At 42.0% G+C, this 72089-nt stretch overlaps 2 protein-coding genes across 16 annotated transcripts; one reads left to right on the top strand and one right to left on the bottom strand.

Moving 5' to 3' along the window:
• Window positions 1–23168: 23168 nt before the first annotated feature.
• Window positions 23169–36559, top strand: PRSS54 (serine protease 54). Its single transcript, XM_055332600.1, is given in 6 exon segments — window positions 23169–23207; window positions 23209–23257; window positions 25298–25469; window positions 32076–32334; window positions 32924–33055; window positions 36020–36559. Coding segments are annotated over 6 exon segments (1188 nt in total). The 5' UTR covers window positions 23169–23171.
• On the bottom strand, window positions 36558–70972 carry CCDC113 (coiled-coil domain containing 113). Of its 15 annotated transcripts, none has more exons than XM_055332594.1 (10): window positions 70805–70972; window positions 70471–70585; window positions 64064–64190; window positions 62938–63099; window positions 59378–59533; window positions 58337–58417; window positions 55580–55735; window positions 50529–50636; window positions 38084–38239; window positions 36559–37099 (listed from the first exon to the last, which is right to left on the bottom strand). In XM_055332594.1, exons 3-10 carry the CDS (start codon window positions 64154–64156, stop codon window positions 36971–36973), a joined length of 1041 nt encoding a protein of 346 aa, XP_055188569.1. In that variant the 5' UTR covers window positions 64157–64190; window positions 70471–70585; window positions 70805–70972; the 3' UTR covers window positions 36559–36970. The 15 variants fall into 15 exon arrangements, 14 of the variants coding, with proteins under 14 accessions (XP_055188560.1, XP_055188561.1, XP_055188563.1 ...); XM_055332592.1 differs by lacking the exons at window positions 70471–70585; window positions 70805–70972 and adding exons at window positions 64773–64894; window positions 65283–65366; XM_055332595.1 differs by lacking the exons at window positions 70471–70585; window positions 70805–70972 and adding exons at window positions 64280–64894; window positions 65156–65228.
• Window positions 70973–72089: the final 1117 nt, after the last annotated feature.

Raw genomic sequence — 72089 nt, 5'->3', positions numbered from 1 at the left:
TGGGACTCCTCATTCCAGCTTCCACTGAGGACCCAAAATAGGGTGAGACCAATGCAACACATGCCATGAGCCCCACCTCCTAAGTGAGGGGCAGGATTGCCTTCACAGGACATGCTAAGAGGCTGTAAAAATGCAAACTATAAGAATTACACTTCAATTAATCTTACAATGATGAAGAAACAAGGCAAAGCTTAAAAATAATTTATAGTTGGTTTATGTGATAGAATTTTATGCCACTGTTAGTATTAACATATTTGAAATATTTTGATAAATAATGACATGGAAAAAATCATATTATTAATTCTAATTTTATTAAATAAATGCATATGCAGAAAAAAAGGAAATAAATACCCCGATCGAGATTTCAGGTCGTTTTTCTTCTTGACATTGATCTGGACTTTAGAAATTTCCTACAATAAATATGGATTGGTTTCTTTTTTATATATTTTATTTATTTATTCATGAGAGACACACAGAGAGAGGCAGAGACATAGGCAGAGACAGAAGCAGGCTCCATATAGGGAGCCTGACGTGGGACTCGATCCCAGGGCCCCGGGATCATGCCCTGAGCTGAAGGCAGACGCTCACCTGCTGAGCCACCCAGGCGTCCCAAGAAACCAGTTTTTAAAAAAATGATTAAAATGCCTAAGTAATCACCTTCCTGTGCTACTTTTACTCCTCAACTTAAGACCAATATATGAATGAAGAGCCATGGATTTCGGGGTGATCTTCCTCTTCTGCAAGAACTCAGAAGAGGGCAGGGGCTGATGACCTGGCTTCATTAGCAGGCAGTCTTAACAGCAGATTCTACTGCTTGTTTTCCCAACAAATGACCAGAACATCTCAAGAGAAGTGTCAAGTTTGCCACTTGCTCATACACTTATTTGGGGCTAGTGCTGGGACTCATGCAGTAGTTCTAGTTTTATGTCTCATCACGGCTGAGAAATTCGGTTGCCATAGATACAGAGGACCAGGATGACGTCTGATGTCACTGTTGCCATTTGCTTCATGAGTTGGTTAAAACTGACCTTTAAAATTTAAGCTTAATTATGTTTGCTGCCAAAATAGACCCCTAGGGAATATGCCTTAATGGATTCATATTTTGACAATTATTTCCTTCTTTTCTTATCATTATAACTTATTTTCTGGGCCTGCCACTGAATCCACACTAGGTCTTTCTGAATTAGACGTTTTCCAAATCTATATAAGACAAAAATCTTTATTTGCACTCTGCTTTCTCCCTGGAGGGGAGGGCCTGAATGGAGACCCACAAAGAAGGTGGTCTACTTCTTTCTTTGGTCCTTCTACCCTCCCCTTCAAAGGGGTCACTTGTCAGGAGCAAAAGAAGGGAAGGGGTGGAGGCTGTGATGATCCAAGGCACACCCCACCTCTTCTGTCTCTCACTCAATGCAGCAATATCTTGCTCTATAGATGCTCTGGAAAATAAATTCTAAAATGAAGCTAGCTGTGGTTTGATTTTTTTTAAAGTATCCAGTCATGGTTCTGCACTGCATGCCCATACACACAATTGCCAAGCCTACAACCCAGAGCTTCAGCTGGTCCACACGTGGATGAACGTACATTTTCATTTTTTGAACAAATGTCCTAGAAATTCAGCATCCAGCAATGAACAAAAAGATTATTAACTCCACAACCACCCACCCAACCAGTGTTAAAGGCTGTGGGGGAAGGACACAGGGTACCATGAGAGTCTATTTCTCCTCTGTAGGGTGGAGTAGGGGAGAGGAAGTTTCATGCAAAGTCTTCCTGAGGAAGTGTCATTTAAACTAAGACCTGAGCAATACCCATCCAGGTCTTCTGTATAGGAGATGATTCAGGACAGCATTCAGGTTAGAGAAAATGCCAGAGAAGGGGAGGTGGTGGGTAAGCCTTCTCCAAACATCCCTTTTTCACCAAACCTGGACATGATAATTGACATAGTCAAAGGGAACAAGTGCAGAGGTCCTGAGGTCAGTCTTCTAGTAGAGCATTCTGATAAAAGATCTACACACAGGGCAGCCCCAGTGGCACAGCGATTTAGCGCTGCCTGAAGCCTGGGGTGTGATCCTGGGGACCCTGGATCAAGTCCCATGTAGGGCTCCCTGAATGGAGCCTGCTTTTCCCTCTGCCTGTGTCTCTGCCTCTCTCTCAATCTGTGTCTCTCATGAATAAATAAATAAAATCTTTTAAAAAATCTACACACAAATTATTGTTGTAAACAAGTGATTCTCAAACTTTCTGGTCTCAGAACATTTTTACCCTATGAAAATTATTGGTACTCCAAAGAGCTTTTGTTTATATAGTGCATATCTACCAAAAATTAACTACTTATTAGAAATTAAAACAAAAGTCAAAAACTATTATTTAAATGTTAATTCTTTAAAAAATAATAAACTAGTTACATTATTGACATAGTACATTTTTTGAAAAAAAATTTTTTTCCCAGAAAAAAAGCATTTTGGAAAAAAGTGGCATTGTTGTACATTTTTGGTAAATATCTTTAATATCTAGCTCAGAAGGCAACTGAATTCTCATATCTGCATTTGCATTCAATCTATTTCACTATGTTATTTTAGTTGAAATATATGAAGAATATTTGGCTCCCACATAAAGGTAGTTAGAAAAAGTATTTTAGTGGCCTTTTTAGATAGTTGTAGGTATCCTTCTTTGATACCATACCCAAGACTGACAACTGATAGTTATTCCTTACAGGTTAATTGCAATGTGAAACCTGAAACCATATCAATGATTTTTTTTTACCCAGTTATATTAAAACCCATTGGTCCAGTTGCTCTATGTTTTTTTTTGTTGTTGTTGTTGTTGTTTTTGTTTTTCTTTAAAGATTTTATTTATTTATTCATGAGAGAGGCAGAGAAACAGGCAGAGGGAAAAGTAGGCTCCCCTGCAAGGAGCTTTATGCAGGACTCAGTCCCAGGATCCCAGGATCACAACCTGAGCCAAAGGCAGATGCTCAACCACTGAGCCACCCAGGTACCCTGTTCTACTTGCTCTTTGAGTGAATCTTTTACTCATGCATGATTTTGTGACATCATGTTTGGGTCATTTAGAAAATATTGGTTCATTGAGTTGTAAAGATTTTTCCAAATGTTTTCATTATATAAATTTTTAAAATCATGTTTGTTAATAATCTCATTTAAGTACTGGAAAGCTGTCTGCCTCACAATAATTGACACAAGTTTTCCAAATGTTAATTTCACCTGAAAGCTCAAAATCTCTCATTGTCCACAAATATTTCTGTTGTTTTCACTGACTTGACAGCCTCCTTCCATTCATTTTCAAGAAAACATCTGCCAAATACACAAGTCTGAATAATTACAGTTTGTAAATCATTCTTTCAAGTAAAAGTGATGCTATGTAGTAAATAAAGGGGCTAGTTGGCTGGCAGTTCAATCACAAAGTACTTTTCCTCTACATAACTACTGTCTTTAGTTTGCAGAAAAAAATGCTTTATGCTTACTTCCTGGCTCATCATGCAGAATCTTTAAAAAAACCACATACTCAAAGGTCAAGATTTAATAAAATAATTTCAGTGGCTTCATCAAAGACATTATTAAGTGAAAATAGATCCCCTTCGATAAGTGTGTGATGGCAGAGAACAGGCCAAGTTTGTGTTTAGAACTCTTTTACTGTGTTACCTTTGAAATATATCTCAAACGCCACCATTACTCTCTCTAATCCACTTTCCCCTCCCTGGTCTGAGCCTTGGCCATCTCCAGCAGCTCCCTAACTGGAATCACACTGCCATACTGGTGGCACGTGGGTCACCAGTGTAATCCTACAGTCTGCTCCCTCCACATAGCAGCCTCCTTCCCTGACTACTCCTTGAACAGCACAAAACTCCCTGTTGCACCTGCCTCAAGTTTTCTTCCTAGTATTTACTGTGGACATTTTTTTTTCTGTATGTGGTTTTACTTTTTATTTTTCTTTTACTACCTAAAGGCGAACTTAGCATGCAGGGACTTTATTTGGTTCATGCATCTAGGGCTGTGTCCAGCACAGGGCAGCTGCTCAACTGACATTGGATGAATGAAGAAGTGAATGTTTAGAGACGCCAGTGCCAGAGTCTGCCTAACTCATCACCCAAAGACTTGTTCCCTCTCCTCCTCTCTCCCTCCCTGCCTTGTGTTTTTGGGCCAGGCTTGTGCTCTGCCCTGGGAAGATAAAGCAAACAAGACATAGTCTCTCCCTTCAGGAGTCTCATGTTTCCATGCAGAGCACATCCACATCCACACATGATTCTCAAGTGGCTCAGTGGATAGGAGCCTAGGACTCGGAGTGGCAGGGACCTGAGTGCAGACCCTCAGTCTTTACCCTTCCAAGCCTCAGTTTCTTCATCTGTAAAATGGCAATGACAACAGGACCTGCTGCTCAGATTGGTTGTGGGAATCAAATGAGCTAATATAATAGTACAATGACATGTCTCATATATTGATTATTAATAGATGTTTCAAGTGGTGAAGATGGAATTTGAATCTTAAGGACTACATATTAAAAATACATACAGAATTCACCAGAGTCAGGGACAGGGGGTGGCAGCAGGATTGGCGGCCTTTCTGGAGGAGGGTGGATGGGACATGACATGGGGCATTGCTTCCACGGGATTTGGTGAGATGGTGCCTAAGCAGGGGGCAATAGGATGAGGCTAGAGAGGTTGTCAGGAGCCTAACGGCAGAGGAATTTGTGACCATGCTGGGGCTTCCTGTCCATGGGCAAGGAGGGAGACCTAGGTAAAGTGGCCAAGTGAGATGACTGGCAGCGTGGTGCAGGATGGATGGAGGAGGTAGGGAGACCAGGGAGGGTGCAGGATCTGTGGGAGATAATGAAGGGGTTGGGGGCAGGTAGGAAGCTGGGGGGAAGCCTGCCTTGGGGAGGACCTCGAGTACCATGCATAGGACTTAGGCCATAATTCCAACAGTCTTCTTGCTTTTGTCCTCTCATGCAACTGTCAGTTGAGGTATTTTTGTTGCCCCAAATTTCCTGTCCCTCCTGTCATCTCAATAAGGTGATGTAGATGAACCCAGGATGGCAATTTCTGCAATGAGGCAGAGTATCTTAACAGCCAGTCTGACAGTCTCTTCAATTGTTTTATTTTGTAGTGAGGAACATTTGGAGTCCTTCCTTAATTTTTTTTTGAAGATTTATTTATTTATTCATGGGAGACGCAGACTGAGAGAGAGGCAGAAACATAGGCAGAGGGAGAAGCAGGCTCCTCAAGGGGAGCCCAATGTGGGACTTGATCCAAGATCCCAGGATCACGACCTGAGCCAAAGGCAGGCGCCCAACTGCTGAGCCACCCAGGCATCCCTGGAGTCCTTCCTTCCTTCCTTAATTAGTTAATTGTTGGCTGGTTTAGATACATCACATTTTGTTCCAAGAAAAAAAGATCATCTTGTTCTTTTTTTTTTTAAATTGTTTTATCTTTTTTATTTTTATTTATTTTTAATTTATTTATGATAGACATAGAAAGAGAGAGAGGGGGGCAGAGACACAGGCGGAAGGAGAAAAAGGCTCCATGCAGGGAGCCCGACATAGGACTTGATCCCGGGGCTCCAGGATCACACCCTGGGCCAAAGGCAGGCGCTAAACCGCTGAGCCACCCAGGAAATCCTCTTATTTTAACTCTTATTCAGTATGTGCTTATTGGCCAATAAATGTTAAAGCTATGATGTATTTTTTGAAGCACAATAGTCTTTTTAAATTATTTATAATAGAAGTTTTTAAAATTAACTCTGCTCCTTGGAGCTCCGCAGAAGGGCTGGTAGGACTGCAGCCTGCAATGGGTAAATGTCCCTTACTCTACAAAGGTAACCTGAGCTTATTGGAGAGAAAGTACACAATTAAATGAAGCCCAAAGCAAAAGATTCTTATCTATCTACACCACTTCCACCTTCCTAATCTACTCCTCAAGGGTGTGAATGTGGTCTTTCAGACATTTCCTATAACTTAAACCCAAAATCAGAAAAGAGCTCACACTCTACACCCTGTTTTGAAACTTGCCTTTCTCTTTCAACAATAGATGGCCAGGCCTTTTGGGGGTCCTGGCATTGAGTTGCACCCCCTCCTATGTACTGGCTGAAGAATCCTGTCCACGCAGACTTTGTTCTTAAAGGCATAAGTGGCTGTCTGTATTAGAAAAAGCAGATCTCGAAGATGTCAATGCAATTTGCAAGAGGATCCTTGGCAAAAGGGAAGTTTTTGTTCTTTACAAAGCACCAGCCTATGGCTGGATGCCATGTGCCTCAGACTCATGGAAACTGTAAATTTCCCCCAGCAGCAAGAGGGTCCCAGGGGGGACTGGACAAGCCCCAGAGAGCAGGAGAAGGCGGGGGTGGGGGGGTGGGGAATAGTTGTGCTGCTGGATCAGATTCTTGCTGTAGGGGATCCCAGAGCCCCAGCAGAGCATGTTTTGGTCACATTTTCCATTTCCTCTGGGGCTTTGGTCACTGACAATAAGAAATATGACAAGTTGATTTATTTTATCTGGAAGAAAAGTTCCTCCCAGGAAAACTAACTGTTACATTCACTCAGCACAGTTAAGCAACAATGTTTCTGCAGTGTAATGGGTTAGTTCTACGAAATACAAAGAAAATTCTTTATGCTTGCCTATGGAAACCTGTACACAAACAGTTTCTGCTGGAATATTTATTAGCATTTTAAAAATTGGGCACAATTCAAATGTCCATCAGCAAGAGAATGAACAAATAAATTGAGGCACTTTCATAGGCTAGAACACTTGTCAGCAATTAAAATGAATGGACTCTATCTCGAAATCACATTGAAAGAGCAAACAGCAGAATGTTAGGTATGGTGTAAGAGTGTTTTAAAAACACACACAGAATCCTGCATATTGTTTACAGATATGTGTGATTTGTAGTAAGAGTGTAAAAAACACCAGATCATGGTGTTGACCTTGGGGAGGGAGATGTGAAAGGGATTGCCTGCTTGGAACACATTACATACATTACATAAATAAAGTGTTATTTATTTGAGAGAGAGAGTGCACATGAGTGGGTGGGAAAGGGAAAGAGAATCTGAAGCAGACTCTGTGCTGAGCACAGAGCCCGTCATGGGACTTGTCCATGACCTGAGCTGAAATCAAGGGCCAGATGCTTAACTGTCAGGAGCCACCCAGGTGCCCCCATCTTAACTATTTCTAAGTGTACAGTTAGTTCAGTAGTGGTAAGTATATTCACATGGTCATGAAACAACAGATCCCCATAACTTTTTCATTTTACAAAATTGAAAGCACCCCCATTAAACAAGAACTCTCCACCTTACCCCCATAACCATCATTTTATTTACTTCTATGAATTTGACTACTCTAGGCACCTCGTATAAATGGAATCATACAATAACTACCTTTTTATGAGTGGCATATTTTACTTAACATCATGCACTCGGGATCCCTGGGTGGCGCAGCGGTTTGGCGCCTGCCTTTGGCCCAGGGTGCGATCCTGGAGACCCGGGATCGAATCCCACATCGGGCTCCCGGTGCATGGAGCCTGCTTCTCCCTCTGCCTATGTCTCTGCGGCTCTCTCTCTCTCTCTCTCTCTCTCTCTCTCTCTCTGTGACTATCATAAATAAATTAAAAAATTTAAAAAACAAAAAAAAAACCATAATGCACTCAAGATTCATCCATGTGAGAGCATGTGTCAGAATTTCTTGCCTTTTAAAGGCTGAATGATATTCCATTGTTTATGTATATGCCACATATTATTTTTTTAAGATTTTATTTATTTATTCATGAGAGACACACACAGAGAGAGAGAGAGGCAAAGATACAGGCAGAGGGAGAAGCAGGCTCCACGCAGGGAGCCCAACGTGGGACTCGATCCCAGGACTCCAGGATCACATCCTGGGCCGAAGGCAGGCGCTAAACTGCTGAGCCACCCAGGGATCCCCTATGCCACATATTCTTTATCCATTTAGTTGGTTGAGCATCTGCCTTCGGCTCAGGTTATGATCTTGGGGTCCAGGGATCAAGCCCTGTGTCAGGATCCCCACTCAGCAGGGAAGCTGCTTCTCCCTTTCCTTCTGTCCTTCCCCCCAACAGTTTGTGCTTTCTTTCTCTCTCAAATTCTAAAAAATCTAAAAAAGGATTAAAATTTCAAAAGGTTTGAATTTGAATGTTTATAAGTGATATTGCTATATAACTGTTATATAACATGTGTCGCCCAATTATGGATTCCCGTGCAGAAATATCACTGCTTTTCAGTGAATACAGTTATTCTTATTGTTAAGAGATCTTATTAGACAACAGTCACTCATCAGACATGCAATAACAATCCTTAAGCATAAAAGATACTCTGAGCCCTAGGCCAATGGAGTGGTCAACTTTTCCTTGGTCAGAACATATAGAAACTTCCCCTGACTCTTTTTTTTTTAAATTTATTTATGATAGTCACAGAGAGAGAGAGAGAGAGTGAGAGAGAGAGAGAGAGAGAGGCAGAGACACAGGCAGAGGGAGAAGCAGGCTCCATGCACTGGGAGCCCGATGTGGGATTCGATCCCGGGTCTCCAGGATCCCGCCCTGGGCCAAAGGCAGGCGCCAAACCGCTGTGCCACCCAGGGATCCCTCCCCTGACTCTTATGCAGTAAAGAGGTTTGCTGGCAGCATATGAGCTAGTTCACAGAAGAGCCAGGTCTCAGGGAGGACAGGACAGGAAGAAACACTCAGTATGGCAGCAGAGCCAGCAGAGCCTGCTGTTGGCCTGGCTTGGTGGTTCCAGCTGTTTCAGTTCCTCTGTCCTTTGGCTCAAGACTCAAATTCCAAGGGCGGGAGGGTCTACTGGGCCTGGCTAAGGTCACAGGTCTACCCCTGGGCCCACAGGAATAGCAGGCCTATGTGATATTACAGCTCCAACACACAAAATGAGGGAATAGCTACAAGGTTCCATGAAGTATAAAAATAATGCTGAAAAGCAGAAGCATAAATACTGTAACTCAGAAAAAGAGTGGCTAGGACTCAAATGTGATTCACTTATTCTGGGATAAGTGATTCTGAGAGTGTGATGCATTCGAGTAAGCAGCCAAAAATCTAAGTGAATAAAACCAAACAACAGCAACAAAACAATTGAAAGTGAAATAGGAAGTACAATGATAACTACCTGGAAATTATATTTTCCTCTACCGGGAACCTATTTGTCCAATTTCTAACCCATGGTTTGTTGTAAAGCTCAGTCCCTTTTGGCTTTGAGCATCACTGCAGGCTAGGTGGTCTGAAGAGCCTTCTCATTGCAAAAAAAGTGCAGAGGACACACCCTTTGAGTTATCTTTGCTCTTACAAACTATAGCAGAAGATTCCAAGAAAAGTGAGCTAAGGCCACAGCTCTCAACAGCTGGGAGAGGAACGATTACCTTATGGCAGGGGCTTCAGCAGCACAGCTGTTTAAATTCTGAACTAGTGGAGAATGTGGGAAGCCAAGCCATAGTCATAGGCATAGTACTGATGCCTTTTTGTGACTAGAGACAGAAGTAAACTCTGGAAGAAAATATGTACAGTTTAGACCCAAAGGGTACTGAACCTGACCATCATTACAAAGGCACATGAGAAGATAATTTGTATAGAAGTTAGCAGACAAAGCAAAAAAGCACGTTTAGAGTTCTTTAACCCCGAAATAGCAGATTTTGCAACTGTCAGATGTCAAATACAGAATAGATATATAAGAAACGGATGAAGAAATAAAGGATGCAATGACAAAGACCACTGAGATACAACCAGAAACAGGGAAACATTGGGACGCCTGGATAGCTCAGTCTGTTGAGCATCTAACTCATGATTTTGGCTCAGGTCATGATCTCAGGGTCATAAGATTAAGCCCCACATTGGACTCTGTGCTGAGTTTGGAGCTTGCTCAAATTACATCCTCTTCTCTCTCTGCCCCCACCCCTACACTTGCTTGTGTGTGCACTCTGAAAGAAAGAAAGAAAGAAAGAAAGAAAGAAAGAAAGAAAGAAAGAAAACTTTTTAAAAAATGGATCTTCTAGAAATAAAAATATTCCTTATTGAATTAAAAAATATAAAAACTCCTCCAGAGAATAGTTGAACAGTGAATTAGACATAGATGAAAATGGAATTAGTGGCGGGGTGGGCACCTGGGTGGTTCAGTGGTTGAGCATCTGCTGTCTCTGCCTCTCTGTGTCTCTCATGAATAAATAAATAAATCTTTAAAAAAAGAAAATGTAATAATTAGTAAACTGGAAGGTATATTTATAATAATCACCAAGAATACAGCACAGAGTGACACAAAGCTTGGAGCTTGCGAAGATGGCAGAAAAGGAGGGTCCTGAGCTCACCTCCTCCCATGGACACATCAAGGCTGCAACTATATTTGGGCAGCCCAGTGGCTCAGCAGTTTAGCGCTGCCTTCAGCCCAGGGCATGATCCTGGAGACCCAGGATTGAGTTCTGCATCGGGCTCCCTGCATAGAGCCTGCTTCTCCCTCTACTTGTGTCTCTGCCTCTCTCTGTCTCTCATGAATAAATAAATAAAATCTTAAAAAAAAAGGCTGCAACTACATTTAGATCAACATACTCAGAAAACAACCTAAAGATTAGCAGAATAGCTAATAACAGGGTACAGCTAAGGACATAAAGAAAAAAACACATTGAGAGGGGTAGGAAGGTCAGACACCCGGTCAGAAACCAAACCACTTGTGTGGTGACCCACAAGTGGGAGGGATATCACAAGTGCCCCTGGAGGATTAGGGGGTCAGCCAGCACATCGGCCACTCTGGGGATCTGCACCAGGAAGATGAGCCCCCATAATATCTTGCTTTGAAAATCAGTGGGGCTTAACTTTGGGAGAACTAGAGGGCTATAGGAAAATTGGGACTCTGCTCTTTAAAATGCCAGTGCCCTAGATCACTTGGTCTGAGACCCAGCACAGAGGCAGCATTTTAAAAAGTACTTTGGCTATACATGAAGGGGATTTATTGACCCCTTTTAGGGCATGCACCAGATAGACAGAGATCTGTAGGAAATTTCTCCAGTAACAGAAGTGCTAGCAACCACTTCCTGCCTCTCTTGCTGCCTAGCTTGCCTGACACTGGCAGGAGCCAGTTTTGACACTCTCAATCTATCTATGTAACACCACTTGCCCCACCCCAGCATTCCTCCACTGACTCACCCCACTCAACCCATTCACCTTGGTGGGCACCCCTTCAAAGTGGCTCCTGTTCAGCCACATCTGGCAGGAAGCCTCACCCCTCCAAAACAAGTCTTGTGCTGGAGAGAGGGAAGGCAGCCCTACCCACCATCATGTCTGCAAACAGTTGTGTCCAGGCCTGTCACCCAGCTGTATGAGGGGCTAGCCGTGCCCACCAGTACACTGGCAGCAGTTTCAGCCCATGTGAAATAGGAGGGCACACACACACAGCCCACACAGGGGATACCTCCAGAGCACCTGGTTCTGGTGACCAGGCATGTTTGTCCTATGGGACCCCACAGGATGCCATGTACACAATGTTGCTATTTTTAAGACAAGGGGATCTGGATTTTTAAGATTCCAGGAGACAGAGGAATATGTTCCAAATGAAAGAACAAGACAAAACTTCAGAAAAAAGAATGAAATGAAATGGAGAAAAGCAATTCATCTGATAGAGAGTTCAAAATAATGGTCATAAAAATGCTCACCAGATTTATGAGAAGAGTTGATGAATTCAGTAAGAACTTAACAAAGAGAAAATATAAAAAGGAATCAGTTCAGAGCCAAAGAATACAATAACTGAAGTGAAAAATACACAAGAGGGAATCAACAACAGATTAGAAGATGCAGAACAGGTCAGTGATCTGGCAGGCAGGGTAGTGGAAATCATCCAAGCTGAACAGCAAAAAGAAAATAGAATTTTTTTAAAAAATGAGGAAAGGTTAAGAGACCTCTGGAACAATATCAAGTGTACCCGCATTCATGTTATAAGGATACCAGAAGGAGAAAAGAGAGAGAAAGGGGAAGAAAACTTACTTGAATAAAAAATAGTTGAACATTTTCCTAACCTGGGGAAGGAAACAGACAGCCAAGTCCAGAAAGCACAGAGAGCTCTAAACAAGATACACTCAAGGTGGTCCACACCAAGACACATAATAATTAAAATGTCAAAAAAATTAAAGATAAAGAGAGAATCTTAAAAGCAGCAACAAAGGGGTGCCTGAGTGGTGCAATCAGTTGGGTGTCTAGCTCTTGGTTTCAATTCAGGTCATGATCTCAGGATCATGAGATTGAGCCCTGTGTCAGGTTCTGAGCTCAGCATGGAGTCTGATTAAGACTCTCTCTACCTTTGTCCTCCCTTCACTTTCTCTTAAAAAGTAGCAAAGAGGGACACCTGGGTGGCTCACTGGTTGAGCATCTGCCTTTGGCTCAGGTTGTGATCCCGGGGTCCTGAGACTGAGTCCCTCATTAGGTTCCCTGGGGGGAACCTGCCTTTCCCTCTGCCTATGTCTCTGCCTCTCTCTGTGTCTTTCATGAATAAATAAATAAAGTCTTTTTTTTAAAAAAGTAGCAAGGTGGGGGGGGGGAGAAGCAACTAGTTACATACAAGGAAACCCCATATTGCTATCAGCTGATTTTTCAGCCGAAATTTTGCAGGCCAGAAAAAAGTGGCATGATAAATTCAAAGGACTAAAATGAAAAAACTTAGAATCAAGAATACTCCACCCAACAAGGACATAATTTTTAATTGAAGAAGAAATGGAGCTTCCCAGACAAGCATAAATTAAAGGAGTTATCACCACTAAACTGGCCTGAAAAGAAATGTTAAAAGGACTTTTTTTTTTTTTTATGATAGTCACAGAGAGAGAGAGAGAGGCAGAGACACAGGCAGAGGGAGAAGCAGGCTTCATGCACCAGGAGCCTGACGTGGGATTCAATCCCGGGTCTCCAGGATCGCGCCCTGGGCCAAAGGCAGGCGCCAAACCGCTGCGCCACCCAGGGATCCCTTAAAAGGACTTCTTAAAGCAAAAAGAAAAGTCCATAACCAGAAGTAAGAAAATGATGAAAGGAAAAAATTTCACTGGTAAAAGCAAAATATATAAAGGTAGTAAACCAATTATTTAGAAAGCTAGTTTGAAATCTAAAAGACAGAAGTAGTAAAATTTATTGTATCTATAATAATTAGTTAAGGTATACAAAAAATAAAAAGATGTAAAATATGTAGTCACATACATAAAACATGGAGGGAGGAGTAAAAATGCAATGCTCTTAGAAAGTGACCATCAACCTGAAACAGACTGCTATGTACATAGGATATTATATATGAACCTCATGGTAACCACAAACCAAAAACTTATAATAAGTGCATAAAAAACATAAAAGGAAAGGAATCCAAGCATAAGACTAGAAAAAGTCATTAAATCACAAGGGAAGAGAGCAAGAGAAGAACTGCAAAAACAACTAGAAAACAATTAACTAAATGGCAATAAGTATATACCTATCAACAATTATGTTAAATGTAATTAGACAAAACACTACAATCAAAAGACATAGGGAGGGGCACCTGGGTGGTCACTGTTTGAGTGTCTACCTTTGGCTCAGGGCACGATTCTGGGGTCCTAGGATCCAGTCCTGCATCAGGCTCCCTGCAGGGAGCCTGTTTCTCCCTCTGCCTATGTCTCTGCCTCTCTCTCTATGTTTCTCATGAGTGCATATGGAACATTATCCAGGATGGGTCACATGTTAGGCCACAGAACAAATCTCAGTAAATTTAAGAAGATTGAAATCATATTAAGCATCTTTTCTTACCCAATGATATGACACTTAGAAATCAATTACAAGAAAAAACAGGAAGAACCCACAAACACATGGAGGCTAAACAACACACTCCTCAACAATGAAGAAATCAAAGAGGAAATAGAAAAATATCTGGGACAAATGAAATTGGAAACACAATGTTTCAAAATCTTTGGGAACCAGCAAAAATAGTTCTAAGAGGGAAGTTTATAGCAATACAGGCCTACCTCAAGAAATAAGAAAAATCTCAAATAAGCAATCTAATCTTACTTAAAGAAACCAGAAAAAGAAGAACAAACAAAACCCAAAGTTAATAGAAGGAAGGAAATAATATTAGAGTGGAAATAAATGAAATAAAAACTAAAAAAGCAATGGAAAAGATCAATGAAACTAAGAGCTGGTTCTTTGAATAAACAAAATTGATAAACCTTCAGCCAAACTCATCAAACAAAAAGAAAGAAGACTCAAACAAAATCAGCAATGATAACAGAAGTTACAACAGACGTCACAGAAATATAAAAAATTATAAAAGGCTACTATGAAAAATTATACCCTAACAAATTGGACAACCTAGAAGAAATGGATACATTCCCAGAAACACAAAATCTTCTAAGATGGAATCAGAAAGAAATAGAAAATGTGAACATAGCAATTACTAGTAATGAAATTGACTCAGTAATCAAAAAACTCCCAACAAACAAGTCAAGGACCAGATGGCTTCACAGGTGAATTCTGCCAAACATTTAAAAAGAGTTAAAGTTTAAAGAGTTCAAAGAAGAGTTAATACTGGGGCATCAGGTGTGCTCAGTTGGTTGGGTGTCTGATTCTTGGTTTCAGCTCAGATCATGATCTCAGGGATCCTGGGATGAAGTCCCACATCAGGCTCTGCATTGAGTGAGATGCTGCTTGAGATTCTCTCTCCTTCTCCCTCTGTCCCTCCACCTACAAGTACTCTCTCTTCTCTCTCAAAGAAAGAAAAGTTAATACCTATCCTTCTCAAATTATTCCAAAATATTGAAGAGGCAGGAATACTTCCAAATTCATTCTATGAGGCCAGTATTACCTTGATATCAAAACCAAACAAAGATACTACAAAAAAAACTACAGGCAAATATCCCTGATGAACATAGATGCAAAAATCCTCAACAAAATATTATCAAACTGACTCCAACAATAGATTGAAAGGATCACTAACCACAATCAAGTGGGATTTATTCCAGGGATGCAAGAGTTCAATATCTACACACCACATCAACAAAATGAAGGATAAAAATTATAAGATTATCTTAATAGATGCAGAAAAAGCATTTGACAAAGTTCAAGCTCCATTCAAGATAAAAACTCTCAAAAAGTGAGTATAGAGGAAACATACCTCAACACTATAAAGGCCATATAACGGCAAACTCAACAACTAACATCATACTCAATGGTGAAAAGCTGAGAGCTTTCACTCTAAGATCGGAATAAGATAAGGATATCCAGTGTTGCCACTTTTATTCAACATAGTACTGGAAGTCCTAGTCACAGCAATCAGACAAGAAAAGGGAAATAAAGACATCCAAATTAGTAAGGAAAAAGTAAAACCATAAAACCATCACTATTTGCTTATGACATGACACTGTACATAGAAAACACTAAAGACTCCAGGGGTGCCAGGTTGACTCAGTCAGTTAAGCATCCAAACTCTTAGTTTCAGCTCAGGTCATGATCTTGGGGTACTGCGGAGATTGAACCTAGCTAGCATCAGGCACCACGCTCAGTACAGAGTCTGCTTGAGATTCTCTCTCTCCTTCTCCCTCCATTACCCCTCCCCCTGGTCATGCTCTCTCCCTCTTTCTAAAATAAATAAAGAAGTAAAATCTTAGAAAAGGAAACCCTAAAGACTCCACTAAAAAAACTATTAGAACTAATAAATGAATTAAGTAAAGTTGCAGGATACAAAATCAATATACAGATATATGTTGCATTTCTATACACGAATAATAAACTAGGAAAGAAATTAACAAAATAATCTCATTTAAAATGACATCTAAAACAATAAAAAAAACAATAAAATACCTAGGAATAAATTCTTAGTTTAACCAAGGAGGTGAAGGATTTGTACTCTTAAAACTATAGACATTGATGAAGGAAAATTGAAGATTATACAAATAAGTGGAAAGATATAACATAATCATGTGTTGGAAGAATTAAAATTGTTAAAATGTCCATAATGCCCAAAGTAATCTACAGATTCAATGCAATCCCTATCAAAATACCAATAGTATTTTTCACAGAACTAGAACAAGAACCTAAAATTTGTATGCAATCACAAAAGGCTCTGAAAAGGCAAAGCAATCTTGAGAAATAAGAACAAAGATAGAGGTATCACAACCCCAGATTTCAAGCTATACTACAAAGCTCTAGTAATCAAAACAGTAAGGTATTCACACAAAAATAGATACATAGATCAATGGAACAGTAGAGTCCAGAAATAAACCCATGCTTATATAGTCAATTAATCTATGACAAAGGAGGAAAAAGTATACAATGATAAAAAGATAGTCTCTTTAATGAATAGTGTCGGGAAAACTGGAAAGCTACATGCAAAAGCATGAAACTGGACTACATTCTTACACCATATACAAAAATAAACTCAAAATGGATTAAAGACCTAAATGTAAGACCCGAAATCACAAAACTCCTGGAAGAAAAGATAGTAGCAAACTCCTGGGCATTGGTCTTAGCAATATTTTTGGGGGGTCTGTCTCATCTGGCAAGTGCAACAGAAGCCAAGATGAACACCTGGGACTACAGCAAACTAAAAAGCTTTTGCACAGCAAAAGGAGATCATCAACAAAATAAAAAGGCAAATTAATGGGAGAGTTTTCAAATTATATATCTAATAAGGGTTAATATCTAAAATATATGAAGAACCAATACAACTCAACAAAAAACAAAAAAACCCCAAACAATCCAATTTAAAAATGTGCAGTGGATCTGAATGGACATTTTCCCAAAGAAAATAGACAGATGGCCAAAAGACACATGAAAACATGCTCAACATCACTAATAATCAGGAAAATGCAAATCAAAACCACAATGAGATATTACCTCACACCTGTCAGAATGGATAGAATCAAGAAGTCAACAAATCACAGGTGTTGTTGAGGATGTGGGGTAAAGGGAACACTCATGCACTGGTGGTGCAAACATAAATTGGTACAGCCATTGTGGAAAACATTATGGAGTCTCCTCAACAAACTAAGAGTAGAAATACTACACAATCCAGTAATTCCACTGCTGAGTATTTACCTGAAGAAACTGAAAACATAATTTGAAAAGCTATCTGTATCCCTAGGGCCATCAGTTACAATAGTCAAATTATGGAAGCAACCTAAGTGCCCATTGGTAGATGAATGGATAAAGAAGATATGGCATACAGATTGGAATTTATCTATCTATCTATCTATCTATCTATCTATCTATCTATTATGGAATATTACTTAGCCATAAAAAATAATGAAACCTTGCAGTTTGTGACAACATGAATGGACTTACAGGGTATTATGCTAAATGAAACAAGTCAGAAAGACAAATACCATATGACTTCACTTATATGTAGAATCTAAGAAACAAGACATATGAACAAAAAAATCCCAGAAACAGACTCAGGTGAAACAGGTGAAGGGGATTAAGAGTACACTTAGAGTGATGAGCACTAGGTAATGCATAGAATTGTTGAATCACTATGTTGTACACTGAAACTAATATAATATTGTATGTCAATTGCAATTTAATTTAAATAAATAATTAAAGCCTAGTTCAAGTGAAGAAAAAATGAAAGCAATAATAAAATATGAAGGATCAAATATGAAAGTCTAACATATATATTTAGTATCCCAAAGATAAAGAATAGAGAGCTTGAAGATCCAGTAATATTTGATAAGATAATGTCTGAGATAGTTCCAGAATTTATAAGAAAATATGCATAGGGAGTATAATCTATCCTTAAAAGAATAAATACAAATAAATTCATACTTCAATTCACTTTAATGAAACTACAGCACATCAGAAACAAGATAGTCTTAAAAAAGGGCAAGAGAGAATCTCTTTCATAAAGAAACACAATTAGATTGAGGATAAAGGTTTTCAAAACAATGGAATCCAGAACACAGGGAAAGAACATCTTCAGAAAATTTAGAGGAAATAACTCTCAGCCTAGAACTGTGTACCATCAAAACAATTTTTTGGGATCCCTGGGTAGCGCAGCGGTTTGGCGCCTGCCTTTGGCCCAGGGCGCGATCCTGGAGACCCGGAATCGAATCCCACGTCGGGCTCCCGGTGCATGGAGCCTGCTTCTCCCTCTGCCTGTGTCTCTGCCTCTCTCTCTCTCTCTCTCTCTCTCTCTCTCTGTGTGTGACTATCATAAATAAATTTAAAAAAAAAGATTTAAAAAAGAAAAAGACGGGCAGCCCTGGTGGCGCAGCGGTTTAGTACCACCTGCAGCCTGGGGTGTGATCCTGGAGACCCAGGATCGAGTCCCATGTCGGGCTCCCTGCATGGAGCCTGCTTCTCCCTCTGCCTGTGTCTCTGCCTCTCTCTCTCTCTCTCTCTCTCTCTCTCTCTCTCTCTCTCACACACACACACACTCTCTCTCTCTCAAATAAATAAATAAAACATTTAAAAAAATTAAAAAAAAAGAAAAAGAAAAAGGCAAGTAACCCAAACAGGAAAAATGGACCAAAGACATAAGCATTAACTCATACAGGCAATAAACACATGGGAAAATATCCTCAACTTTAGCAATGAGATACCCTTTATATCTCATTGGATTGGCCAAAAATTAAGGCTGACAGTAGCAAGTGTTGGAGAGGACATACATGAGTCAGCAGGATCACCTTACATTGCTGGTATGAGTGTAAATTGCTTCAACCATCTTGGAAAACAATTTAGCATTATCTTCTAGAATGAGGCATATCCTAACACATTCTCTGACCTAGCACTCCTATTTCTAAGTATATACATCCCAGAGAACCATGAGCAGAGAGCTTAGTCATATATGTCTATGGATGAGCTTGTTAAAGAGCAAGAGAATGAGAGAGAGGGTGGAATATGTAGGTAGGTACAGGATAATGGTAATGGTTTAGCTCTAGTCTTGTTAGATGACAATAGGAAATAAATTTCTGGGCAGCTGGGTGGCTCAGTCAGTTAAGCATCTGTCTTTGGCTCAAGTCATGGTCTCAGGGTCCTAGGATTGAGTTCCCTGCTCAGCGAAGAACCTGCTTCTCCCTCTCCTACTCCCCCTGCCTGTGCTCTCTCTGTGTCAAATAAATAAATAAAAATCTTTTTTAAAAAAGAGAGAGAAGGGGACACCTGGGTGGCTCAGCGGTTGAGCGTCTGCCTTCAGCTCAGGGCGTGATCCCAGAGTTCTGAGATCGAGTCCCTCATCGGGCTCCCTGCATGGAGCCTGCTTCTCCCTCTGCCTATGGCTCTGCCTCTCTCTGTGTGTCTCTCATGAATAAATGAATAAATCTTAATAAATAAATAAATAAACAAATAAATAAATAAATAAATAAACAAACAAAAATTTTAAAAGAGAGAGAAATAAATTTCCTAAAAGTTCCTTCTAAATTGAATAACTTAAAATGGAATTTTAATTGGGAAATTTACATTAATAGATATATTAGCTACATGTGGTAGAAATGTTGACTGTCAACCAATCCCAAAGATTGTCGATTGGGTAATTTGGCTTGCAGATTGGATGATTTGGTTAATGAAATGCATTTCATTAAGATAAAAATTGAAAAACTCTTGCACACAAGCTTTTTCTGTAGGCATTAAGAATATGATAAACATGACATTCTGTTTTAAACACTTTTAGAAAAACATTCTATGGGTGATCTATTTAACAAAAAATGCAAATACAACACAGATATCTGAAAATAAAATTGCCAAATAATCACATGAAACAAAGCATTTTTGTCATTTTCAATTGAACGCAATGGCCTCTTTGGTAAATAAATTATAGATATTTTTTTCCAGAATTGAAGGCATTATAATACTTTCCAAGAAATTCTTGATTTTTTTTTTTTTGCTCAGCAGAGAAGACATTTAAATGGCAAAATCCTAACTCAAATTTCTTCAGAGTAGACATCATACCGCTGCTAAGAAGTTCTCAGTGAGCATTGTTAGTAATGAAAAATAATTCAAAGAAAATGTAGCATGAACTATTGACAAAAATCCTGCTCAAAGTCCTGCTCAAAGGACTTTGTAGGATGTTGCATCAGTATCAAAGTCATACTGTGCAGTGTACAATAACAATGACATATATTGTGCTAGCATACATTTTGCCTAAAGTTCAACAAACCAGTGATCAGTAGCAGGCAACACTTGGAAAATGTGTGATATGTAAATGAAATAGTATCCGATTTTTTTGTTGTTCTGTTCATTTCACAAGTGAAGCTTATTGGCATGTTTATTTATTTCAAATATTTTATTTATTCATATATATATATATAGAGAGAGAGAGAAATAGAGAGGCAGAGACACACTTAGAGGGAGAAGCAGGCTCCATGCAGGGAGCCTGATGTGGAACTCGATCCCAGGACTCCAGGATCATTCCCTGGGCCAAAGGCAGGTGCTAAACCGCTGAGCCACCCAGGAATCCCGTTATTGGCATGTTTAAACATCCTTTTCCCAAACTGCAACAGAACATGAAAAAATACTTTCTAGAGGGAAAAGCAACCAAGTGATTTAGAAATCCAACCATCACAATCCCCTAGGATGAAACTTTCAACCTACCCAGAAGAAATTTTTAACACCCTAGGTTTTGAGCATGGTGGGCAGGCCCATAAATAATTGAGGGCAGTCATCAGCAGAGTGGAAAAAATCTCTCCATGATTTTGGAGTCCCTGTCAATCTGAATACCCAGAACCATCTGCCAGAGTTTTCCAGAACTTGCTGCAATTTCATATGTCCTTTAGTTGAGAGTTAGGATTTTCTAACTTCGAAAAATAAAGAGTAAAAATAGAAAATGACCCGCTGAGAAATTACATATGTTTCACGCTGTCACAATCCTGGATATGCAGCCCATGGTATAAGATTGCAAATGAATTTCCTCTCCAAGATATAAAACTATGATTGCCATTAATATTATTATTAACCTTAAAGAATTAAATGGTTATTTACAAAATGGTGATGGGTCCTTTAAAAGTTTATCTGAAGTTGGTGATTTGCATTAAGTGACCCAGAGAGGCTGAAGATTTGAGGCCCTCTGTTCATACAGTTTGCTGGGTGGGTCCCTGCAGGATTCTGAGCGTTTATTGTTATAAAAGTATGCTAGATTGTTCTTGTTAAGAGTGAATGTTTCTGGTGACCTCCACATGGCTTCTTTTCATGCAGGAATTAAAGAGGAATTGGAGAGAGCTGGAGTCTCAGCCACTGCTCTCAGCATCCTCACTCTTAAAGAGCCGCTCCTGGCTTTGCCCTAATCATCACTTCTGCTTCAGCCCCCTATCAGGTAGCACGAGGTCCAGGCTGAAAAACTCAGACTTGAATACAGCTCACTACCCTGGAGTTGGAAGGATCTGGTTTGGAGACCTGCCCTTGCCACTTTCCAGATGTATGGTTGTAGGCCAGTGACTTTCTCTCTCTAAGTCACCATTTTCCCATGGGGAAAGCTCAAGTAATTCCTTCATCCTGGCAGGGTGATTGTGAATCGTGAACAAGAAAATACATGTGAAAGCATTTTGACATCGACAATGTGGAACAGACTGAAAGGTCAACTCTCATTTCCCCCATTGCCCCAGATCTTTCCCATACTGTCCTCCCAGCAGAGGCCAACCATTGCTTGGTGTTAAAGGTGATGGATTATTGTGAGGCACACAGGATGTCAGGGGAATCTCAAGGGGAAGGTGATAGCGGCTCTGTTCTGAGTCAGGATTCACTTTCCAGCCATCTTTCCCTCCATTCAGCCATTCACCTACCTGTCCAATAAATATCTTTCATGCGACTGAGCCAGCAGCCCGCGAGCCCTCTGCTTCCATGGAGTTACATCTTACCACTAAGTTGTCAACAGTTCTTTCGAGTCCTGGCATTTGTGCTAAAACTAAAGCTGCTAACAGTGGCAGGAGGGCAGATCCCATCTGGCCCCATGGCTTGGCAGAGCCAGTCTGGTGGCTTGGCTTGGACCTACAAGTTGAAAGGCTAAGGAAAACTGAGCTCCAGATCAGAATGCTCACGGGGATTGGAAAAAACAAATCCAGGTTAGTAGTGGGCTTCTTACCATCCAGTCTGACACAGTCATGAAGGCACAGAGTAGGTGCTGAGGAGGTAGACAGACCACAGCTACACGGACCAGGCTTTGGGATCTAGCAAAAGGGATGTATTCTTGGCCAAGCCCAGGGAAAGCCAGGCTTCCAGAAGAGTCCTGCTAAGTTTAAGAAATAGGCAGGCTTTTCATCCTGGCTCCTCCTAGGTTTCCATATCTAGACATTTGCTTGGTGAAACCATGGTAACTGTGATGCCACAATGGGACATTCTTCCCAAGGTGGTAGAAGGAATCTCTCTGTTGAGCTCTGCTGTGTAGGTCAGAATGAGTTCATTTCTCCTTTGGCTGTAGCAGTTCACAGAAGACTCTGAGAGCCATCCAGACAACAAGAAACACCCAGTGTCATGAGTGGAACATGGTGACTGAGAACAGCTATTGTGCATTGTTTGAGGCAAGGGCGGGCCTGGTGATGGGGTGGATGATGAGACACACATGGGCTTTGAACTCAGTTCAAATTCCAGCTCCACCACTTGGCCATTGTGTGACCTTGGCCAGGCTTCTCAGGGTCCAAATGTTAGCTTCTGAGTCTGTAAAATGGGAACAGTGAAGCTATCTACCTCACAGGGTTATTGCACAAATTCACTGAGCTAAATGTCGGTCAGTTACTATGTACAAGTACAAGGTGTTAGTAGTTAAAAGAAATTCCAGTGTTCTCTAAGCCAACCAAGTATAGCAGGACAGCAAAAGTGGGGGTGGCCTCGCACTAAACCCTGCTTTTTCTTTTAGCAGCATTTTATGGCTATGGAGTTAAGAAAGGGGTCAAATTCCAATAGTCAAAAAACAACTTTCTGAGCCCCAACTCTCTGGGAAGCCCGAGGATCCTGGCTGGATCGAGGAGAAAACTGACGAGCGCGGGCTGCCTCCTCTCTGTGGGCCCCCTTACCTATCGTAACAATATCAGTGCTGGGCAGCTGGTCCCTGAGCTCTTCACTGCACGGAACCAAGCAATTGGGACGTGACAGGTCTGTGTCCCACATCTTGGAAGCCTTGTCAATGCGAAGGAAAGAGTCAGGGCAACCAATGCTAAGGAGGGTGAGGCGGGGGTGTGGAAATCACCACTTTGGGGAGGAGAGGAAAAGCCTGTGCCTTCAGATGTTGTGTTTCCACAGCTGCCCATGGTGTCCGCTGCAGTTCGCTTTGGGGATGGCAGAGATGCGCGGGATGCTCTTAGTACTGCTCTATGTCTCCCACTCTTCTGCCAGTGAGTGTGCTGCTTTCTCCGTAACATGACAGGGGGAATTGTTCGGGAAAAGCACATGGCCCTTGATGTTCAGAGAGGGATCCAGGGGGACGATGACTCAGACAGCAGGAATTGGTGGTGGGAATTAGGCAAAGAAGGGAAACATGAGGCGTGGATGTGGGAAACTGGCTTCAGCAGTCTGATGTCACAGCTGATCCTTGGGTGAGAGGGATCCTTGGGCTACAGAAAGGCTTGTTCAAAAAGCCCACCCTGCTCTTCCTGGGGCTCATCCCCCAGGTGCCAAAAGGTGGGAGATGTCCTCCCTTATGCCTGGGTGGGAGCCTGTGGTGCATCTGGTACACTCAGGAACCAGGTACCCTCCCTGTGTTTCTACTTCAGCATTGTTATTCCGATGAAACCTTTTATCATTTTTTAATTTAAATTCAATTTGCCAACATACAGTATAACACCCAGTGCTCATCCCATCTAGTGCCCGACACCCAGTGAAGTAGGAGGCTTGGCTCACCCAGCCTAGGGCTTTGAACTTCAAAGGTCCTTCCTGCTCCTATCATAGTTATACTCTCTTCATGATTCTATGAATGTGGACTTTTTTTTTATATAGGGCAATACAGCATCTTGGGTGAAACTAGGCCTGGCAGGGGGAGAATATTTTTTAAAACTTTAGTCAACATTTAACTCTCATTTGAAACAAAGTCCAGGGATCCCTGGGTGGCGCAGTGGTTTAGCGCCTGCCTTTGGCCCAGGGCGCGATCCTGGAGACCCGGGATCGAATCCCACGTCGGGCTCTCGGTGCATGGAGCCTGCTTCTCCCTCTGCCTATGTCTCTGCCTCTCTCTCTTTCTCACTGTGTGCCTATCATAAATAAATAAAATTAAAAAAAAAAGAAACAAAGTTCAGACTACCCAAGAGACAGTCCAGTTGGGGGCAATTCCCTCAAGGGCTTGGGAAGGCAAAGGCCAAGCACGCCTGCATGGGTGAGATACCCCCTCCACCTAGTGGGACCTTTTAGCTCCTTGATGACAAGACTTCAGGGAGTGCTTGATATGGCAAAATGCTTTTGTTCATTCACCAGTTGATTTATTGAGCACTTACTGTGGGCCGGGCACTGTACTAGGCTCTAGGGATACACTGGCAAGCAAAATAGACCTGGCGGAAGCATTACTCAGGCAGGGCACAGCAAGGGCAAATCTGAGGATACGAAATGTGGCTGGAACAGAGACTGTGACAGGCTGAGGGTATATGAAGTTTGAATTCTGGCCTTGTATCCTACCAGCTGTGTAACTTGGACCAACTCTAGAACTCAATTTTCTCACCTGCAAATGGAGATTGATATAGTGTCCAACCTCCAGTTCTGTTGGAGAAATTATATGAAGTAGTGTATATCAGCAGAGTTCAAACTTTTTGGTCTCAGGACCCCTTTATAATTCTTAAAAATTACTGAGAATCCCCCCAAAAGAATTTTTGCTATGAGGCTATATCTTCCCATCTTTACCATGTTAGAAATTAAAAACTGGGAAAATTTTGAAACACAAGAATAACCAGGTTCACATATGCTATTAGCCATCAGGGTGATGACATCATGTAGTTTCTGGAAAATTCCACCACACACCAGTGTGAGAATGAGAGTGAGAAAAGCAAAAACTGTCTTAGTGTTCTTATGAAAACAGTTTAAATAAATCTTGCAGACCTGGAAAGGGTCTTGAGGACTCCCAGAGGTCCCAGACCACATTGAGAACCACTGATGCTTTCCAATACTGCCTTGAGTGTGCTCTAAGTGCCCAAGACGAGAGTGATTATTGGTACCTTAAGTTATTTCTAGACTCAAAGATGCTATCAAGAATCTTTTACGGAGAAGGAGACCTACTAGGAAAAGAAATGGGTCGGGGAGGGGTGGCAGAGTTAGTGGTAACCAAGATGGAGAGCCAGAAGGAGCGAGGAACCAGCAGGAGAGGGAGTCTAGAGGTCTGACGCGGTGGTGGTGGCCACAGGTCATCAACTCCTTGCCCCAACAGTGAGGCCTCTCCGCTACCTTTTCTGCAGGCTGTGGCATCCAGAAAACCAACATTATGGAAAATTCCGAGGAGGGTTTGGTCAACGACAAGGAATTCCCGTGGGTAGTGTCGCTGCAGGATTCCCAATACACCCACCTGGCTTTTGGCAGCATCCTTAGTGAGTTCTGGATCATCAGCATCGCATCCGCCTTGCAGAACAGGCCAGTACCTCTGCCTTTGGGGCCTACACAGCCCCCTGGAGCGGGGCGGAGGGACCTTTTCCTGCTCGGCTTGGGGAGGCCTGGAAGGTGGATTCCTGGAAACAGGGCAACAGGACATTTTACTGGCTCTGCACTTGTTCTGCCAGGACTCTTGGGGACCTAAAATCACCAGTTGCCAAATTCATGCTGTCCAGTGTGTTCTCTACTATGGGACATAGGACCTTTAAAGAGGTAATGAAGATTAAATGAGGTCATAAGTATAAGGCCCTAATCCAGCAGGACTGGTGTCCTTATAAAAGGAAGCAGGGGACTGCAAGGTGAAATGAGTGTTCCTTCATCCTCCATAGGAAGGATATCCGTTCCCATTTTCCTGAAATCACAGGCACTGACTCCTGATACTAGAGGTCCTTCCTCTAGTCTTGTTAAGTGAATTGATAGGAGCCTATATCTTAAAACAGTTAACCTCAAGCCTTAACAACAGGTCTGCCACAGATATATGTACATAGAGAGAAGACTTGAAGGAAATAAGCAAATGCTTAAGAACACTTATCTCTGGATGCTCAGAATGCACATGATTTCTGTATTCTTCTTTGAACTTCAATCTATTCCCCAACTTCTATGTAGTAAATATTTGTTCCTGTAAACCAGGGAAAAACCCTCAAATAGTATTAAAGGAATAATCTTACTTTTTGACCCAATGACTTCACTTTTGAGAATCAACATTAAGGAAATAATTTCAACCACTAGAAAAGTGGTTGCAGAAAATTGTTCATAGAATGGTTAGTTACACATAAAACACTGGAAATGTAATGTCCAATTATCATGGATAAATAAATTCTAATTACTCTTTCATATGTATAACATAATATATAGTATATAAATAATATATAATTACATATGTATCTTTGTATATACTATTTATATGCCTTATATGTGTATGTAAATGTATATATACACTAAGTATGGGGAGAGAGATTATAATTACTATAATTGGCTAAATAATAGTATAAACCCTTGATGGAATATTGTACAGCTACTGAATTTTCTTACACCTATGATTTATAATTACTATTTGAAAGTATATGCATTTTTTTAAATACATGTATTTAAATGAAATACTATACATATACATAGTTTAATATTCTGGAGAAACCAAAGCAGCTTCTTTCCCCTGGCCTTCAGACACTAACTCCCTGTCTTAAGCCATAGTCTGTCATCAGTTTCTTGAACATTCTTCCTTAATTACTCAATGCATTTACAGATATCTGTAATATACCTATAGGTCTATCCATATTGATTCTATCTACTGACAGAGAAAGAATTTTCCTTCCCCCTGTATTAATGTGCTAGGACTGCCATAACAAAATACCACAGACATTGCAGCTTAGACAACAGAAATTTATTTCTCACCATTTTGGAGGTCGGAAGTCCAAGATCAAGTTCAAGATCAGAAGGACTGGTTTCTCCTGAGGACTCTCTCTTTGGCTTGCTTACCGCTGCCTTCTCACTCTGTCCGCACATGGTCCTTCCTTAGTGTGTGTGTTCCTGGTGTCTCTGCTTCCTTTTATAAGGACACCAGTCCTGCTGGATTAGGGCCTTATACTTATGACCTCATTTAATCTTCATTACCTCTTTAAAGGTCCTATGTCCAAATATGGCCACATTTGAGGCTAGGCCTTTACCTACAAATTCAGCAGGACACAGTTCGAATATAACAACCACAATACAACTGGTAGCACACCATACACAGTATTACACTCGTAGCTTGTTTCACTCTACCAGGAATGCTGAGCCATCTTTTCTTACCATTACATAGAGACCTCCCACATTTCTCAGCTGCACAGTATCCCAAAATGGCTCTACTATAATTACACAGTTCTCTATTAATGGAAATTTGGGTTGTTTGCGATCTTTTACTCAGACCAAAAAATGCTGTAGATATACTTGTACATATATTATTTCACACACATGCAATATACTGTAGAATGAATAACCCAGGAGTGGAAAGACTGGACTTAATGTTGATAGCCATTGCCAGCCAACTAGCCTTCCAGAAAGGTCCTGCTTTCCATGTAGTGTTTTCATTACTACTGTTTATCTGGTCAACCAGTTTTGGTCTGGATTTTCCCTTTGCCTCAGGGTTTTATTAAAGATAAGGGTTTTTAAATACCTAGGTGGTGGGGTGTTTGGTCTATTTTGTTTTCCAGCATTACTGAATTCTGAGTTACACTACATAGTCATCAGATCTACTTAGGAATTTGTTGGAATTGTCCTTCTGCTATATGTGATCCATGTGAATATTTTCCACAGAGAAAATTCAAAGGTCATTCTCTGTCTTTGGTGTATAATTTACTATATAAAATTGGGAGGGCATCCTGGTGGCTCAGTGGTTTAGTGTTCCTTCAGCCCAGGACATGATCCTGGAGACCCGGGATCGAGTCCCACGTTGGGCTCCCTGCATGGAGCCTGCTTCTCCCTCTGCCTGTGTCACTGCCTCTCTCTACATATATGTCTCTCATGATTAAATAAATAAAATCTTTAAGATTGGGAGAGGTAATCTTGATGTGTCCTAGGCTGACAAAGGTAAGTTAAAGTCTATCATGAGCAAGCTTCTGGCTTTTTCTATTTCCTGGAGTGTTCCCTTTGTGAACATTATATCATGTGCCACAGGTGTTTGAGACTATGAGGTCTTCAATGGAGACTAAATTCTTTCTTTCTTTTTTTAGATTCTATTTATTTATTCATGAGAGACAGTTGAGAGAGAGAGAGAGGCAGAGACACAGGCAGAGAGAGAGGCAGAGACACAGGCAGAGCTCCATGCAGGGAACCTGACGCGGGAAATGATCCCGGGTCTCCAGGATCACGCTCTGGGCTGAAGGCAGTGATAAACTGCTGACCCACGGGGGCTGCCTGACTAGATTCCTTCTTATCAAGAGCCCTCTCTTTATCTTACTCCTTGTTCTTCTGCTCTGAATTGATGTTCAGAATGAAACTCCTACTTCTTGTTTTTAATCTAGGTTATATTTTCTCCTTCTGTTGCTTCTTTTCTTTTCACTCTGTGGCCTTTGTTTTGTTTTGTAGGTCTCCTCTGACAAATTTGGGAAGTTTGAGTTTTCTGGTGTTCATCTGAGAGTTATAATTTCATGGAAGATGACTACATATCAGTTTCTTTCTGGGCTGTCTTCTTTAGACTCTGCTGTGGCCAATGCTAGAAGTCCTATCTTTTTACTTCTTCTCTCCTTCTCCACCACACCATTTTGATAGATTATATAGGTTCTTTAATGTTTACCTTGATGCATATGCATATTTGCACATTCTTATTACTTCGTAATTTAGCTGTAAGCAAATAATATGTTCAGGCTCTTGTAAAAGAGAAAACAGACATATATGCCTACCTCCCAACTTTCTTTTCAGCTTCAGTAATACCATCTAATTACTGCCAGAGTTTACATTTTTACTCCAACCTAAATTTTAAAAGGTTTTAAATTTTAGTCCAATGTTAAAATGAATTCCACAGTTACTGACAACTCTTTTGCTGGATTTTCTCCATTCCACACTAGAATTGGCTAAAATTTGTCTTCAGGTATGTACTTTCTTAAAAGGCTCCCAAGAACCATATTTCCTTGGGTTTTTTTATATTCAGAAATGTGCTATCCTCAAGCTGAAATGACACCTTTTTTCAATTTTATTTTTTAAATATTTTTAAAAGATTTTATTATTTATTCATCACACACACACAGAGAGAGAGAGAGACAGAGAGAGAGACAGAGACAGAGACAGAGACAGAGACAGAAGGAGGCTCCATACAGGGAGCTTGATGTGGGACTCGATCCCGGGTCTCCAGGATCACGCCCTGGACTGAAGGCACCACTAAACCGCTGAGCCACTGGGGCTGCCCTTTTTAAATATTTCTAAGTAATCTCTATACCCAGTGTGGGGCTCAAACTCATGACTCCAAGATCGAGAGTAGCATGCTCTACTGACTGAGCCAGTCAGGCACCCCTGAATGACAACTCAAGTATAGAATTCATAGATCATGCCTTCTTTTCTTTTGAGACTTAATAGGTATTACCCCCAGCTTCTGGTATTAAATCTTGCTGTAGAAAAGTCTGAAGCCATTCTGATTTTCTCCTCTGTAGGTGTGTGACCATTTATCCCAGTATACCTGCTGTTTGCACCCCCTTTCATTCTCTTAAGTTCCTTTGGCAATAAATTATATGGCCTCATTTAAGATGACTTAATTAGGTTTTGTCTGGATGCCCATGGAGTCCTTTGTCACTGAAGACCAGCTACTAGCTATGCTGGATCTCTCCCATTTCTACTCTTTTTCTAGCCTGTTGTGTCCCAGAAGGCTAACTTATGTGGGTTACACCATAGGCACTCTTACCTTCTGGGTTCCAGTTGGGTTTGGCCAAGGGGAACACTGGCAAGAGATCAGAGGAAGCGAGGAGAGTGAGGTCAAGGTCTTTACTCCACTGAGAGGTACTGCAGACTGGCAGCCTCCTTCAGCCAAGTGACCTAATACCCATAGCTCCGACAACTTCCTCCCCTTCTCTAGTGCCTAGAGTCACAGGAACACCCTGGTTGTTATCTCAGCAGAAAGCTGGATTTGCCACGTGGTGCCCAGGCACTGCACTGTTCTTTGTGATTTTCCTACATCTTTCCAAGACCTTTGTAGAGTTCCCCCAACTTACCTTGAGTATGCCATCTATTTCCTGCTGGGAGCTGACAAGGATGTCTCTGTGTTGATCATTCTGTACCCCTTTTTTCCTAGGATATGGAGTCCACTTCTGAACTGTAGATTGAAGTCTTATTTCCAGAAAATTTTCTTAAATTATATCATAAAATGTTTTTTCTGTTTTATTATTTGGGTGACTTTCTTTGTGATCTGCTGACTCACCATTAACTGCCACATTTGTTATTTTCCTCTCTCTACTTTAAAAATCTTTGTTAGGGTTAGAAACGACAAATACCCACCATTTGCTTCAATATGGATAGAACTGGAGGGTATTATGCTGAGTGAAGTAAGTCAATCGGAGAAGGACACACATTATATGGTCTCATTCATTCAGGGAATATAAAAAATAGTGAAAGGGATTAAAGGGGAAAGGAGAGAAAATGAGTGGGAAATATCAGAGAGGGTGACAGAACATGAGAGACTCCTACCTCTTGGAAACGAACAAGGGTTATTGGAAAGGGAGGTGGGCGGGGGGTTGGGGTGACTGGGTGACAGGCACTGAGGGGGGCACTTGATGGGATGAGCACTGGGTGTTATGCTATATGTTGGCAAACTGAATTCCAATTTTTTAAAAATCTGATATTTCCCACTCATTTCTTTTTTCTTTCCCCTTTCTTCCCTTTCACTATTTTTTATATCAGAAAGGGAGACAGAACATGAGAAACTCCTAACTCTGGAAACAAACAAGGGGTGGTAGAAAGGGAGGTGGGCGGGGGGTGGGGGGAGGTGGGTGACTGGGTGACGGGCACTGAAGGGGGGCGCTTGATGGGATGAGCATTGGGTGTTATGCTATATGTTGGCAAATTGAACCCCAATAAAAATAAATTTTAAAAAACCTTTGTTAAGGATGCCTGGGTGGCTCAGTGGTTGAGTGGCTGCCTTCCGGCTCAGGGCTTATGGCATGATTCTGGGATGGAGTCCCAGGGAGCCTGCTTCTTCTTCTGTCTGAGTCTCTCTCATGAATAAAAATCTTTAAAAAAAAAATAAAATTGTGATTTAAAAAATAATAAATAAAAATCTTTGTTAATATCTATTTCATTTTGGCCACTTCTCTCAGTCCTTCCCTCTGTGTCCCTTACTGTATTTTTTGTGTTATCTATTCTTCATGCTGCTTCCAACTTGACCTTTATTTTGGCAATGGTTTTATTTGTTTTCTTTCCACTTGTTTGCTGAAAAGCATGTTTGACCAGCATTTTCTGAATTTGTGGGGGTAGGTATCATCTAGAACTCCTTGCACTCCTGCTGTCTCCCCTTGCTTTTGTTAGCCCTTCCTCTGATTCTGATATTTGGAGTTTCTTGTGTCTCTTTGCTTCATGGTGTTTGCAGCCTTTCTCATTCTTGTAGTTCCTTGGGTGATCCCCAAGAGAAGAAAGGGAAAACACCCAAATGAACTCCATCATTATTAAAATCAGAATTTCTCTGAAGAGTATTTAGAGTTTGTAATATGAAAAGATGTTTATATTAAAATATAAGTGCTAAAATCAGGAGTCAAGATTATATCTTTGATGAAACAATGACTACATAAACAAAAAATAAAACTATGGGAAAAGCATGAAGATAATCATCCCTGATATAACAGATTATCTTTCAGTGGTGGGACAAATGATGTTAAGATAGAGAAATTCCCAAGTTGCTATGGGCTCACAAAGGAAGACAAGCCTAGGGGTTCAGAAAAGATTTTCTGGGGACTGGATCCAAAGGGATGAGTAAAAATTAGCCCAGGAAAAATGAGGTGGATGAGTATTCCAAACAAACAAACAAAAATTAAATATAAAAACAGGGAAGTGAAAAAAAAAAAAAAACAGGGAAGTGTGAATCTTCCATGGTGCCTTGGCTTCTCAAGTTTCCTTTGCTCTCTCTCTCTCTAGGAAGGACGTCATTGTTATAGTTGGTATAGCTAAGATGGATGCCAAAGTGGTTGCTCATGAAGAGTATCCAGCCAATAACATCATCATCCATGAGGATTTTGATAATGAAACCATGATCAATAACATAGCCCTCCTGAAGACAGACACGGCGATGGAGTTCAGCAACCTGATCCAGCCCATCTGCTTCCTCAGCAGAAAGCTGCATGTGCCACCAGCCTTGCGGAACTGCTGGGTGGCAGGATGGAATCCCACGTCTGCAGTTAATGCCTTCCTTCTCCTAGAGGAGGCTGTGTGTATGCTAGCAGTGGGGGTGACTTGGATGAACCATTCTAGAGCTTATTTTAATAATTCAGGTTGTTTGAGATTCTGGTATTGGGCTGGAACCCTCATGTAATAAGTCAAGATTTCCAATGCTTGCCTTTTCTGTGGCCATTCTTATATGTGTTCCTTTTTCTTCTAGTCCTACACCAAAATTAGAAGTACATAGGCAGCAAATAGCCTGAAGTGAGTGCAAAGTTATAGCGGGGCAAGGGGATACTATTCCCTGAACTGGAACTGATTATCCTCTTTGCTAAGCTGTCCTTGTTTTCTCTTATTCTTGGAAAATGAATAAGGAAATGTATTCTCTGTAGATGTAGAAGAAGGATGGAATATGTTATTTTCACATCCAAGTTCAAAACAAAGGTAGTTTTCAGAAAAACTCTGACACAGGTTCTGATTTCTATAAGGAAAAGGGGCTTATCAGAACATTTTCTACTCACTCCCATGTAGATACGTGAGTTGTAGTTGAGCTGACATAGGCAATGTCTTCTTGTTAATAATTCTTGGCTCTCTGTTGCATGGTCCAGACAGGAAATCACATGACGATGAGTATCCTGAGGAAAATCTATGTGAAAGACATCAACCTATGTCCCCTACACAAACTCAAGAAAACAGGATGTGGCAATCACATGGAACAGGAAACTGATGCTGTCTGCTTGGTAAGAGCATGATGGAGTAAAAGCTAAAGGCTGAGAGTGAGCAGTGGTCACTTCAAGGGAACCTTGAGACTCCCTCATTGCATGGTCAACTCCATGAGGGACTGGCAGGGACTGGCACCTGGCACTCATAGCTGCCTCCAGCACTTGGCAGACAGTAGATGCTCAATAAAAATCTACTAAATGGACTAAACAGTCACCATTTTAAATGTGACATGATTAAGCATTTCTATGGCATAGATGTTTTCTCACTGGCTAAAAGTCTGAAAGTGTGAATCCAAACTATGCATGAAGATATACTTCAAGCATGTCTACAGGGTGGGGTCATTGTATTCAGCTTCTATAGAGCCTACACTCTGATGCTATTGCTCATCAGTTATTGGAGTTTTTTTCTGTAAGAAGCCCTGCCCTCCATCTGGAAGAGAGTTGTATAGATGTGGTTGTCCTACACCTCAGCAAAATGTGTGGAATTCATAAACCCCTGGCCCAGGCTCCCTCATGCCCATACTCAGAGAAAGTGTGATTTACAGAGGTCATACAGTTAATAAATGTTAGAGTAAGGATGAGAACATAGGTCCACCAGATTTCCAGGCAGTTTTTCTCCTCTACTCCAAAATTTCTAAGGTGCGGATCATCCACTCTCCTTCAAATAAGTGTCAGGATTCCCTGGTGGGGAATTTTTTTTCCCCAGATGATTTATGGAAAGTATTTTAGAGAAAGGCAGAAAAATACATATATGCAGATAATTCTTTCGAAAAGTAATTTTATTGCAAATACATGAAGGACTGCCTTTCATTAGGCAGTGAGTTTGCCTTTCCAAAGTTGGTTCAACATTTGAGTGCCTACTTTGTATGAAACTCTCTACCCATAGAAGACCAACAACTTTTTAAAGTAGATAACATGTTAAAATACATTAGAAAATATAGCTAGTTATCAAAATCCTGCTGTTAACCATTCCATCAATCCAGCACATATTTCATCAAATTGAAGATGCTGTTATTTGTAGAATCCACCATTATTTTATGATCAATCATGAGAGAGAACTCTGACATCAACCAATTAAAAGACACATCTCATCTCAAAGATGTAAATTTTTCAAGAGCATCTTAGATTCAATGGAATATGGTAAGCTGCTCATACTCTAAAATGATTACCTCTTTAAATCTATCTGCAAAGTTCAGAGTGGTTTTTACCTATTGGTTTTTAACTATAGTGCACCTGCAGTCAGTCCTTTGTTTTTGAACTGTGCTTGCAAACTGGCTCAGACACTGACTTGTCCACCTAGGATCCTTTCCTCTTTCAGAAATATGTTCCAGTGTCCAGAGATCCTCATAGTCATATTTCAGATATGTAGGATAAGCCACCCAAGTTCAGTATCTGCCTAATGAGTCCCCAGAAATCCAACCCAAAGCAGAATCACTCTGAACTCACTGCTCCCCCTTCTCCTCACAACTGTTAGGGCTTTTGTTCAATGTCAAAGCTGAGCATTACACAATGAAAGAGCCCCTCTAAGCTGGGGCTGCTCCTCTGGGAGATGAGCTGGGGTTGCTTCAGAGAAGCACCTGGTACTACTTCTCTCAGCTGCTTGGGCTTCAGAAGTTAGGTCCCACACGTTAGGAGGAAGAGAAAAAGCACTGCATTCTACACCCAGGTGGAATGGCAACTTGCAAAACCATGCAACAGCCAGGGAGATCTACTGCACAATCATTCATCAAACTATTTGTCCTAAATGGCATGATTTTTCTTCCTTAAGCTATAAAACCACAATTAAGGCAAACTGGGAGTGGTATTGGTGACAGGAGGGGAGACCATGCTATGCTTGGCCAGAGAACTTCTCTGACCAAAGTAGACATGATATGGTGCTAAAGGAGTCTATTTAACAGTCCTATCACTGCCAGCCAGAACTTGGGATGAAATCTCTACCCTCTGCTCCATGGCAGCACGGGGCATCAAAAGCAATGTGTGCTTGACCGGCCCTTCTCAGAGACAGGCCACACAGGTCAAGGGGGCTGCCCAGCCTTTGAATGACAACCCCTCTTGGGGTAAGATGGACCACTAGGCTGGAGTGGGGGGTCAGAAATACCCTTAAGGGGAGGCTTGGGAGTGGGGCAGCTAAGGTAAATTATACCAAGCAGTTGTCTTGTTGCTAGTCCTCATATTTCTCAGCTTTTCACATAAAAATGATGGCCTTTTATAGACACCAGAATAATGGTAGCCAATTCTTCATTGAGTGCAGCCTGTGTGCCAGGCACTGTGTTAGGAGCTCTGCATGTAGTATAGGCACTTTAACTCAGAGAGTAGTAGGTGACTCGCCAGGGTCATATATCTAGTTAAGTGTGCCAAGCTTCCACACACTCCCTCAAAGGGAGATCAGGTGTGTGCGGCAGAATCACCTCTGAGTCCCAGAGGACTTCCTATGGGAAGGCTGGGAGCGTGGGCAGGGCTGATGAGCAGGGGCACCGACAAGTGCCAACCAGGTGGACAGGCTGTGAACCTAGCCTGGTCAGTGCTCCCCGGGGAAATGTGGCTCTGACCTCGGCAGGAGTGTGGGATGGAGGGAGCAGCTTGAATGAAGGATAGAAACACAGCAGAGAGAAGGAAAAATGTGAGCATTCCAGGCCAGAAACGGCGGGGGTGGGGGTGGGGGAATCAACATTTGAGGAATGAGAAACCAAAAGAGAGTGAGGATTTAGTCAAAGGGCCATGAAAATGAAATGAGAACCAGGAAGCTGTTGCCAAACTGCAAAAACCTACAATAATTTGTATAATAAAAGAAAATGTCATCTTGTTGGAATTTATGGTAGCAGCTGCCTAGTTTGGAATTGGTATGCTATAATGTACCCCAACTCCAGTGAGAACCAGTGTAAAACATTTCTGGAACAAATAGTAAATTGTACAAGCATTTATATATATATATATATTTTTTAAGTTTTTCTAAGACCTGAAACTTTCTGTCTTTTGTCACAGGGGGACCCAGGAAACCCAATGATGTGCCAGCTACAGCAACTGAATCTGTGGGTGCTGAGAGGAATCTTGTCCCATGGTGGTGAGGAATGCCCTGGCGTATTTCTGTACATCAGGGTGGAAGACTATAGTGACTGGATTATATCCAAGACTAAGAAAACCAGCCATCCACTGTCTTCTTTCCACCACTTGGAGGATTCGTTTCCTTTCTTCAGCTACTCATCACATATCATCGTGACACAGAGAAAACATTCTGGGCTGGGCCAGGGTGGATGGTCCCAAACATACATGCAAGGACAAAAAAGGGTCACCATACATTCATGGCCAACAAACAGCTTTAGAAAGGGTCCAGATGTTCGGGAGAAAGGGTTAAAGGAATTAGGCAAGTCTTCTGTTGCAGCCATCCAACCCATGTACTATGACTATTATGGTGGGGACGCCGGGGATGGTGGTGGGCCTATTTCAGGTCAGAACAGGTTACATCAGCCCCAAGAAATTATCTTGTTTTTCTTTGTGCTGGTTTTCTTTTGCAATGGTATCTAGTCAAGGACCTAAATCTCTCAACTGAAGAGTAAGCTCAGAATGCTGAGTGCCAGGCAGTCACCATGCTATTTTGGTGTCTGTTTTTTGATAGTTGCACACCTGGGCTGCCATGGACAGGCCCACAGTGCATAATGGGTGGGCTCTCCCTCCTCTGTCCCACTCCTACATGCGGGAAGGTCACTTTCATTTGTGCTTGTGAACTAAATGTGGGCTAACAAGTGTCAAACCATTAGAGTGCCCTGTGGTTCTTTCAGTGTTAACGGTTCCAGGGGCCAGGGTATGAAATTAGCCACACTCCCCACAGGCAAATGTGGCCTGGGAAGTGCTCAGCAGTCCGACTGGAGAGTCGGGGACACCAAGCAGCACAGGGAACAGTGAGAGGACCCCTTGACTGGAAAGGAGCTGATTACTTTAATGGATCACTCTGGTCTGCAGCCGTGGCCTCCCTCTGGCTATTTCCTGGGAGGGGCAAAGTGCCTGCAACTGCTCATTGGTGGTTTTCATTTTATTCCATGCCTTGCGGTAGCCTTTTAAGGACATCTGCAAAAAAGGAAAAAAGGGGTGGGGGGGGGGGGGAGACGGTCATTTGGGAAAAAGAGATTGTGAGTTTTCAGAATGCAACCCACATCTAGTCCTGCGATGATGCAGAGGAGTCTGTATGGGCAGTGCCAGGCTGGAAGATTCTTCCAAAGAGCTTGTTTCTGTTGAGTGAAGTGAGTGGTTGTTAGGTTCCTGCTGTGCTATTTCTCAGCTCCAAATCTGACTGGTCTAAGTTTGGATCCTAATTCACTCCCTGCCACCAAGCAGAGAAAGTACTGTGGGAAAAGGAACCCAGGTCTAGATGTGAAATGCCAGGCTTCCAGAGTGACCTGCCTGGGTTTCTGAGCTACTCGTGTGTCTCAAGTGTCCTCAGTATGCAACCAGGCCTGTGGCAGACCTAGTGCTTTTTTTCTGACCATTTGCACATTTCCCGTTTCCCTTCTGTGCTCACAAGGGGCTAGGGTGCTCTGAGCACACCATATCATACAGAAAGGCTGCGGGATTATAAAAAATGAAAGATACATGGCAACTATGTAAATGCATGGAATCGGGTTCTGAGTGGTATTAAAAATCCATTATTATCTCATTTTTTAAGAATATTGGTTTCTCCATGTATAAAGTAGCAATCACTAAATTACCAACGGTGGGGGAAGGAATTCAGAAATTTCCAGAATTCTTTAAGAAAACAAGCAACTAAAAACATATTATGACTACTGAGTCTCTTCCCAATCACCTGAAAAGACACTGTCCCTAATATTGAAAAGGGAACTTAAAAAAAAAAAAAAAAGGAAAGAAAGGAAGGGAGGGAGGGAGGAAGGGAGGGCATCTTTCATTTTCCTCTATATTTCCCTGAAGAAACTGCTGAGATTTCTCACAGACATTACATATCCCAACACCCATATTCTTGGCTTGAAAAATATAACTCTAGACAAAAACGTGAAGGACAGAAAAGACAGCCTATCTTGGGGGTTCTCTGAGACTTACCTCTGCTATCTCCACTTTCCTTTCCCACATCTTGATGGTCTTCTCCAGGTCCCCATTTAAGATCTTCTCCTGCACATATAACATCACCTGCGGTGAGCGGAACTCAGCCAGCTGCTTGCGGAGCTTCTTGTTCAAAGCCTCAGCCTTGGCCCGGTCCTGGGTTGGGAAGGACATATTAAACCAGGGATCCCTGGTGGTCCTGGCTTACTGGACTTACTGGCCCTGACCCATCTCTCTCCAGTTTCAATGCAGTTCTCAAAATAATGTTAAAATTTTCAAAGATTCTGATTATTATTTTTTTTTACAAATGGTGATGTTTTCATCCAGTTCAGAAACAGTAAGTACAGTCTAAGTTTTCCTTCCTTCCTTCCTTCCTTCCTTCCTTCCTTCCTTCCTTCCTTCCTTCCTTCCTTCTTTCCTTCCTTCCTCCCTCCCTCCCTCCCTTCCTTAAAGAATATGCTTTCCTTATTGTGATTTCTTAGGTTTGGTGGGTTCTCTGGAGGAAAACTATGTACTTATGTACATTTTGATTTGATCAGACTCAACTCACTTTCCTGTCTTTTTGTAAAATACACATAACATAAAGTTTCCCATTTTAATCATTTTAAAGTGTGCAGTTCTGTAGCATCCAGTACATTCACACTGTTGTACAAGCTTCACCATCATCCATCTCCAGAACTTTCTTCATCTTCCCAAATTAAACTCCTGAACTCATGAAGCACTGATGCCTCAGGACCACTTCCCCTAGGCCCTGGCAACCGCCAGTCTACTTTCCATCTCTATGAATTTGACTCCTCAAGTACCTCATATAAGTGGAATCATAGAATACTTGTCCTTTTGTGACTTATTTCACTCAGTATGTCTTCAGTGCTTATCTGTGTTATATGCAGAATTTCCTTCCTATTTAAGGCTAAATTAATGTATACACTACATACATACATATGTATACACTACATTGCTTCTCCATTTACCTTGCTAATGGACATTTGGGTTGCTTCTACCCCTTGGCTATCATGAAATAGTACTGCTATGAACATGGGTGTACAAACATCCTTTCAAGTTCATGCCTTCAATTATATGGGATATGTATCCAGAAGTAGAATTGCTGGATCAATCATTATTCAACTTTTTGAGAAATCTCTGTCTTTTTAAATTTTATATTTAAAATTATCATACAGTAAAATTAATTTGTCTTTTTCTTTTAATTGAGTGGATTTTTTTAATTGGCAATGTCCTTTATTATTCTTTAAAGGTTTATTTTATCTTTTTAAGATTTTATTTGTGAAAATACACAGAGAGGAGAGAGAGAGGTAGAGACATAGGCAGAAGGAGAAGCAGGCTCCATGTAGGGAGCCTGATGTGGGACTCGATCTCGGGTCTCCAGGATCATGCCTGGGGCCGAAGGCAGTGCTATACCACTGAGCCACCTGGGCTGCCCCAAGTTTTATTTATTTTAGAGAGAGAGTGTATGAGCAGGAGGGGCAGAGAGAGAGGGAGAGAGAATCTCAAGCAGACTCCATGCTGAGTGCAGAGCCTGATCCAGGGCTTGATCTCATGACTCTGAGATCACGACCTGAGCTGAAACCAAGAGTGAGAAGCTTAACTTACTGAGCCACCCAGCTGCCTCTGTTTTATTTTAACTGTTTTGAATAGGCAATACATTCAATTCAAATGGTATAAAAGTATACAGGACAATCTCCCAGCCCACCTTGTCCCCAGCCACACAGTTCTTCCCAGAAGCATGCACTATTTTTAGGTATTGCATATCTTCTAGAGATCTACATTCATATAAATGTATATTTATCTTTTTTGCACAGAGTAGCCAATGCTATTCACTTTTACACTTCCAACTCTTTTTCACTCAATAAATCCTGAAGATCCTTCTACATCAACACATAAAAAAAACTACTCATTCTTTTTAACAGCTGCATCATTTTCCATTGTATCCATTTCCACTGTATTCCATTTTCCATTGTAACATAACTTAACAAGTCCTCACAGTCACTCATCTCCTCAATCTCCTGCTATTACAATAAACAATGCTGTGATTACTAATCTTCTGGGTATATGTTATACTGTAAATATGCAAGTATATCAGTAGGATGAACTACTGAAAGTGAAATTGCCTGTTCTAAGACCATAGTTCTCAACCAACAGGTGTGGGGGAGGCAACTGTGCTCCTAGGAAACATTTGGCAATGTCTGGAGACATTCTTGGTTGTCACAACTAGGAGAGTGCTACTGGCACCTAGTAGGTAGAGGTCAGGGATGCCACTAAACACACTACAGGGCATAGGACAGTCCCCTACAACAAGGAATTTTCTGACCCAAAATGTCAGTGGCGTCTAGGTTGAGAAGCCCATCCATGAGCATGTATGTATGTATGTAATCTTCAAAAGTTCTCCCCACTCTGAGGTTATAATAAAAATGTTCCCACTATTAAGTTTAGGACTTTAATGGTTTTATCATTTACATTTAAATCTCTGACACATCTGATTAATTTCACCATAACACACATAGCTCCAACTTTGTTTTTTCCTAAATGGCCACCTACTCATCCCAAATGATTTATTGAATAATCTGGTTGTGCCTCACTGCAATGCCTTTACCATAAACTGCATCAATAACAAAACTTTATCAGATATTTGATCATATACATGACATCTATGTGATCTGTGTTAGGGCTCATCATAGGACTTCTATTTTTTCTCTTTGATCTTCCAGTCTATTCACAAGCATGTTTTAAATACTGTAACTTCATATCATGTTTCAGTATCTGGTAGGGCTAGTCCACTCATCTACTTAAGAATTTGGGGGAGGGATCCCTGGGTGGCACAGCGGTTTGGCGCCTGCCTTTGGCCCAGGGCACGGTCCTGGAGACCTGGGATCGAATCCCACGTCGGGCTCCCGGTGCATGGAGCCTGCTTCTCTCTCTGCCTGTGTCTCTGCCTCTCTCTCTCTCTGTGACTATCATAAATAAATAAATAATTAATTAAAAAAAATAATTTGGGGGATATTATTTTTCCAAAAGAATTTTGAGTCAATTTATTTAAAACCTTTTTAAAAATCTACTTGGTATTTTAATTGGAATACCATGATTTCACATCTCAACTTAAACAGAGCTAACATTCTTATGATGTTGAACCTTCCTAGCCTAGCACCATCTTTTCATTCCTTGCTTCACAAAGTATAAGTCTATGGCATTGGCATCACTTGGGAACTGGTGAAAATGAAGACTCTTGGGCCTATCCAATCAGAATCTGCCTTTTAGGAATATAAAAAATAGTGAAAGGGAATAAAGGGGAAAGGAGAAAAAATGAGTGGAAATATCAGAAAGGGAGACAGAACATGAAAGACTCCTAACCTTGGGAAATGAACTAGGGGTGGTGGAAGGGGAGGTGGGCGGGGGGTGACGGTGACTGGGTGATGGGCACTGAGATGGGCACTTGACGGGATGAGCACTGGGTATTATTCTATATGTTGGCAAATTGAACACCAATAAAAAATAAATTTATAAAAAAAAAGAAAAAAGAAAAGATAAAAAAAATCTGCCTTTTAATAAGATCCCCAGGTGACTGGTTTGCACCTTCTAGTTTGAAGCACTACTTTAATTCACTTTGAAGAAAACCAAAACAATTATTTTTTAATTAACTTGTCAGAATGCAATAAAAACTCGTCAAGAAGCATTCAGTGAATATCTGCTGTGTCTAGCATAGGGAGGTCTAACATTGACCTGGAACTATCAGTGGACACCCCTGTGAGGATAATGATTAAAGAATACTTAAGATAAAATATAATGAAGGAGCAAGAACCTTGGCGTTAAAAGGCATTAAAAATAAGGGGCAGCCTGGGTGGCTCAGCGGTTTAGCACCACCTTCAGCCCAGGGCCTGATCCTGGAGACTGGGGATTGAGTCCTATGTCAAGCTCCCTGCATGGAGCCTGCTTCTCCCTCTGCCTGTGTCTCTGCCTATGTGTGTATGTGTGTGTGTGTGTGTGTGTGTGTGTGTGTGTGTGTGTGTGTGTGTGTGAGAGAGAGAGAGAGAGAGAGAGAGAGAGATGAATAAATAAAAAGCTTTAAAAAAAAAAAAAAGTTCTACAAGGGTGCCTGGGTGGTTCAGTCCATTAAGCATCTGCCTTCCGCTCAGGTCATGATCTCAGTGTCCTGGGATTGAGCCTCACATCCCATTTTCTGCTTAGCAGGGCATCTGTTTCTCCCTCTCTTTCTGCCCCTACCCCCAACTCATGCTTGTTCTCTCTCTCTCAAATAAATAAAATCTTAAAGAAAAAAAAAAAAGTTCTACAGCTATGAGGGATGTGCTTTTGACCAGGAATTACAATCCTTACCCAGCATCCACTTGTAGAGCAGGGCTGTTACAAGACAGATGGGCCACTGTTCCCACCCTCAGATCCAGTGTAGTAGTACAGAAGTTTTACTCAAGGGGAAAGGCTATAAAATAGCTCTAGAATGCTGCCTGGAAAGACTGACTTTATTTGGAACAAAGTGTGGGGAGTTCATGCTTAAGTACTTTGTGGAAAACAATGGAGATCTTTGGGATGAGCAATTACGAGGTCGCTGGAAGTTCCATGATATTAGTAGCAATAAGCAAAACAGTAGACCAGCTAGATGTTCAACAGAACCAGAGAAAGAGATCACTAAAAGACTTCTTGGGATTGGAGCAAATCTCAGAGATTGCCAAAAAAGTCCCTATAAACAGGCCTGACTTTGACTAGATCAGAATGTGTGGCAGTTAATGTTGTTGAAAGCAACAGAGCAATAAGCTAGTAATTAATGGAGGCTAACAGCTTGGTATGATACCACAATAGAAGCAGGCCAGCCAGAAGCTCAGCTGGAAGTGAAGGGAAGAGTCAAAGAGAACTCAGCAGAAACACCAATCATTCCTGGTTGCCAGCCAGGCACTGTATCCATGATCAAGGTTGCCCCCTCTAAGGCAACACCAGAGGCTACCAACAGCTAGAGGAACAGGTTTTACTAAATTATTCCAGCCAAATCACCAAATAAGCAAGAGGTAGGTGGGATTAGTATCCAGCATTGCTATAATATCTAAAATGTCTAGTTTACAACAAAAAAATATAAAATAGGCAAAGCAACAGGAAAGTGTGATCCACACTGGAAAAAAAGAAGGCAACATAAACTACCTTTGAGGGAGTCCAGATGGTGGAGTTAGCAGACAAGGTCTTCAAAGCAGTTATTATAAATATGTTCAAAGAAACAAGGTGACCATTTTTAAAGAATTAAAGAAACATAATGATAATGTTTCCTCAAATAGAAAATATCTATAAAGAGAGAGAAATATTTAATGGAAAATTTAGAATATTTTCAATATAATAACTGAAATGAAAAATTATGGGAGGAGATCACAGATTTGAGCCAGCAGAATAAAAAATTAGTAAACTTGAAGGTAGATTGATAGAGATCATGCAATATGGAAAACACAGAGGAAAAAGAAGGAAAATTCAGTCTCAGAGAAATGTGGAACACCACTATGTGTACCAACATTCATGTAATAGAATTAACAGGAGAAAAAGAGAAAGGAAAAAATATTCAAGAAAATAATGGCTGAAAACTGCCAAAATCTGATGAAATTATTTTTTAATTTAAGATATTAAGCCACACATCCAAGAAATTTAACAAACTCTGGGTAGGAAACTGGAAATAAATCCACACCCAGACACATCATACCCAAAATGTTGAATGACAGGCAAAATATATATATATTTTTTTAAATATATATAAAAATATTTAAAAAATATATATAGTACAACCTGAAATCTGGCATTGTGATGCCCCCAGGTATGGTTTTCTTTTGTAAAATTCCCCTGGCTATTCGGGGTCTTTTCTGATTCCACACAAATCTTAAAATAATTTGTTCTAACTCTCTAAAGAAAGTCCATGGTATTTTGATAGGGATTGCATTAAACGTGTAAATTGCCTGGGTAACATTGACATTTTCACAATATTAATTCTGCCAATCCATTAGCATGGAATATTTTTCCATCTCTTTGTGTCTTCCTCAATTTCTTTCAGAACTGTTCTATAGTTTTTAGGATATAGATCCTTTACCTCTTTGGTTAGGTTTATTCCTAGGTATTTTATGCTTTTGGGTGCAATTATAAATGGGATTGACTCCTTAATTTCTCTTTCTTCAGTCTCATTGTTAGTGTATAGAAATGCCACTGACTTCTGGGCATTGATTTTGTATCCTGCCACACTGCCAAATTGCTATATGAGTTCTAGCAATCTTGGAGTGGAAGCCTTTGGGTTTTCTATGTAGAGTATCATGTCATCAGCGAAGAGGGAGAGTTTGACTTCTTTGCCAATTTGAATGCCTTTAATGCCTTTTTGTTGTCTGATTGCTGAGGCTAGGACTTCTAGTACTATGTTGAATAGCAGTGGTGAAAGTGGACATCCCTGTCTTGTTCCTGATCTTAGGGGAAAGGCTCCCAGTGCTTCCCCATTGAGAATGATATTTGCTGTGGGCTTTTCGTAGATGGCTTTTAAGATGTTGAGGAATGTTCCCTCTATCCCTACACTCTGAAGAGTTTTGATCAAAGCTGTGGTCATCAAGACAGTGTGGTTCTGGCACAAAAACAGACATATAGATCAATGGAACAGAATAGAGAATCCAGAAGTGGACCCTCAACTTTATGGTCAACTAATATTCGATAAAGGAGGAAACACTATCCACTGGAATAAAGACAGTCTCTTCAGTAAATTGTGCTCGGAAAATTGGACATCCACATGCAGAAGAATGAAACTAGACCACTCTCTTGCACCATACACAAAGATAAACTCAAAATGGATGAAAGATCTAAATATGAGACAAGATTCCATCAAAATCCTAGAGGAGAACACAGGCAACACCCTTTTTGAACTTGGCCACAGTAACTTCTTGCAAGATACATCCACGAAGGCAAAAGAAACGAAAGTGAAAATGAACTATTGGGACTTCAGCAAGATAAGAAGCTTTTGCACAGCAAAGGATACAGTCAACAAAACTAAAAGACAACCTACAGAATGGGAGAAGATATTTGCAAATGAAGTATCAGATAAAGGGCTAGTTTCCAAGATCTATAAAGAATTTATTAAACTCAACAGCAAAGAAACAAAACAATCCAATCATGAAATGGGCAATAGACATGAACAGAAATCTCACAGAGGAAGACATAGACATGGCCAACAAGCACATGAGAAAATGCTCTGCATCACTTGCCATCAGGGAAATACAAATCAAAACCACAATGAGATACCACCTCACACCAGTGAGAATGGGGAAAATTAACAAGGCAAGAAACCACAAATGTTGAAGAGGATGCAGAGAAAAGGGAACCCTCTTACACTGTTGGTGGGAATGTGAACTGGTGCAGCCACTCTGGAAAACTGTGTGGAGGTTCCTCAAAGAGTTAAAAAGAGACCTGCCCTACGACCCAGCAATTGCACTGTTGGGGATTTACTACAAAGATACAGATGCAATGAAATGCCGGGACAGCTGCACCCCGATGTTTCTAGCAGCAATATCCACAATAGCCAAACTGTAGAAGGAGCCTCGGTGTCCATCGAAAGATGAATGGATAAAGAAGATGTGGTTTATGTATACGATGGAATATTACTCAGCCATTAGAAATGACAAATACCCACCATTTGCTTCGACGTGGATGGAACTGGAGGGTATTATGCTGAGTGAAATAAGTCAATCGGAGAAGGACATACATTATATGGTCTCACTCATTTGGGGAATATAAATAATAGTGAAAGGGAATAGAGAGGAAGGGAGAAGAAATGGGTGGGAAATATCAGAAAGGGAGACAGACATGGAAGACTCCTAACTCTGGGAAACGAACTAGGGGTGGTGGAAGGGGAGAGGGATGGGGGGTGGGGGTGACTGGTTGGCGGGCACTGAGGGGGGCACTTGACGGGATGAGCACTGGGTGTTATTTTGCATGTTGGCAAATTGAACACCAATAAAAAATAAATTTATTATTAAAAAAATAAAGAGCTCCATCTTCAGTGGAAAAAAAATTAAAAAATATATATATATATAGAGAGAGAAAGCAATGAGAAAACACAATTCATCACATTCAGGTGAAACCAAACAAGAACAACAAGTGATTTCTCATCAGAAACAATGGAGGCCAGAAGGCAGTGGGATGACATTCTAAGGGTTGAATGGAAAGAAAACAGTCAGATTGTTTTTAAAAGTTAAAATTAAGTGAAACTGTGAATTAAGTGATTAAGAATCTCAATATCTGATAAAATTATCTTTCAAAAATGAAAGCAAACAATGAGCATACTCAGATCTTGGTTTCTAATGATATTCTCAAATAAAAGGAATCAAGACTGCTTGGAGAAATGGCTAATTCTAGGGCTGGAGCAGGAAATACATGAGATGAGTCTCAAGCATTTTCTAGTGCCAGAAAAGAAAGTGTTAAACACACACACACACATACACAAATGAGATATGTCAAAGGGACACAGAAGCCAACTGAAAAACCTCCCAATGCCTAAGGTGAAACAATATGAGTAATGAAACAAATAATATTCGATTTTAATGCAACATATAAAATATCCATGCTCACTTCAACAGCACATATAATAAAATTAATGCCTATGAATTGATACTGCTATAAATAAATTATTTAAAAAATAAATGGAGAATATACAAATGTCCCAGACAGAAGAATTCCATACAATTCATAACTCTCCACTTCTTTTTTTTTTAAGATTTTATTTATTTATTCATGAGAGACACAGAGAGAAAGGCAGAGACACAGGCAGAGGGAGAGAAGCAGGCTTCATGCAGGATTCAGGATCACGCCCTGGGCTGAAGGCGGCCCTAAACCACTGAGCCACTGGGACTGCCCCAACTCTCCACTTTTTAAGTGTGAGCTGCATATAGTAACATCCTTCCAAAGAGCTGAGTCTGAAAATTGGAGGAAAGAATAACTGTACAGCAGAAAAATCCTTATAATATTACATCAGGCAGGTGATCGAGGTTAATATCACCAGTAGTAAGTCATGTTGACAGTATGCTTCCTTGATATGATACGATGAACATGGCACTTCACTTCTGTGATCATCCTCCCGAATACCATTTAACCTCAATCTAAACACAGGAAAGACAGAAGGCAAATCCTAATAGAAAAACATTCTACAAAATACTTGACCACTTTACAAAACTATCAAGGTCATCAACAAGTAAAGCTTGAGAAACTGTCACAGCCAAGAGAAACCTAAGGAGATGTGACATTGAATGTAATGCGTTATCTTGGTTGAGATCCTGGAAAAGGACCTCAGGTAAAAACCAAGGCTATATGAATAATATTAATTATAAATATTAATAATAAGGCCAATTAATAATATTGGTTTTTCAATTTTAATAAATATTCCACTGTAAGATGTTAATTATGGGGAAAATTGGGTGTGAGATTATTTGGGAACTCTGTACTCTACACCATTTTCTAAAACAATTATAAAATAAACTTTATTTTTTTAATAAAGAGTGAAGACATTCCCAGATAAACACAGACTGAAGGAATTCATTGCTAGCAGACCTGCCTTACAAGCTAGTACTACAGGAAGTTCTTCAGACTGAAAACAAGTGACACTAGAAAGTGACTTAAACCCATGTGAAGAAAACAAATAGCACAAGTAAAGGTAATTATGTAAGTAATTATAAGGGACAGTAAAATTGCATATTCTCCTTCTCTTAATTGATTTAAAAAGCAATTCATAAAGCAACACATATATAATTCTACTGTGGATCTGTGACATATAAAAACATTTGACAATAACAATTAAAAGAAGGCAGGATGAAACAAAGCCATATCTAAGTAAGGATATAACACCAGATGATAACTTGAATTCAGAGGAAAAAATGGAGAGAACCACGCAATGGTAAAGAGGAAGGCTAATATAACAAACTTTGTGAACATACTTCATCTCTGGGGCACCTGGGTGGCTCAGTCCATTGAGTGTCCAACTCTTGATCTCTTGATCTCCACTCAGGTCTTGATCTCAGGGCCATGAGTTCAAGCCCTGCATTGGGCTCCACACTGAGAGTAGAGCCTACTTAAAACAAAACAAAACCCCAGGCTTCATCTCCTTTCTTCTCTCAGCTTTTGGACCCCTTCCTCACAGAATTTACAAGATTAACTCAAAATGCATCATAATCCTAAATGTAAGATCTATAAAGCTCAAACAGAGGATATAGGACTGAATCTTCATGATATTGTGATGATTTCTTAGATACAACACCAAAAGCTCAAGTGCAAAAGAAAAAAATAGATGGACTGAAGCTCACCAGTAAACAGTACCTTTAAGAAAGTGAGAAGGAAACCCACAGAATGGGAGAAAATATTTGCAAGTCACATATCTGACAAGGTATTTTAATCCAGAATACAAAAAGAATTCTTACAAAGACAAATAATTAAAAATTTAGGGGCTAAGGGTTTGAATAGACATTTCTCAAAAAAAACCACACATGGCCAAAAAGCAAATGAAGGGATGCTCAATGTCATTAGTCATTAGGTAAATTCAAATCTAAACCACAGTGAAGTATCACTTCACACCCTCTAGGACAGCCATTAAAAGACAAATGAACAAAAACTGAAAATAACAAGTGTTGGTGAAGATGTACAGAAATTAGGACCCTCAAATATTGGTGGGAATGTAAAATTGTGCAGCCACTTTAAAAAAAAAAACAGTTCTGCAGTTTTTCTAAATGTTAAACATAGCATCACCATATATAACCCACAATTCTACTTTTAGCTGTATGTTCAAGAGAAAAGAAAACAGATATTCACACAAAAACTTGTACATGAAGGTTCATAGCAGCATTATTCATAACAGCCAAAAAGAACCCATGGGAAACAACCTCTTGACTGATGAATGGATAAAATGTGGTACATCCATACAAGGAAATATTCCTCAGCCATGAAAAGAAACAAAGTGCTGACACATACTACAACATGAATCTTGAAAATATTGTTAAGCCAGTCACAAAAGTGATCGTCATTGTACTGTATGGTCCCTTTTAAATGAAATGTCCAGAACAGGCAAAATCAGAGACTGAGAGTGGATTAGTGGTCACTGGGCTGGAGGGTGGGAGTGAGGTGAGGTGGGGAACAAACAAGAATTTCTTATGGGTGGCTACACCACTCTGTGAATATATTATAAACCATGAAAATGTGCACTTTAAATGGGTGAATAACATGGTATGTGAATTATAACCCAACAGAGCTATTTAAAAAGTCCACAAGAAACCTAAAATATACTAAGCAGTGAATACCAGGCTTTTAAAAACTACTGTCATGCTTCACTTGTAATTTAATAAATATCTACCCAAATACCACAGAAATCCTACATGGAGAGAGCACACAGACTTTTGCTTTAACTTTGTTACTGGCCACTCTACTGAGACCATTTTTGTTTTGTTTTGTTTTGTTTTGTTTTGTTTTGCAGGTGTTGGCTCTCCATCAAGGATATGATGTGAATGCATGACAAACCTGAAGATGAAGTCATCCTGTGGCTTTTCAGTTATTGTGAACAGGTCTGGAGCCACGCATACTGCTGGGGACACTTAGGCTCATTCAAAACAAGACCACTAATAACTATACTAATGGCTTGGGAGGCTGACAAAGCATCGCTATTCTGGTCCTAATGGCTCAGCACAAGGCCTGTGACATGTATTTCATAGATGCAGAAACTGAGGCCTAACTAAAAGACTTATTCAAAGCTAGAACCTGGCAACATCAAAGCTTATGCTCTTTCCCCCATCTTTCCAAAAAAAGTCCTCTGAGTCACATCCTTTGTACAACTTAACTTGCTGATATTCAACTGTACATGTTCAGCAAAGTAGTGAGAGCACTAAATCACAATGTAAATGTAAGGAGCTCAGATAATGCCACACATCTGTTCACAGTGACCACAGGCCCCAGAGAGGGCTCAGGACAGAGGCTGAAGGTCTGTTATCCCACCAGCCACTGTACTGAATGAAAATTACATATTTAAAGAACTCTCTCTCTCCTTTACATAGAATGCTGTATTTTGGCATGTGTACCTCTCATACCAATTAGATGCATTATAGATTTTTGTGTGTGATATTATATACATGACGCTTTGAGTATGGTACTTTACAGGTCACTGAAAGAATTCTGAAGGGTTATTTGGACCCTACGTGATTTCTAGATTATTTCATTTCTATGTGATTTCTGATTCTAGACCCTAACCTAGCAGTAAAATGTAACTCTACTGGACTATGAGTCTCAAGGTGCCATTTCCTCTTTCAAAGGCCCAGAGCTGTTTTGACTTTTATGGTCTATACTTTTCTAGACAAAAACCAAGGTGGCTTGGATCTTGGTGTACATTGGCTCAAGCCTTTGTAGACAGAAGCAAACACCAGAAGTGACACACTTTACCCTCTCCTACCTCCTCTACTTGTAGGGTTTCTCTTTCAATTTTTTCAAGTAACTCATTTCTCAGCAAGATCTCCTTGTCCAGATTGACAGACATTTCCATTGCTTGGTATAGCTTGCTCTGAAATATAACAACACAGCAAGTCTTGAGCAAAGATGATCACTCCGAACTACAGGAAGGATAGTCAGCTCTTTATTAAGCAGGATGACAGCTCTTTATTAAGACCAACCAGGAACTTGGGCCTGCCCTTCTCACAGCTGCTCAGGTATTCAGCATTCTGGTGCCTACATGGTAGGGGAGATAAAAACCTGCCGGGTGGCTAGATGCACCAGGACGACCCAAATCCTGCCCCACTACTTACTAAAAGAAACTTTAGGCAAGTCCCAGAATCTCTCTAAACTTGGGCTGGTCACCTCACAGGGCTGTGGAGAGACTTAAGGGGGATAATTGTGGTAAAGAGCTGACCACAGCACCTGATGTGTGGAGAACACTCATACAAGCTAGATGAAGAGAGAAACACTCCCCATGAGCTAGGTGATGCTGCATCCCACTTTACAAGTAAAAGAACTGACTCTCCAGGGCAGCCCCAGTGGCACAGTGGTTTAGTGCCACCTGCAGTCCAGGGCGTGATCCTGGAGACCCCAGATCCAGTCCCATGTCAGGCTCCTGCTTCTCCCTCTGCCTGTGTCTCACTCACTCACTCTCTCTCTCTCTCATGAATAAACAAATCTGAAAAGAAAGAAAAGAAAAGAAAAGAAAAGAAAAGAAAAGAAAAGAAAAGAAAAAAAAGAAAGAAAAGAAAGAAAAGAAAAGAACTGACTCTATGGAGGGTAAAACAACTTGCCCAAGGTCATAGAGATAAGAGGTCAGCCAGGGTCTGCACCCAGGCGATCTGACTCCGGGGCCCACAGGCTCCACCATCGTCTCCAATGTTTGTTCAGGCGGGCCCACTGGCCCTGGAGGCGTCCTACACAAACTGCCCTGCAGCCTCCCCTTGCATCACTCATGCTGTTCTTCACCAGCTCCCCACAAGTCCTTGCTTCTCCAATTTGTCCCCTTTGCTGCAGAGAAGGTTCAGCTTGGAGGAGTTGAGAGGTACTGCGCTGGGCTGAAGAGTAATCCAAGTGACAGAAGCCAGCGACTCCAGGGGAGGATGGCTCAACGAACTCTGAGAACATGCTCACTCTGCATCAGTCACTGAGCAGCACCACAGCCACACCGCAGCCCTGCCAGCCTGCGGCCGGTTCACAGCCTTGACAGAGACGCAAGAAGCAATGTAAAACTGCAGCTGTGCCGGTGCTAAGAATATGAACACAGTGGTTGAGGTTTCCCTGGGGGAAAGCATAAGGGAAAGAGAGCTGAAAGGCTGCCAAGTAGAGGCTGAAAGGCTGTCTAGGTGAGAGGGCAGGGAGAATGTGCCAAGCTAAGGAAAAGCCTGGGAGAGGTGGGTGCTGGCGCAATACATCCAGGGTATCAAATCTTAGACCTTGCAGAAAAGCCTAGAGCCAGCTGCCTGGGGACCTTAGGGCACTATGACCCCTACCCCCCATTCCCCTTCTTGCCAATCCTCCCTCCCCTAAGGCTTATTTCCTGCTCCACATCCTGCACGACATCACTCTGCTTAGGAAAGCCCCATGGGGGGAGACCAGACTGAGGGGAGGTGTGCTAGGGGAAGGGGAGGCAGCGCAGGACTCCACCGCAAACCAGAAAGTCAGTGGGGGAGGAAGAGAGAGTGGAGGGAAGGCATTACCCCCACCATGCAGAGACAGGGCAGGAAAGAATGGAACTGCAAAGGCTACTGCTAGGCCATCACTGGCTCCACTGGGCAGGGCCCTCAAAAACATGTGAGGAGAGCTATTTGTGATTCTGAGCAGGACATGGGCCACTTTAGCTTTTCCGAAAGGGCACTTTATAGCTTTCTCTTGCTGTGTTAACAAATCACCACAAATTCTGTGGCGTGAAGCAACACCCATTTATTATCTCAGTTTCCATAGGTCAGAAGTCCAGGCATGGTGAGGCTGGATTCTCCGCCCAGGTAGGGTCCCCTGGGGTGAAGTCGAGATGTTGGCCAGGGCTGGCTTTCATCTGGATCTGAGGTCCTCTTCCAAGCTCAGAGACTGATGGCAGAACGCATTTTCCTTGAACTTGTAAGACTGCCATCTGTTTCTTTCTAGCTGTGAGCATAGCCCTCAGCATTTTGAGGTTCTTCTATCTTCAAGCCAGTGGTGAAGAACTTCTCACCCAGACAATTCCCTCCGTGCTTCAAATCCCTGACTTCTTCTTCTAGACAGAACTCTCTGCCTTCAAAGGCTCATATGATTGGCTCAGGACCATCCAATAATCTCTCTATCTTAAGGTCAACTGTGGTATATCATATTACATAACCATAGAACAGAACTGAATCATAGAACTCATCGTACCCCAAAGCCTTGGAGATTGCACTGGGTATATACGCCAAGGGGTAGGGAGTCTTGGGGGACATCTTGGAATTCTACCTACCACAGGGGGATTGCTGGTTTACAGTCAGTTAGGAATGACACATCACAGCTGTCATCACATGCTTATGTTCTACCAGACTCTACCGGGCAGGGCTTGATGGCATGAAGTCAGAGAAAAGGTGCCCCTCAGGCTGAAGCTCATGCACCAAACTCACAGAAGAGACCCTGTCTGTCTCCTTCACACCTATACCCTCAGCACTTAGCCTGGAGCCTGGCATGCAACAGCTCCTGGGTATGTTTGGTAAGTCAGTCCGTATATGTACTGCTGAAAAGAACACATCGGTAAGAGTTATTCTGCATGCTTTCACAAGGTCTTATACTTGGGTGTTTGGTATTTATATGAAAGTGGTCCCTCCTGCCACCTTCCCATCCCCTAAACACACACCTCAATTGATAGCAGTTCATTTGACAATACTGGCTGAGCACTTGCTAGGAATATAGCACACACCAGCCGGAGCTCTATCCTGGTGATAAGTCACAAAAGCCTACCTCTAAGAGGTGAAGTACCGTACCGATGGTCCCTAGTAGAATCCCCATTCAAACCCAAGTGAGGCCTGACTCCAGAACTCAACAGCTGTTCCACCTTCCCCCAGGAGATCTAAGAACTGAGACACAGAAGAAATGAGCCTGCTTCTCCCTCAACCCATCACTGTGTCCACCATAGGACTCCTGTGGGCATCTCCTCCCAAGCTCCCCCATCTACTTACTATTATTTGAAACAGGCCTACAGGCATGATGGCCCCTATAATTCTAACTGGAAGAGCTCCCATTTCACCCACTGTGGCCTGTGTTGCTGTTGCCTGGGTATCGCAAACAATGGATCCTCTGCATTTAGACCTGTCCTAGAGACCTCAGACCCTGGACTTGGCAGTTTCATTTTATAAACCAGTAGTTCCACTCCAAACCGCTGACTTTTCTACACAAGGCCAGACAGGCTCTGTGCTACTTAAGTTGATTCCACAGAATACCATCAAGATCCAATGTGATGTAGCCACGTACCACCCAGCTCTCTAGCCAACGAGGGCTCAGGAGTCACATGGATTGGCTTCATCTTGAAATGACAGTGATCAGATAAGCTCACTACTGATGAGATAAGATCAAAGTGGATGATCTGTTGCAGACGGATGACACAAGTTTCAAAATGCCAGCATAATGTTGTCTACATGCTTTAAGCCAGGGAGAGGCAGTTGGGTTAGGTAGGACACACACTGGACTAGGTGCTCCAGCCCTGCACAAACTTGTTGCTTGAAGCTGGCAATTACTCTCTTTGGTCCTCATGTTTTTAATTTTAAGAGGAAAATGTTCGACAAACATAGTCTAATTTAAACACTTACAAATTTATATTTTATTTATTTATTTACAAATTTATATTTTAAAATGACACTGTGTTGGCCAAATGAAGACCACCTGTGAGTTACCTAAGCCTATAGCCACCATTGTCAAGCAGGCACTAGGCCAGAGGTCAGCCACCTTGCTCTGTAAAAGGCCAGATAGCAAATATTTAGGCTTTGCTGGCCAAGAGGCAAAATTGAGCATATTATGTAATTGCTTATATTAACAAAAGAAAAAACAAATTTCCACAAATGTTTTATTGATGAAATTCAAAATATAATCATTAAGTACATTTTGGAATATAGGTCTATTAAGAAGAATGGAATTTCCAGGGAAGAAACCAATTTTGCTTAATGGGTTTCAAAGGTAGCATTCTCCATGTAGTCAGTTACAAATATCCTTCTGTAAAAACCATTCTTAGCTCACAGGCCACGTGGGTGGGCAGGATACACCGGCCCACAGTAGTTGACTACTACTTCAGACAATTGCTAGCAGGGCGGCTGGACATTCAGGCTATCGTTCCCACTTCATTATTAATAGTATCTCTTTCACTCCCAAAACGGTTCTGGGCAGATAAGGAATTATATGTTAGTTTTCTGATTTTTAGCTAAGAAAGTTTTCTTCTGGAGGGTTGTAAGCAGCGAAGTGCTTATTCCAGGCTTAAATTAAACAGGATCCTGAATGTGGTTAGTTCTCAAAACTCACTGTGCATAAAAATCATTGGGGGCATTAAGAGAAATAGATGCATGGCTTTCACCTCCTAATTCAACTGGTCAGGGTGTTTGTATATTTTCTTATTTTTTATTTATTTTATTTTTTTAAGATTTTATTTATTTATGAGAGACACAGAGAGAGAAAGAGAGAGAGAGGCAGAGACACAGGCAGAGGGAGAAGCAGGCTCCATGCAGGGAGCCCAACATAGGACTCGATCCCGGGACTCCAGGATCACACTGGGCTGAAAGCAGCGCTAAACCGCTGGGCCACCCGGGCTGCCCTGTATATTTTTTTAAAAAAACAAAAGCTCTCTGGGTGGTTGCATTGCACAAGAAGGGGTGTGAGAACATTCAGGGTATCTGAGGAGAATGGCTCTGTCAAGAGAAATCAGGGAGCAATGATAAACTGAGGGACTGCCAAGCCCTTACGTAGAAGTGCAATGGTGCACAGGAACCTTGTTGTGGCTGGAATGGTAAGTGTGAAAGGCCTCAGGGACCCGGCCATCAGGGAAGACCTTACTTTGTATGCATTGAGGACCTGCAGGGTGTTTCCAGATGCCAGCTTTAGCTGGATCAGTTCTTGATTCTTTGCTTCAATTGTCTCTAAAAACTGAGCATTCTCGATCTTCAGCTGCTGAAAATCAACATCATGGAGGGCCTCGCCTACCTCTTCCTTCTACAGCTCAGAAAGAAGAAAGAAATAACGTGAGGCTGTGACTTCTGAATCTGACTACTACCTGGTAGTTCTGGATGAGATTCTGAAAGTTGGTCATCATTCAGTCACAGTCATTCAACAAACATGGACTGGGGATCTGCTTGGCGCAGGACACTGGGATAGAAATCTGAATAAATACAATAGTCCCCGGCCTCAAGGAGCACATATTCACCCAGGGTTCAGACAGGTTGCAGTGTGGTGTAGTAAGAGGGGCAGAGGGCACACGGAAGCCGCTCAGCCAGGCCAGAGAAGAATGGGAGGCTCAGTCAGAGAAGACTTCCCACAAGAGGTAGTGTCTAAACAGGGCTATGAAAGGAGACTTGTATAAAAGTTGTTTTTACCCTGAAAAGGCCAGGACCAGCAGCCCATAAATTCCCATCCTGTGATCACATGACACTTCTGTACTGTAGTTGTATCGGTGTATTGGGTTCCCTCCACAACCTGGCCTGCCTTCTCTGCTGCACCAGGCCAGGCCATCTTACACTGGTGGTAGGCAACAGCTGAACCCAGGAATTGTTCCTCACCCCCACACTCTACCCACGCAATACCTCTAAGGAGGCTTTTTCCCTTTCCCCTAAACCAACACACCAATTTCCTTAGGCCCCAGCGATGACCCATCCTCCAGCTCAAACACTCCTAATCCATCTTCCACACCAGGAGAACCCCTGCTGCAGCTCTGTGGTCCCTGCAGCTCTGTGGTCCCTGCTGTTGTTGCGTCTGGATAGCAGTTCCACATCCTGCCTTTTGCTACCATCCCCATGCGCCACTAGTATGTGAGCTCCTGAGGACAGGACCACCTCGGTGGCAGCTCTGTGTGGCACTGGCTTTCGGGCTAAAAGTCATCCATCTCCTCCCTCTCTCACACTTAAATCCCCTCCTCATGATGCCTGAGCTTGCACAAAGCCTGGAGTACCAGGAACTCTCTCTGTGGAGGCAGCTCCTCTCTCCTTTCTTACACAAACCTCATTATTTCAAATCTCCTTCAGTGACAGGGGACACCGTCCCTCCAGCCTTTGCTCCTGCTGGGGACCTCCAAGGCAGTGCATTTTCTCCTCTCCATAGCTGCCCTGGGCCCTCCTGAGTCTTCTTGGGTCCCTCAGCCCCAGGTCATCTGATGGGCTCTCTGTTCCCCTTGCTCTCCAGCTCCCTCTCCTGTGTGAGCTCTGAGTTACCAATTCTTGCAAGAATGCAGCTCTCACTGAGACACAGCACTCCAGGTAGGGCTGCTCAGAACAAGACAATAAGCCCAACCCTTTCTTGGTGGGGCACTGTGGTTCTCGGGGTGCAACCCAGGCCGTAGCATCACTTCCAGCTGAGCTGACTTTATCAGGTACCCTACGGTTAAGCCATCTGGCACCTGTGCAGATGTCCTGGTGGATTGAAAGAGAGAAGCTTACTTTGTCCTCAGTTACTCCATGATGTTATAGCTGTCCCAGCTTGATGCCTTTTGGGATCCCAAGTCAATCAGGCAATAATTCCAGACACATTAATTCTCCTGCACAACTCTGTGTCACTGTCAGTTGCCAACCTCTAATATACAAGACATCAGTGCCCATATTCAAGTTAATGAAAAAAATTGGAGCTAGGAGAGGATGAGCCATGTAATCACATTTGAGAGGCCCTGTGCCGAGTCTGCCTTACTACCTTTCTTCAGGAGCCTTTAGTCTGCTGCAAAGGCAACCAAAGCACCCTATAACTGTGCCACCCAGGCCAGGCTCACCAAAAAACGTCAATAAGTACATCACAAGGGTCTTTTATTTATTTATTTTTTATATAAATTTATTTTTTATTGGTGTTCAATTTGCCAACATATAGAATAACATCCAGTTTCATCCCATCAAGTGCCCCCCTCAGTGCCCGTCACCCGGTCACCCCCACCCCCTGCCCACCTCCCCTTCCACTCCCTAGTTCATTTCCCAGAGTTAGGAGTCTCTCATGTTCTGTCTCACAAGGGTCTTTTAAATACAAGCCAACTACATCTACAGATTTGCCGGCACCGTAACTGTGTGTTTCCTTTCACTGCTGTGACAAATTACCACAAACTCAGTGGCTGAAAACAAAAATCTATTATCTTATGGCTCATGAAGTCAGATGTCCAAAAATCATTCTTGGGGCTAAAATTAAGGTGTTGGCAGAGCTGCGTTCCTTCTGGAGGCCCTAGAAGAGAATCTGTCTCCTTGCCTTTCCCAGCTTCTAGAGGCTGCCCACACTCTTTTGTTCATGACCCCTTCCTGTACCTTAGAAGTTCATCACTCTGATCTCTGTTCCAGGATCCCAACTCTCCCTCCTTCCTCCTTCCTACAAGGGCTTTTGGGATGATATTGGACCCACTCAGATAATCCAAGATAATCTCCCTTAGAGTCAAGGGGAGATTATTTCAAGATCATCTCAAGATCCTTAACTTAATTACCCTTGCAAAATCCTTTCGCAATGTGAGGTAACAGATTCAGATTCCAAGGATTAGGACATCAACATCTTTGGGAATGCATTGTTCTACCTTCAACAGTAACCTTAAAAAAAAAGAAAGAAAGAGAGAAAAGAAAGAAAGAGCGAGACACATACCTGCCTCAATTGTAAAAGCATCTTTTTCCTCTGTACTTTGAGAGAAACATTTTTCAAACGTAATTTATCCTTCATATTATCCTAAAAAATACAAGTAAATTTTAATCCACTTCTCTTCGTCTTCTCTGTTGGTTTGAAAAGTCTAGGGCTACACCCCAAATCTTAAGTCCTCTAACATTCAGTCACTTATTTTTAGGTCTTTTTACATTTACCCAAGCAGTAACACTTCACTCGTGACCAAGAAGCAGAAGTAACTGGGTCTGCTCCTGCAAATCTTCTATTATTTTTAAATTCGAGATCATTTAGATATATAATTTGGATATGGGGCTATTCCTGACAAAATGATCTTATGATTCTTCGGTCTTCTATTCTCTTGGTAGTTTATATAATTTTTATCACTTATAACAGGCTAGGGTTAGTAGTTCTACCTATGTTCAGGATCCAAAGCTTGACATGCTACAAAATCTTTGGAAGTTTAGGAGCATTTTATGTCTCATTGTTGTAATAATGGAATTTGAAGAGATTGGAATTTACCTGTCCTCCTCCATGCAGTCACCTGACTAGAAAGATCTATATCGCTTTTCTCTAGAAAAGATATCAGATCTTGAAACAAATAGCAACGATAAAAAAGAAAAAAAAAATCAGTCTGAGGTGGCTCAATGGGTTAAGTGTCTGCCTTTGGCTCAGGTCATGATCCCGGGGTCCTGGGATTGAGCCCCACATCGCATAGGGCTCCCTACTCAGCGGGAGTCTGCTTCTCCCTATGTCCCTCTCCCTGCTCATGCTCTCCCTCAAATAAATAAATAAATAAATTTTAAAAATCGGTCTGAGATACTACTAATATTCATCCAGCCTGATTGATTTTAGCCTTGATAAGCTTGCACTTTTTTAAGACATACAATTTGGGGGATGCAATAAATCTGCACATGTGGACATTTTTGGTGGACCAAATGGAGGGTGACTGCTGCACATGGGTCATTTTTATGTCTTCATTCTGTGAATCTATTCTCCCATCTAAGCTCCAGCCTCCTGCCAACTCACCCTCCGGTGGTTCATGTCCTCAATGTACTTCATCACTTTCTGAGTGGCCAAAATACTCCCTTTCTTCTTGGATATGGTTTTGAGAATATCTTTTTTAAACTCATGCACTGCTCTCTGAACTTCAGTCCATCGGATTTCAGCTTCCTCAATGATAGCCTGAAGGAGTAAGCACAAAGAAAGTACAGTTTCCAAAAATCTTCAAGGTATCTCCCTCTAAGGAAACCTAAGTTCTCAGGCCTCTTTGTGCCCTAATACAAAATGTTTCTTCTTGGCCTTAGAAATGTATCCATAAGATACAAATTTGACTACATGAATGTTATTATTAAAAAGCAGGTCTCAGGTGCCTGGGTGGCTCAGTCAGTAGAGCATCTACCTTCGGCTCAGGTCATGACCTCAGGGTCCTGGGATTGAGCCCGTGTGGGGCTCCCTGCTCAGTGGGCAGTCTGCTTCTCCCTCTCCCTCTGACTCTCCACACCTCTTGTGCGTTCTCTTCCTCTCAAATAAATAGATTTTTCAAAAGCAGGCCTCAAAAAAAGGGGGGTATCCACAAAAAGGGGGTGAACAAAATCAGGGCCTAAAGTATCTCTGTACAGATCTATTTCCATGCCTGAAATATTATTTATCCACTAAAAATTATATCATTAATGTAATGTGATAGGATAGGATAGGATAGGATAGGATAGGGTATAAAAAATATCTGGAAAGGTATACACCAAAACATTAGCCACAGTCACATCTAGAGAGGCAGATCACTAGGGAGACCAACACTTAACATATACTACAGTAATTTGAAAAAAGATGCTATAAATGAATATATACATATTCACACGAAAAGACTGTAAATGCAAAATACAATTTACAAAATAATGTAACACTTTTTATAAAGACATTCATATATGCTGAAAAAATAATCTAAACTCTAAGAGATAAACACAAAAGTCAACATTAATTACCTCTAGGTAGATTGTGGATGTATATAAATGCTCCTTTAGCTTACCTGTACATTTGAATTTGGTACAACATAGAGATTGTCTTTAAATAAGAAACCGCAAACACATGCATACACATTATTTGAAAGAATAAAATGAAAAGGTATCCGTAACATGGAGGGTGATGAACTTATAAGTGAAATATTTTTTTTAAAGCCAATTTGGACTGTTTATTTATTTTTTAAATTTTTTAAATTTTTTTATTTTTTATGATAGTCACAGAGAGAGAGAGGCAGAGACATAGGCAGAGGGAGAAGCAGGCTCCATGCACCGGGAGCCCGACGTGGGATTCGATCCCGGGTCTCCGGGATCACACCCTGGGCCAAAGGCAGGCGCCAAACCGCTGCGCCACCCAGGGATCCTTTATAAGTGAAATATTAAAAAAAAAATTATATTAGAGGTCCAAAGAAAAAGAAAGAAAGAAAGAAAGAAAGAAAGAAAGAAAGAAAGAAAGAAAGAAAGAAAGAAAAGGTATCCATAGCTGTAGAGCAAATCATCTTAGTTCCAGCTTTGTCCCTGGGCATCAAGAAGCAAAAGCATCTTCCTTCACTGGAAGGAGCCCCTGCCCTCCCCACTGTCTTCACGTGCCAGAACCTCAACCCCCCAAATGCCACTTTCAACACTCACTCTCCTGCTCAGCCATCTTCATTGAGGTTCTACTTCCTAAGGCATCAAAGATAAACTCCCTTGCCTGGCTCTAAAGGTCTCACAGCCCTCCTTGGCCCTATTTCCTCAAAAAGCCCCCCAAACACACCAGCCCCTTCAATGTCTCAAGACTTACCATGTTCATTCCCACCTCTACTTCATTGCTCATGTCATTCACCTTATCTGGGGTCCCTTTCTTTTCTAGTACTTTGCTTTATTCCTCATCTTCTTCAAGACCATGCCAAGCCCTATACCATGCTATAACCCACCTCCTCAAAAAGTCTTCTCTGGCCACTCTAGCTCACGTTAACATGTTGTAATTCAACAATGTATATTGGGAAAGGGGGGGGGGGCAAAGATACAGATGCAGTGAAACGCCGGGACACCTGCACCCCAATGTTTATAGCAGCAATGTCCACAATAGCCAAACTGTGGAAGGAGCCTTGGTGTCCATCGAAAGACGAATGGATAAAGAAGATGTGGTATGTGTATACAATGGAATATTACTCAGCCATTAGAAACGACAAATACCCACCATTTGCTTCGATGTGGATGGAACTGGAGGGTATCATGCTGAGTGAAATAAGTCAATCAGAGAAGGACAAACATTATATGGTCTCATTCATTTGGGGAATATAAAAAAATAGTGAAAGGGAATAAAGGGGAAAGGAGAGAAAATGAGTGGGAAATATCAGAGAGGGAGACAGAAACATGAGAGACTCCTAACTCTGGGAAATGAACAAGGGATGGTGGAAAGGGAGGTGGGTGGGGGGAGGGGTGACTGGGTGATGGGCACTGAGGGGGGCAATTGATGGGATGAGCACTGGGTGTTATGCTATATGTTGGCAAACTGAACTCCAATAAAAAAATAAATAAAAATTAAAAAAGGATTTATCAAACAACAAAAAAAAGAAAGAAAGAGGGGGGGCATGAGGCAAGGAAGAGATGGAGGGAGGTTAGGTTTATGTGGTACAGATGATTCCATCAATAAAGACATGAATCTACTGCAATGAGTGTGAGTCACTGTGCCCACGTTTAGAAATAGAAAAATTTATAAATAGAACAGAAATACCTGTTTTTCATTCAATATTGCTCTCTAATGCAAGCCAACAACTATATCCCATGGGCAACTGAACTAACAGTGATATTTGCTCTCTGGAGGAAAACTGACCATGTTGGTCTCCAACAAGACCTGGACCATGGTCATGCATAACCAACACAGAAAATGATTTAAAGGATTTTTCATCTAACCCATTGACTTAAATCCTAAATTACTTATGTGATTAAGGAATTACTATACATTTTTAAGGGCATTTTTGTTTATTGTGGTTATTTTTTTGAAGAATTCATATCTTAGAGACATATATGGAAATATGTATAAATGATATGTTGAGGTATCACTTCCTAATAGCCCAGTGGCCCCATCATGAGGGAGAATTTGGTAGGGATACAGAAGAAATAAGGGTGGCCACATGTTGATGACTGTTGCATATGGCTGTTGAGTGCATAGGGGTCCATTGTGCTAGCCTCTCTACATGTGTGAATTTTTGAAATTTTCCATTTAAAAAAGTTAAAGGGCACCTGGGTGGCACAATCAGTTAAGCATCCAACCCTTGGTCAGGTCATGACCTCAAGGTTGGAGCCCATGTCAGAGTCTGCTTGAGATTCTCTCTCCCTCTCCCTCTGCCCCTCCTGTTCATGCTCACTCTCCCTCTCTCTAAAATAAATACATCTAAAAAAGAAAAAAGGTTTATAATTTGTTGTCTCTTCCAGCATCTGGGAAGTTCCTTAAAAGTCGGGTTTAATTTGTCTTCTCCTACTGATGCTTCTTTCAAAATAACAATTATATGATCATATTCTCAGTCCTTCTCGATGAGGTGGAAGTGGGGAGCCCAGGAAGGACCAGCCACAGAGAAAATGGTATACCTCATGATGCTGCAGGTCTCGTTCGGCATTTGCTCTCATGTGCCTGATCTCGTCCTTCATGTCTTCCAGCTCCCTTTGTACAAGCTCGCATTTTTGGTCACAACTGAGGCCTATCACATGGTCCATACCTATACGGGATTTGGATCTATGCTTGCCTCGGAACTGTAATAAAAGCAAAACCAAGCCACTGTCAAGTAGGAATTTATGCTCAAATTGGGCATCAAAGTGACCACTCAGACCTGCTAGTAATTACTCTGAGTGACAGCCAGGGAGAACAAACACAACATGAAAGGATGTGGGATATTAGGTATGAGGTGATGTTTATTTCAGAAGTCAGCCTAAGGCCCTGTGCTAAAGAATTCAAAGGCCTGTTCTTGATAATGACCTTAAAATAAATAAAGGAAAGTGTCTTGAGGCTGTGGAAGGACTGTGAACCTACTATAGACCAGCATTCAAGTCAGTGTCAGGGGAAGCCCAGAGCTCAATGCTTCTTAAACTGAACACAGAAGAGAAATTGCATCTGGGGGCACAGTGTTCAGCAAAAAAAACAGACAAAAATATTTTGATTCCCTACACATTTAAGCCAAAGGTCACCAGCAGATGGCCCAGGGAATGTGCGGGCCTGGAGATGAGACTGTTTGGCTCTCAAAAGATGGATCTACATCCAGTTGTATATTTTCAAAAATTAATCACCCACATTTGAAAATTGGGACATTCCACCACAATAATCTATATTTTCAGCTTCTCTTGTAAAATCAGCTCTGGCAATACCAGGCCACCTGGTTTGGCTTTTAGATGAGGGAGGAAAGCTTCCATGCCCACAGCAGGTTCACTTCACTCCTATTATAGGTGGCTAGCTGGGCCCTGTAAACATTCGAGTCCCCCAATTTAAAGGAATTATTTCAAACAAACTACGATATTCTGGGAGAGTCAATCCACTATTAATTGAACCTGATTCCCTTCACACTCACTTGAAAGAAAAACCTTGGGAGGGAAGGAAGAATCAAAAGTAGAATAGGGAGAGAATTATATGCCAAAGAGGACACACCAGAGGCAGATACACAAATACTACTTGTATCTAAAGGGACAAAGAGAATAAAAGAATTATTAGATCTCCACAGTATACCTGTGCAAATTCGGCTCCTGATATTATAATTTCTGATAATCGTGGATGTCGCTGATCCCTGGGCTCCAGTTTATTATAATATTTCTCAAACATCTCTGTCTCAGTTTTGAGAGCAGAGTTTCCATAGCTGCAAGACAGAGGGTACCTGAGTAAGTTCTACTTATAAGAGTTCAAACTCCAAATAACTAGTATTTAATACTTAGCAGCTACCTTTACCTTTTGCAAAACACTCAACTGCTTGGTACCTCAAATTCCTCATCTGTAAAATGAGAATAGTAGCAGTGCCTATTATGAAGAGTTGCAATAAGAAAGGCAAAGCCTTTAGAACAGTGCCTTGCACATAGTAAGTTCTATTTAAATATCTGATTTTGGGACGCCTGGGTGGCTCAGGGGTTGGGCGGCTGCCTTCGGCTCTGGTCGTGGTCCCGGGATCCAGGATCGAGTCCCACATTGGGCTCCCTGCATGAAGCCCGCTTCTCCCTCTGCCTGTGTCTCTGCCTCTGTGTGTGTGTGTGTGTGTCTCTCATGAATAAATAAATAATTAAAAAAAATAAATATGATTTTTTTCAAATGTCTAATAAGCCACGAAACTGAAAAAACTGGCATTATGTTGAAAATCGTTGCTGAGATGAAACTACAAATTCCACTTTCCAGTATCTTCGAACCCATTCATGAAATTCCTTCTGAATTACTACATGCTTGAAGTTACCACATATCCACAATCTTCGGATGTTTGCTTTGGTTTATGTTTCTCAGCTGTTCCTTCCAGCACCAGAGAGATGAAGTATCCACAAGAAGCGTATTATAAATGGTGGAAAGGCTCGGAATAACCTGGGGATGACAAACCTCGTTTACCCTGTATATGCGAAGATTTTGACCCTTTTAACTTTTATGTATTTAAAACATACAAGTTATGTGTGCACCATATATATGAATATATGCATATTGGATAATAATACTGAGGGGATTCCTGTGGGCTAAAATTTAAGATCAGTGGAAAATGCTCAATGGAAAGCTGGAGGAATCAAAGCACCTTTTTCCCCACAGCACGTCATGCCGCATTCCAAAAACTGTAGCTATTAATAAGATTACCTCAGTTCTGACCTCAACTGTTCACGGACATAGTGAAGTAACAGCCGCTCCGCTGCTACAACCGGATACTCTGTGAGACGGGGAAGTTGTACAGTTGACCTCTGAACCTCCGGAGCCGCCGGCCTACCTGAGCTCTTCCACCAGCTCACACAGCTGGATAATCGGCAGCTCGTTCTCCTCCCCGCCCTGCAACTCGACGACGGCGGTCTCGGAGTCCTCCTCATCAGTCATCTCTGCGCCCCAGCAGCCTCGCCAAAGCGGGAGAGACCGAGCGCGCAGAGCGCCAGCGGCCGAGCGTCACGCGGCCGGCGGCCACCTCGCGGCGCGTTGCCGGAGCGACCGGACGGACGCGTGCGTGAGGGGCGGGGCCTCCGCCGGCTCCGCGCGGCGCGGAGCGAGCGGCCTCCCACCCTCCTTCAGCAGCCGTCGTCACCGCGCCGCTACCTGCCGCTACTGTTTGCGCCGCACTTACTCTGCCGTTGGCGCTGTGCCAAGCACGCTTGAGGCAAATCCTTGCAACGCTCTTGTAACATTATCTATTATTCTGCCTATTCTCCAAATAGAGGAAACAGACCCGGAAAGTTAATTTGACTTGTCGGAGTGTCTTCCTTCCCCCGCCTCGCTGTGAGGCCTCTATTTCTGCTCACCCCCTGGCGCTTCACCCACACTAACTGCAGTTTCTCGCGGACACCGATATCCTGCCTTCCTAGAAGGGAAAAGCTGACCGATTATTAAATGGTATGAATTCAAGAGACATCCCTAAATAGGCACCGAAACAGCCATTCTTTTTTTTTTTTTTATAAATTAATTTTTATTGGTGTTCAATTTACCAACATACAGAATAACACCCAGTGCTCATCCCGTCAAGTGTCCCACTCCGTGCCCGTCACCCATTCTGTGCTGGGGGAACGTAAGGAACTGACAGTCCTGAATCCAGCTCTCGCTTCAGACTAAGTGAGGGAAAGAGCCCCTGAACCCACTGTTGCAAGTGGAGTGACGAGAGCAACAATGTGGCGCCTCACAGTTTTTCACAGCCATCATCTCATTTAATCCTCAAAACAGTCTTATGAAATTAGTATTGCTGTCTTCATTTCACGGATCAGGAACTGAGCAGTAGCTTGGCGGAGTTGGCCGCGGCCACACAGGAATGGAATCAAGGTCTGGCCGGCCGAACCCGAAGCTCCGACGGTCAGGTTCTACACTGATGTGTGCCCCGCAAGGACCCGCAGGGCGGCAGCCTGGCGTTCTGTCTGCCGGCCCTGGGATGGAAGAAGGCCAAGGTGAGCAGCAGCCTTCTCCCGGTCAGGTGCGCGCTGCATGTGGTTAGAAGGCAAGCTATAATAAACTGCTTAGAGTGGAGGTCAGCCACCTCCTCCCATAAGGGACGTACCTTAGCATCAACATACAGTTACTAAACTCCAGAGAAAGATTTTTTGTTTTGGGGGGTTTGGATTTGGGTTTTTATTTTGCATAGGGTGCAGATTTGGGGCCAGAGTGGAATTACTGGAGATGATGGCAGAGAGGCTGAGCCCTGCCATCACCTTCTTCTCTCTGGTAGGCCTCTCTAGGAGCAATGCAGACCACGTTTAGAGATACCGAAGATGCTCATATGTCAGGTGATACAAATAGATGCCCGCCCCAAGAGGGCCAGAAAGGACTCTGTGCGGCAGGTCCACACAAGTTCCATAAGGTTAGAAGTATTGATGGTAGGGAAAGATGCGGTGTGAAGCTTAAAGTAAGATCTAGTTGAGGGACCACAATTCAGGACATGGGATTTTGCAAAAACACCATGCAGTCCACAGGAGGATATTTCACACGGTTTGAAAACCAGCTCCTGGCCTGGTTTTAGACCCTCATAGGGACAGAACGCTCAAGCATGCATCCAGGGGATCCCCAGGTGGCTCAGCGGTTTAGCACCAGCCTTTGGCCCAGGGCATGGTCCTGGAGTCCCAGGACAAAGTCCCACATCAGGCTCCCTGCATGGAGCCTGCTTCTCTCTCTGCCTCTCTCTCTCTATGTCTCTCATGAATAAATAAATAATTAAAAAAAAAAAGCATGCATCCAGCCCTGCTCATCGTGATGTGAGTCCTGTTGGACCCACCGAGGTATAAAGTTGGACAGGCCCAGCTTCAGTCCATTGCAAAATGGAAATGTTCTGTCCAGGATTGAGTCCCAGAAGGACCAGGGAGCATGAGTAAGCTACATGAGCAGGAAGTCCAGACCTACTTGTCATCCACCACACTCACACCCATTTACGCTCATGACCATATTAAGGGAGGGGACAGGATCACAACCAGCTAAAAAGGAGGAAAAAGCCTGAGCTTGGTTTAGAGGTGGGCTGGTTTGGAATGTGAGTACAAGCTCAACACGGAGGGTGGCTGCATCACAACCACATTCATGGAAGGCTCTGAAAGACAGTAGAGGAGGAAAATCTTTTCACAGGGCAGAGCTGTGAGTGGTACCTGGTCATCTATTTTGTATGGAAGGAGAAGTGACCTCAGGTGAGAAGTGGTTACAGAGACTCATCTAAGGGGGAACTTTGGCTTAGGGACTCCCCATCAGCCTGGCTGAAATGCTGTTAGATGCTATCATCTGAGAAATTTCCTCTCCAATCCTCCCTCTTTTCTTTCCCAAGTATGAGACCTGTACTGTGGCCTGAACACTCTCCCTATCCAGCTTCATCTTCCTTGTCCACCACAGGCATTTCCTCCATTAAATAAATTTCACAAGTCTAATTCCACCTTGGCTTAGAGGACCTGAACTGACACAAATAATAGATTTCAATCCTAAAGATATTAAAATATAGTAATATAGCCTGTGTATGAACTAAAATCTGCATTTGCCAAACAAAAATACCTTGCTGTTCACACTCTGTTTTGCTGCATTACATTTTTTAAATTGAGGTAAAAAACACAACATAAAATTTAACATCTTAACCATTTCTAAGTGTATAGTCCAGTAGCGTTTAGTATAGTCACATTGTTGGACAACCAACCTCCAGAGCTTTTTTACATTGCAAAACTGAAATTCTGTGCCCATCAAACAATAACCCTCCCTTCCTACCTGCCCCCAGCCTCTGCCAACCACCATTCTACTTTCTGTCTCCAAGCACTTTGTGACTGCTTTCAATTCCTCAAATAACTCAATCAGAGGGGCCCCTGGATGGCTCAGTTGGTCAAGTGACTGCCTTTGGCTCAGGTCATGATCCCGGAGTAGTGAGATGGAGCTCTGCATTGGGCTCCCTGCTCAGCAGGGAATTTGCTTCTCCCTATCCCTCTCCCTCTCTCTGTTGATCTGTGTGTGTGTATGCTCTTGCTCTCTCTCTCTCACTTGCTCTCTCTCTCAAATAAATAAAATCTCAAAAAATAATAAACTCAATCAGAAAGTATTTGTTTTTTGTGACAGGCTTTTTCACTTTAGCACGTTCTCAAGGTTCATTCCCAGGTAGCACGTGTCAGAGTTTCCTTCGTATTGAAGGCTGAAAAATATTCTATTGTACATACATAACACATTTTGCTTCTCCATTCATCTGTCAATGGAGACTTGGGTTGCTTTAAAATTTAAACACAAATAAAAACAACAGTGCTTTAAAATTTAAACACAAATAAAAATTTCAAAACTTATTAAGTTGTATGTTGTTCAATATTTAAATATGTGCAGTGTATTGTACATCAATTATACCTTAGTAAAGCTGTAAAACAAACAAGCAAACAAACACAGTCTCTTCTCTACAGCCTTATACATCAAAGTACCTACTTAGTAGCTGCACACAAGTGTGGAATGAGCATGTCAAACTCCTCCCTCCAAATCTGCTTTTCTTTTTTTTTTAATTTTTATTTATTTATGATAGTCACAGAGAGAGAGAGAGAGAGAGAGGCAGAGACACAGGCAGAGGGAGAAGCAGGCTCCATGCACCGGGAGCCCGACGTGGGATTCGATCCCGGGTCTCCAGGATCGCGCCCTGGGCCAAAGGCAGGCGCCAAACCACTGCACCACCCAGGGATCCCCAAATCTGCTTTTCACCCATTATTCCCCATCTCAGTAACTGGCAATTCCATCCTCTTAGGGACACAGGCCAGAAAACTGGGAGTAATCACTGGCTAACTCTTGACTCCCCTCTTTTTCTTGGCCCTACATTGGATCTGTGAGCAGAGCCCATTGGCTGTGCATTCAGAATGAACCTAGAACTCTTCTCATTATTATGACCACCCTAGTTCAAGCTACCATCATCTTTTGCCTGAATTATCATAGTTGACCCCTCACTGTGCAATTTGTTACATGTCAGTTATATCCCCCCCAAAAAAAAACCTAGGGTGGGGAGAAGAAAACACTGCCTATTTACCAAATTTTCACTCCTTTTATACTTTACCTCCTTTAGGTCTTTGCTTAAATTAATATCTTTGCAATAAGCCTTTCTTCATCACCCTAGGTAAAATTAGGCTCCCTCCCTACCTCCCTCTCCACCCCACCCTTGGTATTCTCTATCCTTTATTCTTCCCATAACACTTATAAATAAATTACTGTGCATTTTACTTATTCATTTATTAAAAGATTTTATTTACTTTGAGAGTGAGAACGCACACAAGTGTAAGTGGTGGAGGGGGGAGCAGAGAGAGAGAATCTTGAGCAGACTCCCCATTGAGCATGGAGCCTAACTTGAGGTTCAGTCCCACAACCCTGAGATTATGGCATGGGCCAAAATCAAGAGTCGATGCTTAAGTGACTGACCCACCCAGATACCCCTTACCTATTAATTTTTTAAGGATTTTATTTGTTTGTTTGAAAGAGAGAGAGAGTGAAAATGAGCAGGGGGGAGGGAGGGGAGGAGGGAAAGAATCCCAAGCAGACTCCATAGCGAGTGCAGAGTCCAATGTAGACTCCATCTCATGACCTGAAATCAAGACCTGAGCCAAAACCAAGAGTCAGATGCTTAACCAACTGAGGCAACCCACTTATTTATTTGTTTATCTGTCTGTGTCCCCAGTTCCACCCTACCCCTAGCAACTAAAATATAAGTTTCATGAGGGCAAATAATTTTGTTTGTTTTGTATGTGCCTTTATCTCTAGTACCTAAAACAGCATCTGGCATATGGTAGATGCCCCAGAGATATTTATTCAATAAATGCAAAAATGTGAAGGCAGGACTATGAGGAGTTTAAGAGGTCAGGTTCTGGGATCAAACAGACTCAGGTTGGAATCTGGGCACAGTCATTCTTTTATTGTATGAATGACTCTGGACAAGTCCCTGATTGCCTCTGTCCCAAAATCTCTTCCTTCTTTTTTTCTAAAGATGAATAAATGGGATAAATACCTACCTTATGGGCAGCCAGAGAGATTCACAAAAGCAGAGGGAAGGTATAGAAGAGAGGTGACAGGAGATGTCATTCTTCGTCTAGTTCTGACACTGCATTGCATTGTCTTCATTCCCACCTGGGAGGGTAAGTAAACCTTGGTGACCAGCAGGGAGGCCATTGAGATAGCTCCAAGCAAAGAATTTCCAGACACTAGGGAGAAAAGCTAAGTCCACTGGGCATACCTCCCTCTTCTGGGCTTAAATCAGACATTGAATCCTCCCCTGAGGTGGGCTGGTAAGGAAGGAAAGGTGGAGACCATTCCCAAAGACAACCTTCCAGGCACTGCCCCTTTTACCTCCTTCCATTTGTAATCCAGAATCCATCCCTGCCTGGTCGTTGACAGTAGGTTCCTCTCCCCAAGATGATGGGTGTAGTGGGCATCAGAAAGCATTTGCTTCTTCACAAGAGCACAGCCAGCCTCCGCCATCTGACTGCCAGCTTCACTGGCTCTCCCTGCACACCCACATCCCCACCCCTACCATCTATGCTCTTCAAAAAGCCAATTAAAAACATAATCTCTGCTTTCATCACACCCCTTGTGAGCATCAGTTATCTGGACAACTTGTTTTCAGAGGACATAAATTAGTATATTCAATTATCTTTCAAGGATATCTCCTTCTCCATGCCCCCTATTGAGTCCTGGCAACTTAGCAAGCAAAATTGGTCAGTTTTTGAAATAAGCCCTTAAGATATAAAAGGTTCAGGTTTCCTGCTCGTGGCGGAAGAGTTCACATAAATATAGCCCATCATCACATCAACTCCTCATCTGTGCTGCTTGCTGATTCTACCTCTGCCCCCTTCACACCACCACCTTCTTCATTTTTGCACTGATGTGTCTCCCGTCCCTATCTGTATCCCTCCACTCTCTACACCCTGGGACACTAGTTCTTGTGGACTCCATTTCCCAGGCTCCCTTGCTGGCTCACTTCCGGCAGCTTCATCCAATGAGGGCGGGAAGAGAGATTGGGGATTTGGGGTGGGGGGGAAAGAGGGGGGATTTCTTTCCTACTGCTTCCTTGCTTGGGCACCACAGTTGTGGTAGGGCATAAGCCCTCCATGACCACACCTCTTGTCTAGCGGCCCCTCACTCAGTATCAGCCATGGATAAACACTAGCTTCACCATCCCTCCCCTTCCTTTCACACCTAGAATGCTTCTAGTCCCTGGATAGCTCACCCTCCTGCCTGGTTCCTTAGCTCGTCCATGTGAGTGTAGATAGTCCTTTAACTAAGGTCTATTCAGTTGAACCGAGTGGAATTTCTAAGAGTCAAGCTTTGTTAAGGAGGTAGTATCAGATATCTAAAAGAAGTGGTAAAGGAAGTAACCTAGAGGTGGAGGGAGTCAGGAGCAGAGTGTTTTCATGGTGTGCAGTTTGAGGCTGCTTGGCTACTGGCCACCTGACTCAAGTCTCTCAGTGTTTTGTCCCTCAATTTCCACCTCTGTAAAATGAGGATGACATTTTTTTGTATATTTTTTATTGGAGTTCGATTTGCCCACATATAGTATAACACCCAGTGCTCATCCCATCAAGTGCCCCCCTCAGTGCCATCACCCAGTCATCCCATTCCCCCACCCACCTCC

The sequence above is a fragment of the Nyctereutes procyonoides genome, unplaced genomic scaffold (assembly GCF_905146905.1).
Source record: "Nyctereutes procyonoides isolate TBG_1078 unplaced genomic scaffold, NYPRO_anot_genome, whole genome shotgun sequence".
NCBI lineage: Eukaryota > Metazoa > Chordata > Mammalia > Carnivora > Canidae > Nyctereutes > Nyctereutes procyonoides.
This window is presented reverse-complemented; position numbering and strand designations above follow the sequence as displayed.

Bases quoted from the DNA above. Each gene is read 5' to 3' on its own strand.
- CCDC113 (XM_055332585.1), bottom strand. From the start codon at position 65,379: ATGAGGAGGACTCCGAGACCGCCGTCGTCGAGTTGCAGGGCGGGGAGG. The intron at 55,736-58,336 runs GTATGTGTCTCG...TCTGAGCTGTAG, and splicing joins TGCTTTTACAATTGAGGCAG to AAGGAAGAGGTAGGCGAGGC. The intron at 37,100-38,083 runs GTAAGTCTCAGA...CCTTTTTTGCAG, and splicing joins GGAAAGTGGAGATAGCAGAG to ATGTCCTTAAAAGGCTACCG.